Genomic DNA, 68,770 nt, shown 5'->3' on the forward strand with positions numbered 1-68,770 from the left:
ACACAGGGCCTGTCCCCACAGCACTGCCTTTGGTAGAGAGGGATGGGTCAGAATGGTGGTGTCCCTGTCCCTGTCCCTGTCCCTGTCCTCCCCTGGCAGGGATGTCCCTGTCCCCTCCCAGATGTGGGGGTCCCAATCCCTATGCCCAGTCCCTGGGGAATTCTTGTCCCCATGCCAGTAATGGCTGTCCCTGTACTTGGTGTCCCCAGCACTGAGTGTCCTTGTCCCCCCACACACAGTGGGTGCCCCTCTCCCTGTCCCTAGCCCCAGTGAGTGTCACTGTGTCCCCTGTGCCTTACTGTGGGTGTCCCCATTCCCCCAGGCTGTCTCCTGTGCTGTCGCCTTACAGCCACTCGCAGTTGTATTTGCTGTAGGTCCCGGTGGAGCGGAGCCGGATCCATGTAGTCTTCCCATCCCAGATGACTTGGGTGACCTCAAAGGTTTCGTATGGTGGGATCAGAACCTCCTGCTTCATTGGATACATGGAGAAAGCCCGGATGTCCACGCCTTGGCATGTGACCACCTGGAATATAGTGTCTGTCCCAAATTTCTGAGCAATCTCTTTACGCGGAAACATTGATGTGAAATGACCAAACCGGACCGCCTGGCCACGCCGCGCTTGGAAATGAGTGCCAGGAACGCCCCAGAACACGTTGCGGCACTGCGGGTTCTGAGCCTGCCTCAGCTTCTGCAGGGCATGGGTCAGCAGGAAATGCAACGTTTTGAAGTGGAAGTTCTTTCGGTATTCCTGGGGGGAGCGCCCAGCCCTGCGCACGGCCTCGTTGAACTGCTGGTGCACGTCCTTGCTCGAGTAAGCCATGACAGCGATGGCCTGGGCTGGGGACGACAGAGGGGACACACGGAAGCCCCGCTTGCGCCACTCAGCCGCAGCCTTCACCCAGAGCCGGGTGAACAGAGGATTCTTCTGGAACTCGGAGAGTCTGAGGGCCGGCAAGGCCGCGGTCATGGCAGGGCCGCAGCCCCGATACTGGTCATCGAAGGACTCCCAGGCCATGTCCAGGGGCACCACATCAATGGCCGCAGCGGCCACGGCCATTGCCAGCAGTGCCAGGGCGTGAGCCAGGGGGGCCATGGAGGGGAGAGGCCACCAGGAGTGGTGTGGGACACTGGGGGACACAGAGGGGACACACTGAGGGGACATAGAGGGCACACTGAGGGGACACTGTGGCACCCGGGGGTACATGGGAAGGGTTCCCCTATGAGGGACTGAGGAGGGGCACTGGGGTCAGCCCAGGGGATGGGGGGACAGCTCTGCCTAGAAGACCCCTAGACACATCCCAGGATGCTGATCCCAAATCCTAGCGTCATTCTTGGACTCCCCAGCGTCCCTCAGACCCCCAGGACCTTGATTCAAATTCTGGGCTCACTCCCTGTGCCCCCAGCAGTGCCCTCCGTGACCCCAGGCCCACAATGCCCTCCCTGGCCCCACTTCTGTGTCCCCCCAGGGTTGTTCCTGTGCCCACCAGCCCCATAATTCCTCTCCCAGTCCCGTGTCCCTTCCCCCAGGTGTCACCCCAGCCCCTCCGCAGTTCCCCAGTCCAAACCCTGGGGTCAATCCCGGACATTCCCAGTGTTCCCTCAGTGCCCCACCCATTCCCAGTCCCATTCCCAGTCCCATGTTTACCCTTCCAGTGTCCCCCCAGTGCTCCCCAGGACCTCAATCCTGCTCCCAGACCCTCTGCAGCCCTCTTGTGATCCCGGACCCCTCAGGAACCTCTTCCAAATTCCTATAGTCAATTCCTCGTCCCAACTCCAATGTCCCCCAAAGCCTTCTCCCAGACCCCAAATTCACTCCCAGGCCTGTGACCCCTTTCACTCAAAGACCCCCAGTGCAAATCCAGGGATCACCCCCTGCCCACACAATGTCTCCTTGGAGCCCCCCATAGCCCGTCTCCGCAATCCCAGTCCCATGAACCCCCCAGGTGTCCCCAGAGTCCCCCCAGCCCCTGATACCGAGATTGGCCGAACTCCCTGACCGAACTGGAGGGATCACAAAGCCGCAGTTCTTTATCAGCTCTCACTCGGAGCAGATCTCTCCTGCTCCTGCAGGCCAGGGGAGGCTTCACCACGGGGTATTTATCCACCAGAGTCATTAATATTCATTGCAGTTGATTTCTTATCTAATACAGAACCAGCAGTTTCTCAGGAATTAATTTGCACAGCTCCGCCTCTTTCTGGAAGTCCTTTTCTGGTACTGGAGGATCATCCAGAGGGGTCCCTGGGGGTTTTCAGGGAGTGCCCAAATATCCCCAATGGAACCTCTCCTGGAACTTTTCCTTTGTGCAAGCGCTGCTCCTTCTGTGATCCAGAACTTGCCAAAACCCCTCACTGGAGTTCCCTTTGTCTCCTGCTCCATGGATTTCAGCCACATTTAACCTGCCTTCGCACACTTTTGCATCCTTCTCCTGCTTTTGCCTGTCAGTCTTTCAGCCCTATCCAGCAACTTCAGGAGAATCCAAAACTTTCTATTCTCCATTTAATTTCTCACCCTCCATGACCCCAACCCCAGGGTCCCATGTGCCCCCCGAGCCCCCCAGCCCCACTCCCCACTGCTCACGCAGTTGCTGTCACACCTCAGACACCACATGGGGTCCCCTATCAGATGACATCCCTGCGGGCACCACGAGCCTGGCCATGATCTCCTGGGGAGTGCCTGCGTGACTTCCCCGGCCTTGTTGGGGCAGCAGGAGAAGTTCTGGAGGCCAAAACAGGGATCCACCGACACCAGGAGAGCCCTGAACCCTTGTTGGTGTGGTGGCTCAGAAAATCCATTTGCCAGCAATCCCCGGCAGTGTTTCCTCTTCCAGGGATCCCTGGAGGTGATGGGTTTGGATTCAAAGAGTTCTTTTTAAAACACAATGGGCACTGTTCTGTACCAGACCTGAGCATTCTGTCCTACGGACACCGAGTGCCTGAGGCCGCAGACCCGTCCCCATCCCATCGATTCCCCAGGGTTTTGCTGGGGCTTTTCTCCTTTACAAACCACAGCATTGGTTGGGGTGGGCCTGACCTGGTTATTGGGCGTTAGCACTCACCCTCTGTCCTGGTTTAGGGACGAATTTGGGAGAAAACCCCTGAATGGGATCCCTCTGGGAAGCAAACCCAAGTGGCCTTTCCCTCCCACAAGTCCGGTAAAAGAACTTCTTGAGAGAAAAGTGGAAAAAACTATTTTACTTAACAAACAAAGTGCATACAAGTATAAAGAATGAATAATATGAAGCAGTAAAACCTCTCATTCTGGAGTAAGATGGCAAATTGAGAAAGTTCTTGCCGTGAGTGGAGCTCGGATCTCTCAGTCTCTCATCAGTCCCAGTCCCTCCGGCGCTGCTGGAAAATGCCGAGGTCCAGGCCCCGGTGGGCCGCAGGTGCAGACCTCAGTGTTCTCCTGGGTTTTCAGTCCAGAGCAGGTTTAAACAGTCCCAAGAAAAAAAAAGGGAAAAAAACCAGTCCAGGGAACTTCTCTGCCCTAGCTAGCTGAAACTAACTAAAAGCAAAGAAATAAATCTCTGTCCTGCAGTCTCTCCAAGCCTCCACCGAACACCCGGTCTGGAGAATGTGTTGGAGTCAGGCAGTTTTCTCAAAACAAACTCAGCACTTCTCCTTGCTCTTAGAGCCAGCTAAAAGGCACAGAGATCAATATCCAGCACAAACAGAGCAGACGATTTGGGATCCAAACATCATAAAGTCACCCTAGGACACCCTCCCAACCTCCCACCCACTTTACTGTGGGCTTTGAGATAAGCAGCCAATTTTCAATCTGTCCAGCTCTATCCTGGGCCCACCTCTGGCAGGGAAATTCCTTTCTCAGGAATTAACAGCAGGATGTTTTGTAGCAGAACCTCTGCGGCAGCTTTATTGCAAGTCAATTTCCCACACGGATTTGGCAATCCCCCAGCTGGTGTCCCCTGGATTGCGGTACGGCCGCTTCTTTGGGACAGCTGGGTGGTGTCATGGAGGGGATCAATATTCCTTGTTGATATTTGATCGGAAATCCCTGTGCTGTCATAATAGACCTCTTTCATTCCCTGTGGCTGCACGGGCATGAGCAATGCTCAAAGTACACGATAAGTGAGCTCCTGTGTTTGCTCTTTCTCCTGCTGCCAGTTCCAGAGCTCTTTGTAACAAAGCCAGCTCGGACAAAAGGCCCCTCCGGTGCTGCTGGAAAATGCCAAAGTCCAGGCCCCGGTGGGCCACAGGTGCAAACACCCCCCCAGTACTCCCCTGGGTCTTTTCAGTCCAGAGCAGGTTTAAACAGTTCCAAGAAAAAAACAGGGGAAAAAAAAGAAAAAAAAAACAGTCCAGTGAACTTCTCTGCCCTAGCTACCTGAAACTAATTAAAAAGAAAAGATCTGTGTCCTCCAGTCTCTCCAAACCTCAGTCAAACAGCCAGCCTGGAGAAAAGTTTGTAGGAATGAGGCAGTTTTCTCAAAACAAACTCCACCCTTCTTCTTGCTCCTCCTTTGCTCCCAGAACCTGTCTTAAAGGCACAGAACTCAATCTCCAGCACAAACAGAACAGAGGATTGGGGATACCAGCATCATAAAGTCACCCTAGGACAATGTGTTTTAAAAAGAACCCTGTGAATCCAAACCCATCACCTCCAGGGATCCCTGGAAGAGGAAACACTGCCGGGGATTGCTGGCAAATGGATTTTCTGGGCCACCACACCAACAAGGGTTCAGGGATCTCCTGGTGTCGGTGGATCCCTGTTTTGGGCTCCAGAACTTCTCCTGCTGCCCCAACAAGGCCGGGGAAGTCACGCAGGCACTCCCCAGGAGATCATGGCCAGGCTCGGGGTGCCCGCAGGGATGTCATCTGATAGGGGACCCCATGTGGTGTCTGAGGTGTGACAGCAACTGCGTGAGCAGTGGGGAGTGGGGCTGGGGGGCTCGGGGGGCACATGGGACGCTGGGGTTGGGGTCATGGAGGGTGAGAAATCAGAGAGAGAATAGAAAGTTTCAGTTCCCCAGAAAGTTCTTCATAGAGCCTAAAAACAAACAGGCAGAAGCATGAAAAGGATGTAAAAGTTTGGACACAGCAGGGCAAATGCGGCTGGAACCCATGGAGAAACAGATAAAGGGAACTCCAATGAAGGTTTTTTGGCAAGTTCTGGATCACAGAAGGAGCTGTGTCTGCAGAGAGCAGAAGTTCAGCAGGAAGTCATTTGGAATGCTGGGGCACTCTATGAAAACCAGACCCAGAGACCCCACTTTGTTTCCTCTCTGAGCCAATAAAAATTATTTCCTAAAAAAGGCAGAGCCATGCAAATTATTTCCGGGAAAAGTGCTGTTTCTGTGTCAAATCGGAGCCCCAACAAAATGAATATTTATTACTCTGGTTGATAAATACCCTGTGGCAAAGCCTCCCCTGGACCCACAGGACCAGCAGAGATCCGCAGTGAGTGCGAGCTGATAAAGAATTGTGGATTGTGATCCCTTCATTTCTGTCAGGGAGCTCACTCCAGCCCATTTCTGTACCAGGGGTGGGGGACACTGGGGACACTTGGGGGGTTATGAGACTGAGGGGTTCATGAGATTGCACTCCTGGGAGCAGGGGGAATCCCAGCACTGGGATTGTGATCATGGGGAGCTCTGGGGGAAAGTGGGGGGGGACACGGGATGGTGGGAGTGGGGTCATGGGAGGCTGGGATACACTGGGGGTTGGGGGTGGTTCCCGGATTTGGGTCAAGGTCGTGGGGCAGCACGGAAGAAATTGGGGACTGGGAGTGGGATTGGTGTGTGGGGATGGGCTGAGGGGAACACTGCGGGTCTCAGGGAGTGACTCCAGGATTTGGGACAAGGTTCGGGTGGGGGGGTTCGGGGAGTTGTAATCATGGGAGTAGGATTGGGATTCTGGAAGGGCCAGGAGGACATGCTACTGTGGGATTGGGGACTCTGGGGGATTGGGGGACATTGGGGAGGCACAAGTAACCCCAGGATTGGGGATCAGGGACCCCGGACATGTCCAGAGGTCTTCTGGCCTGGAGTGCCTCCCTTTCTCCTGGGCTGACCCCACTCCCCTCCCAGTCCCTCCCTGAGGAAACCTCCCTGTGTCACCTCAGTGTCACCTCTGTGTCCCCTCAGTGTGTCCCCTCTGTGTCCCCTCAGTGTCCCACATTCTCCTGGTGGTCTCTCCTCTCCATGGCCCCCCTGGCTCACACCCTGGCACTGCTGGCAATGACCGTGGCCACTGTGGCCATTGATGAGAAGCAGATGGACATGGCCCCAAACTCCTTTGATGACCAGTACCGGGGCTGCGGCCCTGACATGACCACGGTGTTGCCGGCCCTCAACCACTCGGAGTTCCAGAAGAATCCTGTGTTTGCCGAGGCCTGGCTTAAGGCCGTGGCTGAGTGGCAGAGGAAGGGGTCCCCTGTGTCCCCTCTGTCGTCCTCAGCCCAGGCCATCGCTGTCATGGCCTACTCAATGAAGTACGTCTACAGGCCGTTCAATGAGGCCGTGCGCCAGGCCGGGAGCTCCCCCCAGGAGTACAGGGACAACTTCCACTTCAAAACGTTGCATTTCCTTCTGACCCAGGCCCTGGTGAAGCTGAGGGAGGATCAGAATGCGCAGTGTCGCAACGTGTTCCGGGGTGTGCATGACATCTGCTTCATGGCGCGGCGTGGCCAGAGGGTCCGGTTTGGTCATTTCACGTCGACGTCGCTGAGCAGGAAGGTCGCCGAAGACTATGGGACAGACACAGTATTCCAGGTGTACACGTGCCACGGTGTGGACATCCAGGCTTTTTCTTACGATCGAGGTAAGCGTGAGGTGCTGATCCCACCATATGAAACCTTTGAGGTCACCAAAGTCACCCGGAAAGGGGACAAGGCAGAGATCGAGCTCAGCTCCACCGGGACCTACAGCAAATACAACTGCGAGTGGCTGGAAGGTGACAGCACAGGGGACAGCCTGGGGGATGAGGACACCCGCCGTGGCGATGGGGCCACCCATGGTAAGGCACAGGGGACACAGTGACACTCACTGGGGCTGAGGACAATGAGGGGGGCCCCAACTATGTGTGGGGGGACAAGGACACTCAGTGCTGGGGACACCAAGTACAGGCATAGGGACCAATTACTGGCATAGGGACAAGAATTCCCCAGGGACAAGGCATAGGGATGGGGACCCCCACATCTGGGAGAGGACAGGGACACCCCTGCCAGAGGAGGACAGGGACAGGGACAGGGACCGGGAGAGGGAGAGGGATGCCACTGTTCTGACCCATCCTTGTCTGCCAAAGGCAGTGCTGAGGGGACAGGCCCTCTGTACTGGACGTGGGTGGGCTGGGAACCCCATGGCACACCCTGAATTTTTGTCACCCCCTGTCACCCCCATGTCACCCCATGATTCGCCCTGACCCCTGTAACCACTAAGCCCATCATGGGCCCTGTAACCCCTCTGGCCCCTCTCCCCCCCATACCCCCCGACACCCTGTCACCTGTCACCTCATGGCCCCCATCTCTCCTGTCACCCCTAACCCTCCATTATGGCCCTTCCCAACCCCCTCACTCCCCCCATGGTCCCCCTGACACCCCTCTTTTTCCCTCAGGTGGGAGCATCCCCTTGGCCCCCTTCCACCTTGGAGGCCTCGTCCTGGCCACCACAGCACTGGCAGTGGCCACCGGGACCCTCTGAGCCACGAGGCCACCAACGTCACTGCTGTCACTGTGGCCACTGTGGCCAACATCATCACCAAGACTCCTTGAGCCACAAGGCTGCCACAGCCACTGCTACCACTGTGGCCACCAAGGCCATTGTGCAAAGCCAGTCTATTAAAAGTTTGTACAAAACAATTCCAATAAAGAATTCTTACAGAACCCAGTGCCATGCCTGGCTGAGGGGGACCTGCTGGAGCAGCTCTGGAGAACGACCTGGGGGTGCTGGTGGGTGACCAGTGGAGCTGGATGTGTGTCCTTGGGCCGGGAGGGATCCAGGGGGCATCAGGAGGAGAAGGGGCTGAGAGGTCAGGGAGTGATCGTGCCCAGCTCTGTCCTGCAGGGTGAGGAACATTGGGAGTGCCATGTCCAGCTCTGTTCAATACGGTGTCCAGCTCTGTCAAGTGCAATGTCCAGCTCTTTTCAGTGCCATGTCCAGCTCTGCCCAGTGCAATGTCCAGCTCTGTCAAGTGCAATGTCCAGCTCTGCCCAGTGCAATGTCCAGCTCTGGGCTGCTCTGGACCCAACCCTGTGCTCAGGAATGGTGCTGCCTGAGCTGGGAGCTTGGCCCAGGTGCCCACTCTGGGTCCTTCCAGCCTGTCCCACTCTGGGACCTGGGGATTCTGGGAGTTGTAGTTCAGGATTTGCCCACCGGAGGGCAGCAGTGAGCAGGGTTAAACAGCGGCACTGGGCCGCCCCCCCCAGCTGCAGTTCTGGGTGCCGCCAGCAGGCGGCAGCACCCAACACACCCCATCCCAGCTCCGGGGCTCTGCAATGGTGTGGGATGGAGCGACCTTAAAGCCCGTGTGGTGCCAGCCCTGCCATGGGCAGGGACATCTTCCCCTGGGCCAGGCTGCTCCAGGCCCCCCAACCTGGCCTTGGACACGGACAGGGACCGGGCAGCTGCAGCTTCTCTGGTCAACCTGTGCCAGGACCTCAGTGCCCTCACAGGGGAGGATTCCTCTCATTATCCCATCTCAGTCTCTCAGTGGCTTCCTTTGGATTGGCTCCAGCAGCTCCACATCCTCTCTGTGCTGAGGCCCAGAGCTGGCAGAGGGATCCGAGTGGGAATGTCTCATGCTGGGAAGGGCTCAGCGCTTGCCCCACTGCCATCCCAGAACCAACAGCCCACACGGAGCACACCAAGGGCTCCAGTGGCTCGCTCTCTTTCTCCAAAGAGGAAACACTCCTGCCCGACGGCAGAGCAGCAAAGCTTTCAGCTGACCGGCAAGGCGCGGTGTTCTGAGCCCTCGGCAGCCAAGATGGCTCCCTTGTGGCAGGCGTCATTTCCAGTTCTGGATGTGCAGGAACTGGAAGAGGCCGGATCAGAAGAGCGGGCCCTGTTCTAGGGAGGGACTTCCCGATGAACGGGGAGGATCCTGATGGAAGCGTGCAACTCCTCACAGTGAAGGGACCTGACGCAAAGGTGGGAAACAAGGACGGCGGGAATGAACTCAAAATGGCAGTTCCCCCCTTCCATTTGGCGTTGGGGACGATGAAGCCAGAAAGCCCCATAAATATGACTGCTTAGATTCTGAGAATGTGAAACCTATAAGTGAGATAGAATTGAAAGCAAGTTTTGATGTTTGGATGTCCTAGCTACTGGATGTCTGGGAAAACAGTTTGGTGGACAGCTGAAGGTCACCTGCAGCTAGACCCAGAGGTCAGATGGGATGTTCTGTCTCACCCCAATGTATGGTCCATCCCACACCTGTAACCCTCCCCTGAAGTATCAGGTCTCTGTAACCCCATTGGCCCAAGTCTTGTTCCAGCCCACCTTGAAGCCCCCTTATCAGAGGGCTGCGAGGGTGGGTTGGTCTCTTTGGTCTCTTTGGTCTCTTTGCTCTCTCTCGTTCCCCTCTCCCTCTCTGCCTGGCACCCTTCCCCAAGGACTTTCCTCTCTTGGAATTTCCTCTCCCTACCTCTCCCTTCCCCCACTCCCTAGGCCTTGTCACGAGTTGCGCCTGGCAACTCAAAGCAAGGCCTCCCTCACATCCTTTACAATAAACCTCATCTTCTAAAACCCAGCTTCAGAGATCTCTTGTCTACATTCATCCACACCGTCCTGGAGTCTGCAGCAAAGCAGTATCTACAGTTTGGGATATTTAAAAGGGCCCCATAAAGTTAAAAAAAGAGGGGGTAAAATTTTTATTAATAAACTAAACTTCCCATATGAAATGATTCCACCTTTAAATTTACAACTTTCCCAACCCACATGTTCACGTCTCCTTTCAGCCTGGGAGATCGCACTCCCCACAGCTGTCCATGATGGAAAGGGATCACCCACCCACAAGACACTAAAATGTAAAACAAAACAAAACTGCCTGGATCCCGGACAGCTTCCCTGCCAACTTCAACTCAGGAGCTCTGGCGGGTCCAAGCTGTCCAGAAGGTGTCTTGTGGAGTCGTCAGCACAGAGTCGGTCCTCGATCCCCTTGGAGAGTGTCGGCTCTGCCGTCAGCAAGAAGCTTATTAAAACTTAAATTCCACTTCACAATTCCCTCCAGTGCCGTGTCCAGTTCTGCCCAGTGCCGTGTCCAGCTCTGGACAGTGCCGTGTCCGGCTCTGTGCAGTGCTGTGTCCAGCTCTGGGCTCCTCAGGACAGGAGGGCCGGGGAGGTCCTGGAGCAGGTCCAGCAGAGGCTCTGAGGATGATGAAGGGACTGGAGCATCTCTCTCACCAGGTAAGGCTGCAGGGACTGGGGCTCTTCAGCCTCAAGAGGAGACACAGCTGACCAGGGACCTCATCCCTGTGTATATGATGCCTTAGGATTTTGCTTTTATCTTTTTCAGATCCTGCACTGCTTTAGTGTGGAATTGTAAAACGCCATCGCCTGTCAGCTTCTGTTCTCCCGTTTAGACAAAACAATTCCTCTCTAGGCCTGAAACTCAAGGACACCTCACTGTGCCAGGCCCGGAAAATTAGAAATAAAAGTGAATTGAGGTGTTAACAAACCTGGGGGGAATATGACTTCATTACCTGAAGCTGTAATTGGAGGCTTCACCCCTGATGTATAAACAGACCAAACCGATAACTGAGTGAAAAACTCGTGGCCATCGTTCATCTTGGGTGCAGCCTCTCGGAGGCTTCTGCCTGCCCGAGGTGTGTCTACTGGCGGCTTTGAACAAATCCCCGCTTTTATTCTGGTAATTGTGCCTGGCCTCTGTTCCAGCTAGCCACTCCAAGGCATCCTAGAAACAGACAAATAGACTGCACCTTCCCGCTGCCTCAGCCAGTGGGGAAAGGAAGAGGGGAATGTGCAGCCGGGAGTTTGGGATAAAAGGAGGCTGCGTCCTCTGAAACCTCGAGAGAGAAAGCCCACGGGGGAATGTCTGTGGAAACTCTGTCCCTGTATTTGAATAAAGTTTCAAGGCTGTTTTGTGGACACTTGGCTTTCCACAGCTTGGCTTTTCCCCACATGCTGAAAGTGCTGGGTAGGTCTTAAAGAGTGACTTAAAGAATGATAAAAGGATATAAAAGTATTTACACAGGATGATAAATGCAGCTGGAACGAGTGGAGAAAGAGATAAAATGAGCTCCAGGGTGGTTTTTGACAAGTGCTGTAACTGAAAGAGCAGCACCTATCGAAAGTGAAAGTTTGAGTTGAGGTCGCCTGAGATATTTTGGCTCTCAGCAGAAATGACCCCTCAGATCCCTCTTTAGGAAGTCTCCAGGATGACAAGAGGATTTCCGGAGAGAGAGACGGAGCCATGCAAATTATTTATGGAGAAAGTGCCGGGTGTGTGGCAGCGAAGAAGCCCATTTGAACGACGGTGTAGAGTTAGGACGGATTGATTCCGTGTGGCAAAGCCCCCTCGACCTGCAGGAGCAGGAGAGATCCGCAGTGAGTGCGAGCTGGTAAAGAATTGCAGCTTTGTGATCCCTGCAGTTCTGTCAGGGAGTTGGGCCAATCTGGGTATCAGGGGCTGGGGGGACACTGGGGACACTTGGGGTGGGGGACAGGAGAAAATGGCATCAGGGCTGGGGCCATGGGGGGCACTGGGGGGGACCCTGGGGTGAATGTGAGGTGGGATTGCAGTCCTGGGGGAAGGTGGGGGGCACTAGGGAGATGGGAGTGGGGCTCACGGGGCTCTGGGGGGGAGCAGGGGGGGCTGGCAGTGTGACTGGGGCCATGGGAGGGCTGGGGGACACTGCAGGGGGCAGGGGGTGATCCCTGGAATTGGGTTGGGGGCCTGGGGTCTATCATTTCCAACAGCCCCAAAGGGGACACGGGACTGGGAGATGGATTGGGGTCTGAGGGTGGGCTGTGGGGGACACTGGGGGGTCAGGGAGTGACCACAGGGTTAAGGTCCTGAAGGGGCCTGAGGGGACACTGAGGAAATGACACAAGATTGTGGGTGTGGGACTGGGGTTCCAGAGGAGGCTGGAGGACACTGGGGTATCCAGGAGTGACCCCAGGATTGGGGATCAGGGATCCCAGACATGTCCAGGGCTCTTCTGGCCATGGCTGCCTCCCCTCTCCTCGCACTGACTGCACTGTCCCACCTCAGCCCGCATGGAGGGACCTTCCCTGTGTCCCCGGGTGTCCCTCCATGTCCCTCAGTGCTCCCCCATGTCCCCTCAGAGTCCCCTCAGTGTCCTGCCCCCATCAGTGTCCCCCTGTGTCCCCCAGTGTCCCACACTGCTCCTGGCAGCCTCTCCCCTCTCTGGACCCGCTGGCTCGCACCCCGGCACTGCTGGCCATGACCGTGGCCACCGTGACCACCACGGTGGTGGCCCTGGACATGGCCCTGGACTCCTTCGATGACCAGTACCGGGGCTGCCGACACGCCATGACCCAGCTGCTGCCGGCCCTCGAGCACTCGGAGTTCCAGAAGAATCCTCAGTTGGCCCGGCTCTGGGTGGAGGCCGCGGAGCGGTGGCAGAGGCGGGGACCCCCCGTGACCCCTCTGTCCCCAGCGCAGGCCATCGCCCTCATGACCTACACCACCAAGGACGTGTCCAAGGAGTTCAACGCGGCCGTGCGCGTGGCCGGGCGCTCCCGCCGGGAATACCGCCACAACTTCCACTTCAAGGCGCTGCATTTCCTGCTGACCGACGCCCTGGCCACGCTGAGGGACGCTCGGGGCCCGCGCTGTCACCACGTGTTCCGGGGGGTGCGCGGGCTCCGGTTCCAGGCGCGGCCCGGCGACACCGTCCGCTTCGGCCGATTCACGTCGACGTCGCTGCGGAAAGAGATTGCTCAGCAATTTGGGACGGACACGGTGTTCCAGGTGCAGACGTGTCACGGCGTGGACATCCGGGAGTTCTCCTCCTCTCCCGGCGAGGAGGAGGTGCTGATCCCGCCCTTCGAGACCTTCAGGATCACCGGGGTCAGCCAGGAAGGGGACAGGGCACAGATCCAGCTCCGCTCCACCGGGACCTTCAGCAAATACAGCTGCGAGTGGCTGCGACGTGACATCACGGGGACAACCTGGGGGACAGGGACACCCACTGTGGGTATGGGGACAGCCATGAGAGGGCACAGGGGACAATGACATCCACAGGGAATGGGGACAGGGACAGGGACAGGGACAGGGACAGGGACAGGGACAGGGACAGGGACAGGGGCACCCACTGTGGGTATGGGGACAGCCATGAGAGGGCACAGGGGACAATGACACCCACAGGGGATGGGGACAGGGACAGGGACAGGGACAGGGACAGGGACAGGGACAGGGACAGGGACAGGGACAGGGGCACCCACTGTGGGTATGGGGACAGCCATGAGAGGGCACAGGGGACAATGACACCCACAGGGGATGGGGACATGGACCGGGACACCCGTGACAGGTCACAAGGATGGGGACTCACACACCCATGAGGGGACAGGGACATACCGGCCAGGGGAGGTCAGGGACAAGGACGGGGACCCCCCTGTGCTGACCCTGTCCCTTCCCTCTGCCCACCAGCACTGTGGGGACTGGCCCTGAGAGCTCAACGTGGGTGGGCCAGGACCACCCTGACCTCCTGAACCCCTGGCACCCCCCTGACGCCCCTCATGGCACCCCCTGACTCTCCCGGAGTCCTGGCACCCCGAAAGACCACCATGACCCCCTGAAACCCCTTGGTTCCTTGCATCTCCCCAGAGCCCCCTGACACCCGATCATCCCTACAGCCCCCGTGGCCCCTCTGACCCCCAATCCCCTCCTGCACCCCCCGGACACCGGTCACCCCTGACCCTCCCCCTGCCCATGGCCCCCATCTCTCCTGTCACTCCTAACCCCATGTTGTGGCCCCCTGCCACCCCCTCACTGCCCCCACGGCCCTCCTGACCCCCCTGATCCCCACCCCCCGTGGTCCTCTGTCCCACCTGAACCCCCCTCATGGCCCCCCCTGGACCCCTGGAACCCCGGACCCCTCCCTGACCCCCCTCAACCCCCTCACAAACATGGAACCCCTCACCTCCTTCTTTTTCCCCCCCAGCTGGGAGCATCCCCAGGGCCCCCTCCCACCCCAGGGGGCTCCTCCTGGCCACCACAGCCCTGGCAGTGGCCACCAGGATCATCAGAGCCACGGGGCAACCAAGGTCACCATGGTCTCCACCATCACCGAGGCCACCAGGACCCCCAGAGAAATGAGGCCACCAAGGCTACCGAGGCCACCGCTGCCATTATGATGACAGTGTCCACTACGGCCACCGTGAGGCCACTGTTGCCACCACTGTGGCTATGGTCACTGTGGCTACTCTGGCCATTCTGGCCACCACGGTCACTATAACCACCAGGGCCACCGTGGTCACCAAGACCCCTGGAGTGACAAGGCCACCGCAGCCACGGTGACCGCTGTGGCCACCAAGGCCACTGTGCAAAGCCATTCCATTAAAAATTCTCTCAAAACAATTCCAATAAAGAATTCTGGCAAAGCCAACCAAAAGGAGCAGTTCTTTAGCAGGGCTGGATGTCACTCCCCACACCAACACTCGTGGGAACGTCTCTTTCTCTCAACCTCGCGCAGGATCCTCGGGGAGCGTCCCCTTGCCGAGGGAGGGAGCTCTCACACATTCCATTCCAAGCAGGAATATGGGAGAGGAATCATCTGGGGTTGGTGATTTGGGCTGGTTTTAGCCCAGTTTAGCACCAGTGCCCTGCCTGGCTTGGGGGGACCTGCGGGAGCAGCTCTGGAGAAGGACCTGGGGGTGCAGGTGGGTGACCAGTGGAGCTGGATGTGTGTCCTGGGGCCAGGAGGGATCCAGGGGTCATCGGGAAGAGCGAGGACTGGAGGTCAGGGAGTGACCATGCCCCTCTGTCTAGTTCTGTGAGGCACATCGGGAATGGTGTGTCCAGTTCTGCCCAGTGCCCTGTCCATCTCTGCCCAGTGCTGTGTCCATCTCAGTCCAGTGCTGTGTCCATCTCTGCCCAGTGCCGTGTCCATCTCTGCCCAGTGCTGTGTCCATCTCTATCCAGTGCCATGTCCAGTCCTGCCCTGTGCAGTGTCCAGCTCTGCCCAGTTCAAAGTCCAGCTCTGCCCAGTGCAATGTCCAGTTACACCCAGTGCCATGCCCAGTTCTGCCCAGTGCTGTGTCCATCTCTGTCCAGTGCCATGTCCATCTCAGTCCAGTGCTGTGTCCATCTCAGTCCAGCGCTGTGTCCATCTCTGTCCAGTGCAATGTCCATCTCTGTCCAGTGCAATGTCCAGCTCTGTCCAGTGCCATGCCCAGCTCTGCCCAGTGCTGTGTCCATCTCTGGTCTCCTCAGGACAGCAAAGACCTGGATCTCTGGAGCTCCTGGAGGGCAGCACGGATGATGCCAGGGCTGCAGCATTTCTTTCACCGGGTGACAAACGACAGAGAGAACGGAAATTTTCCCTTCCCCTGAAGGCGCTGCACAGGGCCTGAAGACGAACGGGCAGACGTGATAAAAGGATGTGGAGGTTTGCGCACAGGATGATAAACGTGGCTGGAACCCGTGGAGGAACAGATAGAGGGAATTCCAGTGGGGTTTTGGCAAGTTCCCTGACAGGAACCGACAGCACCTGTGGAATAAAGCATTCTAGGAAAAGTCCCTTTGATATCGAAGTGTTTGGTGAAAACGACCCCCAGAGACCCCATTTTTACCACTCCCCAGTGCCATAAAAGGACTTCCAGGGGGAGGCGGGGCCATGCAAATTATTTCCGGGAAAAGTGCTGTCTCTGTCTTAGATAAGGGACTCGTTTTAATGAAAATGTGTAATTCCAGTGGATTAGCGCTCCGTGGTGCAGTCCCCCCGAGGCGCAGGACCGGGAGAGATCCGCTGTGAGCTGATAAAGAATTGCGGCTTTGTGATCCCTCCAGTTCTGTCAGGGAGTTCACTCCGGCCCGTTTCGGTACCAGGGGCTGGGGGACACTGGGGACATTGGGGGGTTCATGGGACTGTGGGGTTGGGGTCCGGGGGGACACTGGGGGTGTCACCGGACTGGGATTGGGGTCCTGGGATGGGCCGGGGGCAGCGATGGGGGGCACAGAGCTGTGGGAGTGGCAGTGGGGTACTGGGGGGCACTGGGGGAGGCTGGGGGGCACATGGGATGGGATCGGGGTCCTGGGGGGACAGCGGGGATCTCATGGGACTGGGAGTGGGGTTGGGGCATGGGAGGGGGACAAGGGGGACACTGGGGGACCCCAGGCCTTGGGTCAGGGTCCTGGGGGCAGGGGGTCAGCGGGAGGAGTAGAAGGGACTGGGAGAGGGATTGGGGTAAAGGAAGCACTGGGAAACACTGGGGAGGGGGGGACACGGAACTACGGGAGTGGGATTGGGGTGGCGGGGGACACTGGGGTTGCTGGGGGCGAGTCAGGAAGTGACCCCAACATTTGGGATCTGGTCCCAGGACATGTCCAGGGGTCTCCTGGCTGGGGCTGTCCCCCCTCCCTGGGCTGACCCCACTCTCCCTCCCCAGCCCCTCACCAAGGAAGCCTCCCCATGTCCCTCAGTGTCCCCTGTGTCCCCTCAGTGTCCCCTCAGCATTCCCTGGTGTCCCCCAATGCCTTCCCTGTGTCACACACAGTGTCCCCTGTGTCCTCTCTGTGTCCCCCAGTGTCCCACACTGCTCCCGGTGGCCTCTCTTCTCCATGGCCCCCCTGGCTCACACCCTGGCACTGCTGGCAATGGCCATGGCCACTGCAGCCATCATAGAGTTGCCCCTGGACATGGCCCCGAACTCCTTCGATGACCAGTACCTGAAATGTACGGATTCCATGCCCAAGAAATTCCGGGAACTCCAGTTCTCTGACTTCTGTGAGAATAAAATGTTTGCCAAGAACTGGACGAAGGCCAAGGCCGACTGGGCAGCGGCGGGTTCTGTTTCACACTCTCTTACCCAAGACCAGGCCATCGCCCTCTGGGCCTACACCATGAAGGAGTTGGGCTTGTACCAGCAGTTCAATGTGGCCGTGCGTGCGGCTGGAAGCAGCAAATGGAAGTACCGGAACGAATTCCACTTCAAATCGCTGCATTTCCTGCTGACCCAGGCCCTCCAGAAGCTGAGATGCCCAAACCAGTGTTATGATGTGCACCGGGGGGTGGGCGACATCAAGTTCTCAGTGAATAAAAACGACAAAGTCCACTTTGGTCAGTTTGCGTCATCGTCAACGAGCGAAAATGTGGCCAAGGGTTTTGGACAGGGCACTCTATTCAAAGTGCACACGTGCCACGGCGTGGACATCCACGAATTCTCCAAGTATCCAGAGGAGGAGGAGGTGCTGATCCCACCCTTCGAGATCTTCAATGTCACTGATGTCAACGAGGAAGGGAACACGGTGGTCATTGAGCTTCAATCCTTCGGGAACGGCAGCAGATACGACTGCGAGTGGCTGAAAGGTGACTTCATGGGGACAACCTGGAGGGGTCGGGGACACTGAGTGAGGGTTAGGGACAAGGACACACGGTGCTGGGGACAAACATGGGCAGGAGGGGACTGTGGGTGGGAGACAGGACAGCCATTGCTGGGCACAGGGGATGGGGACACCCAGTGCCAGGTGAGGGGAACAGGGACATCCAGTGCTGGGGACACCCACTGGGGTTGGGGGGACTTGGCCACCCATGGCTGGGTAGAGGGGACAGGGACCTCGTTCTGGCCCCTCTGTCCCCCACACACTCTGGGCTCCTCCCTCACCCCTGTCCCTCCCTCCATTGTCCCCCTGACCTCCCTCTTTGTGTCCCCAGGTGGGAGCCTCCCCAGGAACTGCCCCCACCTCGGGGTGCTTCTCCTGGCCACCGTGGCCATGGCAGTGGTCACTGGAACCCTCTGAACCACGAGGCCACCAAGGTCGCTGTGGTTTTGGAGGCCACTGTGGCCACCATGCCCACAAATGCCACCAGGACCTGCAGAGAAAAGAGGACACCAAGGCTACCGAGGCCTCAGTGGCCACTATGGCCACCTTGGCCACTGTGACCATTGTGGCCATTGTTGCCACTGTGGCCACTTTGGCCCCTAGGACCACTCTGGGCATTGGAAGCACCATGGTCACCACGGCCATTGTGGCCACTGTGACCCATGAGGCCACTGTGACCCATGAGGCCACTGTGGCCACTGTGGTCACCATGGGCACTGTAACTACTGAGGCCACTATGGCCACAGTGGTTCCACTGTGACCAGGGTCACCATGGCCACCATGGTCACTGTAACAACTGAGGCCATTGTAGCCACCGTGGTTCTAATGTGACCATGGTCACCATGGACATTTTGGCATCTGTGACCCATGAGGCCACTGTGGCCACTGTGGTCACAATGGTCACTGTAACTACTGAGGCCCCTGTGGTTCCAAAGTGATCACAGTCACCACGGCCACCACAGCCTCTGCAGCCACCACGGTCACTGTAACAAGGGGTCCATCCAGGGGAAGCCCCCCGAGAGCTGCCCAGGATGGAGCAGTGCCAGGCCAGCAGGACCATCGAGGGCAGGGCTGGAGCTGCCGGGACAGCCCAGGACAGCACGGACAGCAGGGACCGGGCAGTGCCTGGGGCTGCTTGGGCACTTCCCAATAGAGGGGCTTGGGGCTGGTGATGTCACAGTGACCTCCTGAAGGTGCTTGGCTGCCTTGCCTGGTGCATCCAAAAAATTGCTCGTTGCTCACCCAGAGTGGGAAAAAATTGCTGCTTGCTTGCCTGGTGCATAAAATGTTCATCAGATATTTGATCCTTGCTCACCTGCCATATCGAAAGTTGAACAACTTGCTGCTGGGTCACCTGATGTATCCACTATAGCTCTTTTAACACATCTTCTGCGGGTGCCTCATTTCTTACAAGAAAGCACTTCCTGGTGTGTTCAATAGCGGTGACTTAAAGCTTTTTGTTTCAAACCTCCATCTTCAGAGAGGCAAAGGAGAAATGTTCCTCTCTTTTTCCTCTGCACTCCCTTTTCACTGCAGCTCCTCACAAAGGACCTGGAGGGGTTGCTGGAGGGGTTGGAACATGCCCAGGGAAGGGCCGGACCTTGGGAAGGGCCTGGAACACCTGGAGTGGCTGAGGGAGCTGGGGCGGTGTTGCTCAGAACAATTAGAAAACCATGAATGGTCAGTTTGGGGCCAGTTGCAAAGTTCCTCATTTGAGGCAATGCAACAGAAGAAACATTGGGAGGAAAAGAAAGAAAAACCATCAGTAAAGAAAAGGATGAGAAATGAAATAGTGCAAGGGAGACAGAGGCACCGTGACCCATTCATTTATTAAAAAACCTGATGTTTTGTGAAAAACAAGGTTCACGTTCTTCGAGAAATTTATAAGCTTGATAAAAACTAAAAAAAAATAACAGAGAGTTGGGAGAGACAAAAGCAAAATACAATTTCTCAGCCGAGGAGTCTTGGACCTTAGTCAGCCAGCATGCCTGCTAACAAAAAGTTTTCTCCTTAAAAGTGTCATCCTGTTGCATATTAATAAATTCGCGTTCATGACTCAAACATTCCTTTTGAGTGTGAATTTCTTTGTTCAGTTTCAAGCCCCCTCCTCATAATTTTATCAGGTAGACACATTTGCAGGTGGCTCCATTCCGTCTGATAGCACAGGTCCCACAAATTGTTCTCCCGGGGTTTTGGTCCACTTCATTTGAATAAGAGAAATTCAAATTCGTTTTTAGTCAGCAATCTTCAGGCAGGATCGAAGGATGAGTTCTGGTTTGGCCAGTTTAGATGTTACAAAAAAACCCCAATACCCAGTCTTTTAACACTATGTTAAAATTTAAAAAAAAAATTAATACACACACACACACACATACACACAAACACACATACACACACACACACACACACACACACACACACTCATCACATTTCTAAACTCTATTAATAAAAGAAAATGCAGTAAAATCTTTCCACATTATACACACAGTATTCATTTTAACATTTGCAAAAAGCCAACTATATAATGCGCATTCCTAACGGTTTCGCTCAGGAGGGTCCTTTTCCTTAAAAACGGGGGATTTTCCCTCTTTTGCCCTCACATCTCCTGAACTCGCCGTGGCATTGTGGTTTGGGAATTGCCCACCAGAGGGCAGCAGCAAGCAGGGGTAAACAGCGGCACTGCGCCTGCGCTGCCCCCAGCTGCAGTTCCAGGTGCCACCAGCAGGCGGCAGCACGAGCTGGCAGCGCTGCCCAGCGCCTGCCCCGCCCCATCCCGGCCCCAGGGCTCTGCAATGGTGTGGGATGGAGCGACCTTAAAGCCCGTGAGGTGCCAGCCCTGCCATGGGCAGGGACATCTTCCCCTGGGCCAGGCTGCTCCAGGCCCCCCAACCTGGCCTTGGACACGGCCAGGGACCGGGCAACCGCAGCTTCTCTGGGCAACCTGTGCCAGGGCCTCACTGCCCTCACAGGGAAGGATTTTTGTAGGGGAGATGGATGGGGATGTCTTTGCAAAAGAACTCAGTGTGTAAGGGTCTTCAGGAGGAATGGTTGTCAATGTCTTCAAAATGGGTCTTCATATCTCTGCAGACATGAAGCGTGCCACAGAACCCTCATGGTTGGACCAGAACGTTTGAACTCATGAACTTTAAGGTTAATAGGAGAGATGGGTCCCCACAAAGTCTCTAGCATGAGAGCGTGAACATCTGAACTTTGCAGGGAAATGACAGGTTCAAGGGGGATATGGGAGACCACCAGGAGACAATGCACAAGTGCCGACCAAAACAAGCTGATGAACTTATGAAGCGAGAGTAGGTGGGGATAGTTTTGAATATGTATAGGCAATGTTGAAACTTTCATCAAGATGTTTGAATTTAAGTGTATTTCAAGAGAGCGCCTGCTCTCTTTGGGGCGCACATCTTTGACGGAGCTACTCTGGGTGCCAAGTGAAGCATACTGACTCCATAACATTTGTTTGAGGAGTCTTTGTTCTCCAAAGGCAAAGGATTCTTCATCTCAAGGCACAGAGATATCTTCTCACTTCTTCACTGGCACAGACGGCTTCTCATCTCTGTTCAAGCATCTTATGGGATTAATATCACTTAGTCCATCACAAACACCTTTGCTCAAATCCACACGCAAATCTAAACAATCATCTCCGCCCTAATTGGGAAAGATGGGAAGGTTTGGAAGGGAGGATTCGCTTCACAGAGGCCTGGGGCAATCAATCCCGGTGCCCCAGCAGGATTCATGGAAACAGCAAGCTGGGACGGCAGGACGTCTGGGCAGGCAGGGGCTGAGGGGCTACAGTGCAGTAAAAACTCGGAGCAGTGATGAAGGAGCAGCGGGGAAGGGGCAGCTGCAGCCCAGATCCCAACAGGGCAGGGAGATGTGCGCTCAGGATGCCGGGCACCCGAGCACAGCCCTTCCTTTCTAGTGAGGTAGATCCTCATGAGATCCCACTTCAGTAGCTGCTCTCACAAGCAGAAGTTCACCCCTACAGGCAGAAGAAGCAGCTCTGGGCTGGGCTCTGGCAGTAGCAGTGAATTCCCTTCTCCAAGCAGCAGCTCCAACCGCCCTCCTCCAAAGCCGAAGGAGAGAGAGCGCCGGCAGCTCCCCCAGCCCTGTCTTTTATCAGCCCAGTTATCACAATATCTCTGCCCATTGGAGAGAAGCTGCCAGTGACTTATGAAAGAAAATATGGGTATTGATCTAGTTTCGATACCCAACTGTGACGGACAAAAACTCTCTCACAGTTGAAAGTTAGAAAGTGTATGTTTATGACGACGCCGGACAGTGTGCAGGATAGCTCCCAAATACACACCGCAATTTACAGGTGATCACAGAGTCCTTTTATTTACAAAAGCATTGAATACCCCAAACACAAATGCATATTCATAACCACGGTACATCCCATTCCCCGCTTCTTATGTTAATTAGCTAAAAGGCAATGAAGCATGCGTCGTTTGTTCTTTGAAATGGTTCGGAGCTCCTTTTCATGGGGATGGGTCCCCAAAATGAGGAAGTAAGGAAGTCTTCCTCATTCTCACCATTCTACCATTTCAATGCAAATATGACAAATGAACACTTGGTTGGACTCCTATTTCCTGTCTTCGTGACTGTTCATTGGGTTTCGGGGCAGAGGAGGCCTACAATTGCCTTATGTTCCTAAAAGCTATTGATCAGGTTCTGTATTCTTCATTATAAACACAGCTAACAAAACATAAAGTTGACAAGTCATCAGTTATTCTAACACAGAAGAGTGATCCCAAACTCAGTTTCTCTCAGTAAATTACGAACCTTTAATTTCAGCAAAGCCTACCTGTCTACTTCAGCTAATTTCAGAAAAGCTTATTGCTAACTAAAATCCTAACCCCTCTAAAATTCTTAATTCTTTAAAGTTTCTGTCTCACCAGATGAGAGAAATGCAACCTGATGCCCTCCTCCCCTGAGCTTGGCCACTTCTTTTGTTTCTCTTACAACAACAAGCCTCGGTAGCCTTGGTGTCCTCATTTCTCTGCAGATCCTGGTGGCATTTGTGGGCATGGTGGCCACAGTGGCCTCCAAGACCACAGCAACCTTGGTGGCCTCGTGGCTCAGAGGGTTCCGGTGACCACTGCCATGGCCACGGTGGCCAGGAGAAGCCCCCCAAGGTGGGGGGAGTTCCTGGGGAGGCTCCCACCTGGGGACAAAAAGAGGGAGGTCAGGGGGACAATGGAGGGAGGTACAGGGGTGAGGGAGGAGCCCTGAGGATGTGGGGGTCAGAGGGGCCAGAAGGAGGTCCCCGTGCCCTGTACCCAGCCATGGGTGGCCAAGTCCCCCCAACCCCAGTGGGTGTCCCCAGCACCGGATGTCCCTGTCCCCCTCACCTGGCACTGGGTGTCCCCATCCCCTGTGCCCTGCAATGGCTGTCCTGTCTCCCACCCACAGTCCCCTCCTGCCCATGGGTGTCCCCAGCACCGTGTGTCCTTGTCCCCAACCCTCACTCAGTGTCCCTGACCCCTCCAGGTTGTCCCCATGATGTCACCTTTCAGCCACTCGCAGTTGTAGTTGCTGGCGTTCCCAGTGGATTGAAGATCAATAACCATCGTGTTCCCTATCTTGCTCACATCGGTGACCTTGAATGTCTCAAAGGGTGGGATCAGCACCTCCTCCTCCTCTGGAAAGCTGGCGAATCCCTGGATGTCCACGCCGTGGCACGTGTTCACCTTGAATATAGTGCCATGCCCAAATTTCCAGGCCACCTTTATATCCATTGACGATGATGCAAACTGACCAAAGCGGACTTTGTCATTTTTATTCACCTTGAACTGGGTGTTCTTCACCCCCCGGTGCACATCATAACACTGGTTCGGTCGTCTCAGCTTCTGGAGGGCCTGGGTCAGCAGGAAATGCAGCGATTTGAAGTGCAAGTTGTCGCGGTATTCCGAGCTGCTACTTCCAGCCTCACGCACGGCCACGTTGAACTGCTGGTACAAGCGCATCCCCTCCATGGTGTAGGCCCTGAGAGCGATGGCCTGGTCTAGGGACAACAGACTGGGCACGTGGGACCCCTGGTCTTTCCAGTCCTCCACGGCCTCACGCCAGGCCTCGGCAAACACAAGATTCTCCTTGAACTCGGAAAGGTTGAGGGCCGGCAACACCGCGGTCATGGCAGGGCCGCAGCCCAGGTACTGGTCATCGAAGGAGTTCGGGGCCGTGTCCATCCACTTCACATCAATGGCCACAGTGGCCACGGATGTTGCCAGCAGTGCCAGAGTGCGAGTCAGGGTGGCCATGGAGGGGAGAGGCCACCGGGAGCAGTGTGGGATGCTGGGGGACACAGAGGGGACCTGGAGGTGACACAGGGAGGGTTCCTCATGGAGGGAACATGGGGGAGGGGAGTGGGGTCAGCCCAAGGGGAAGGGAGGCACTCCTGGCCAGGAGACCCCTGGACACATGCTGGGTCCCTGATCCCCAATCCTGGGGTCACTTCTGGATACCCCAGTGTCCTCCAGCCCCTCCTGGAACTCCAGTCCCACACCCACAATCTTGTGGCATTTCCCCAGTGTCCCCTCAGCCCCTTCAGGACCCCAACCCTGTGGTCACTCCCTGACCCCCCCAGTGTCCCCCACAGCCCACCCTTAGACCCCAATCCATCTCCCAGTCCTCTGTCTCCTTTGGGGCTTTTTGGAAATGATAGACCCCAGGATCCCAACCCAAATCTGGGGATCACCCCCTGCCCCCTGCAGTGTCCCCCAGCCCTCCCATGGCCACAGTCACACTGCCAGACCCCCCTGCTGCCCCCCAGATCCCCGTGAGCCCCACTCCCATCTCCTCAGTGCCCCCCACCTTCCCCCAGGACTGCAATCCCACATCACATTCACCCCAGGGTCCCCCCCAGTGCCCCCCATGGCCCCAGCCCTGATGCCATTTTCCCCTGTCCCCCACCCCAAGTGTCCCCAGTGTCCCCCCAGCCCCTGATACCCAGATCGGCCCAACTCCCTGACAGAACTGGAGGGATCACAAAGCTGCAATTCTTTACCAGCTCGCACTCACTGCGGATCTCTCCTGCTCCTGCAGGCCAGGGGGGCTTTGCCACACGGAATCAATCCGTCCTAACTCTACACCGTCGTTCAAATGGGCTTCTTCACAACCACACACCCGGCACTTTCTCCATAAGTAATTTGCATGGCTCCGTCTCTCTCTCCGGAAATCCTCTTTTCATCCTGGAGAGTTCCTAAAGAGGGATCTGAGGGGTCATTTCTGCTGAGAGCCAAAATATCTCAGGAGACCTCAACTCAGACTTTCACTTTCGACAGGCGCTGCTCTTTCAGTTACAACACTTGTCAAAAACCACCCTGGGGCTCATTTTATCTCTTTCTCCACTCATTCCAGCTGCATTTATCATCCTGTGTAAATACTTTTATATCCTTTGATCATTCTTTAAGTCACTCTTTAAGCCCTACCCAGCACCTTCAGCATGTGGTGAAAAGCCAAGCTATGGAAAGCCAAGTGTCCACAAAACAACCTTGAAATTTTATTTGAGTACAGGGACAGACTTTCCGCAGCCATTCCCCCATGGGCTTTCTCTCTCGAGGTTTTGGAGGACGCAGCCTCCTTTTAACCCAAAGTCCTGGTCGTATTTCCCTCTCTCTTTCCCCATTGGCTGAGGTACTTGACAGGTACAGGCTTCCCAAAATGCCTAAGACCTAAGATTCCCCTTTTAATGCATAACCCCCTAATTTTTAATTCTTATGGGATTTATGGGTTTTCCCCACTGTTGCTTTCATATTTCAATATCCAATTTCATTTATAAATAAACCTGCAATTTGTTTGCAAAGGCAAATATCTTCTTTTCCATTCATCAGTCAGTAGAATCCTTCCCATTGTTTCTCTCATTTCTCAGTGCTGATTTTATCTATCAGCAGACCCAGGACTTGCTTGTAAAGACAAATCTTGTCATTCCTCTCACTAAAAATCCTTAATTCTGCAAAATTCATGTTTCAGTGGGGCAGTTGGGAATGGGGAAAGCTGTCACCGGGGAGGCTTGGCATGACAACAGCTGACCTCCAAACAGACTGCAGGAAGGTCTCCACCAATGGACAGCCCGGAAGAGTCGACTGGCAGACTTTGAGAGCAGCCCAGGACACAGAAGGAAAATGTCTGGATATATGACTGCTCTGGATCTGGATTTGGCTGCTGCAACAGCAGGGGTATAAAAGGCAGAGCCGCCATTTTGTGGATGTGCGTCTGGCTGCAGCTGAGCAACCAGTGCCGGCCCTTCTTCCTTATTCAGTCTTTTTGTTGTGTTGTTGAGATTTAATTAATCTTTAAAACTGTAAAGTGAGTGGTCATTTCTCTCAGGTTTCTTCCCTTTTGTTCCTTTTTACTGATAGAATTTTTTCCCATAAGTGTTGTCCTGTTCTTTTCAACCTTCTGATGTTTGCATTTCTGTAGTGGAGTTTCTCATGGATTGGAACAGGGACTGGAGAATGAGGTCGCCACCTCTCCGACCCCACTGGTCCAACTAGAAGTCCAACAACTGTCCCTCCTCCAGAGAGGAATGCGAAATCCATTGCTTTGTTTATGTTACCATGCGTAAGAAACTCCAGTACAAAAATGCGAACATCGGAAGGCTAAAAAGAACACGACACCATAAGTTGTTTGAAGACGCTGATGACTGGGTACTGTAAAAAAGCAAAAGAAGTGGGCAAGCTCAGGGGAGGAGGGCATTTGGTTGCACTTCTCTCATCTGGTGAGACAGAAACTTTAAAGAATTAAGGATTTTAGAGGGGTTCGGATTTTAGTTAGAGTTAAGCTTTTCTGACATGAACTAATATTGACATGTAGGCTTTGCTGAAATTAAAGATTTGTAATTAACTGGGAGAAACTGGGTTTGGGATCACTCTTCCGTATTAGATTAACTGATGACTTGTCAACTTTATGTTTGGTTACCTGTGTTTATAATGAAGAATACAGAAACTGATCAATACCTTTAAGGAACATAAGACAATTGTAGGCCTCCTCTGCTCAGCAACCCATTGAATGGTCTCAAAGACAGGAAATAGGAGTCCTACCAAGGGTTCATTTCTCATATTTGCATTGACATGGTAGAAAGGTCAGAATGAGGAAGACTTCCTTACTTCCTCATTTTGGGGACCCGTCCCCATGAAAAGGAGCACCGACCCATTTCAAAGAACAAACGACGCATGCTTCATTGCCTTTTAGCTAATTACCATATGAAGCGGGGAATGGGATGTACCGTGGTTATGAATATGCATTTGTGTTTGGGGTGTTCAATGCTTTTGTAAATAAAAGGACTCTGTGATCACCTGTAAATTGCGATGTGTATTTGGGAGCTATCCTGAACACTGTCCGGCGTCGTCATAAACATACACTTTCTAACTTTCAACTGTGAGAGAGCTTTTGTCCGTCACAGTTGGGTATCGAAACTAGATCAATACCCATATTTTCTTTCATAAGTCACTGGCAGCTTCTCTCCAATGGGCAGAGATATTGTGATAACTGGGCTGATAAAAGACAGGGCTGGGGGAGCTGCCGGCGCTCTCTCTCCTTCGGCTTTGGAGGAGGGCGGTTGGAGCTGCTGCTTGGAGAAGGGAATTCACTGCTGCTGCCAGAGCCCAGCCCAGAGCTGCTTCTTCTGCCGTGGGGTGAACTTCTGCTTGTGAGAGCAGCTACTGAAGTGGGATCTCATGAGGATCTACCTCACTAGAAAAGAAGGGCTGTGCTCGGGTGCCCGGCATCCTGAGCGCACGTCTCCCTGCCCTGTTGGGATCCGGGCTGCAGCTGCCCCTTCCCCGCTGCTCCTTCATCACTGCTCCGAGTTTTTACTGCACTGTAGCCTCTCAGCCCCTGCCTGCCGAGACGTCCTGCCATCCCAGCTTGCTGTTTCCGTGAGTCCTGCTGGGGCACTGGGATTGATTGCCCCAGGCCTCTGTGAAGTGAATCCTCCCTTCCAAACCTTCCCATCTTTCCCAATTAGGGGGGAGATGATTGTTTAGATTTGTGTGTAGATTTGAGTAAATGTGTTTGTGATGGACTAAGTGATATTAATCCCATAAGATGCTTGAACAGAGACAGAGATGAGAAGCCGTCTGTGCCAGTGAAGAAGTGAGAAGATATCTCTGTGCCTTGAGATGAAGAATCCTTTGCCTTCAGAGAACAAAGACTCCACAAGCACAGGTCATGGAGTCGGTATGCTTCACTTGGCACCTGGAGTAGCTCCACCAAAGATGTGCGCCCCAAAGAGAGCAGGCGCTCTCTTGAAATACACTTAAGTTCAAACATATTGATGAAAGTTTCAACATTGCCTATACATATTCAAGACTATCCCCACCTACTCTCGCTTCATATGTTAATCAGCTTCTTTTGGTCTGCGCTTGCTCATTGTCTCCTGGTGGTCTCCCATATCCCCCTTGAACCTGTCATTTCCCTGCAAAGTTCAGATGTTCAGGCTGTCAGGGTGTCCTGGTTTGGGACAAATTTGGGAGAAAACCCCTGTAGAGGATCCCTCTAAGGAAGCAAGCCCAAGTGGCCCCTCCCTCCAACCGCTCCGGTAAAAAAACCCTCTTTGGAGAAAAGTGGAAAAAACTATTTTACTAAACAAATGAAGTGCATACAAGTATAAAGAATGAATACTATGAAACAATAAAACCTCTCGTTCTGAAGTGAGATGGCAAATTGAGGAAGTTCTTGCCGTGGGTGTATCTCGGCTCTCTCTCAGTCTCCCATCAGTCTCAGTCCCTCTGGCGCTGCTGGAAAATGCCGAGGTCCAGGCCCCGGTGGGCCGCAGGTGCAGCCCCCAGTGCTCCCCTGGGTTTCAGTCCAGAGCAGGTTTAAACAGTTTCAAGAAAAAGGAAAAAAACAGTCCAGGGAACTTCTCTGCCCTTGCTAGCTGAAACTAACTAAAAGCAAAAAAAAAAATCTCTGTCCTGCAGTCTCTCCAAGCCTCCACTGAACACACTGTCCGCAGAAGAATGTGGAGTCAGGCAGTTTTCTCAAAACAAACTCCGCCCTTCTCCTTGCTCTTAGAACCAGTCTTAAAGGCACAGGACTCAATATACAGCACAAACAGAACAGACGATTGGGGATACAAGCATCATAAAGTTACCCTAGGACACAGGGTTATGCAAGAGACTTGGCGGGGACCCATCTTTCCTATTAACCTAAAGGTCAGGAGTTCAAACATTCTGGTCCAACCACGAGGGTTCTGTGGCACACTTCATGTCTGCAGAGATATCAAGACCCATTTTGAAGACACAGACAACAATTTCTCCTGAAGACCCCTACCCACTGAGTTGTTTTGCAAAGATATCCCCATCCATCTCCCCTACAAAAATCCTCCCCTGTGAGGGCAGTGAGGCCCTGGCACAGGTTGCCCAGAGAAGCTGCAGCTGCCCGGTCCCCGGCCGTGTCCAAGGCCAGGTTGGGGGGCCTGGAGCAGCCTGGCCCAGGGGAGATGTTCCTGCCCATGGCAGGGCTGGCACCGCACGGGCTTTAAGGTCGCTCCATCCCACACCATTGCAGAGCCCCGGGGCCGGGATGGGGCAGGGCGGGCACTGGGCAGCACTGCCAGCTCGTGCTGCCGCCTGCTGGTGGCACCTGGAACTGCAGCTGAGGGCAGGGCAGGCGCTGTTTAACCCTGCTCACTGCTGCCCTCCGGTGGGCAATTCCCAAACCACAACTCCCAGAATCCCCAAGTCCCAGAGTGGGACAGGCTGGAAGGACCCAGAGTGGGCACCTGGCCCAAGCTCCCAGCTCAGGCAGCACCATTCCTGAGCACAGTGATGGGTCCAGGACAGCTAAGAACTGGACATGGCACTGGACAGAGCTGGACACAGCACTCCTGATGTTCCACACTGTGCAGGACAGAGCTGGGCACGATCACTCCCTGACCTCTCATCCCCTTCTCGTCCCAATGCCCCCTGGATCCCTCCTGGCCCCAGGACACACATCCAGCTCCACTGGTCACCCACCAGCACCCCCAGGTCCTTCCCGAGAGCTGCTCCAGCAGGTCCCCCCCAGCCGGGGATGGCACTGGGGGCTGTCAGAATTCTTTATTGGAATTGTTTTGTACGAATATTTAATAGAGTGGCTTTGCAAAACGGCCTTGGTGGCCACAGTGGTAGCAGTGGGTGTAGCAGCCTTGTTGCTCAGGGAGTCTTGGTGATGATGTTGGCCACAGTGGCCTCAGTGACATCGGTCACATCGGTGACATCGGTGACATCAATGACATCAGTAACATCAGTAACATCAGAAACATTGGTGGCCTCGTGGCTCAGAGGGCCCTGGTGGCCACTGCCAGTGCTGTGGTGGCCAGGACGAGTCTTCCGAGGTGGCAGGGGGTCAAGGGGACGCTTCCACCTGGGGGAAAAAGAGGGGCGTCAGGGGGACCATGGGGGGATTGAGAGTTTGGGGAGGGTATAATGGGGGATAAGGGGTGACAGGAGAGATGGGGGCCATGAGGTGACAGGTGACAGGGTGGTGGGGGTATGGGGGGGTACAGGGGCCAAGGAGGTCAGAGGGGTCATGATGGGCTTAGGGGTGACAGGGGTCAGGGGGAGTCAGGGGGTGACAGGGAGTGACAGGGAGTGACAGGGGTCCAGGGTGTGCTGTGGCGAGCCCAGCCCACCCACATCCAGTGCAGAAGGCCTGTCCCCACAGCATTGCCTTTGGCAGACAGGGATGGGTCAGAACGGGAGCGTCCCAGTCCCTGTCTCTGTCCCTATGCCTGTCCATGTCCCTGTCCCTGTCCATGTCCCTGTCCCTGTCCCTGTCCCTGTCCCTGTCCCTGTCCCTGTCCCTGTCCTCCCTTGGCAGGGGTGTCCCTGTCCCCTCCCAGATGTGGGGATCCCCATCCCTATGCCCTGTCCCTGGGGCATTCTTGTTGACCCTGTACTTGGTGTCCCCAGCACTGAGTGTCCTTGTCCCCCCACACACAGTGGGTGCCCCTCTCCCTGTCCCTAGCCCCAGTGAGTGTCACTGTGTCCCCTGTGCCTTACTGTGGGTGGCCCCATTCCCCCAGGCTGTTCCCTGTGCTGTTGCCTTACAGCCACTCGCAGTTGTATTTGCTGTAGGTCCCGGTGGAGAGGAGCCGGATCCATGTCGTCTTCCCATCCCAGATGACTTGGGTGACCTCAAAGGTTTCGTATGGTGGGATCAGCACCTCCTGCTTCATTGGATACATGGAGAAAGCCCGGATGTCCATGCCTTGGCACGTGACCACCTGGAATATGGTGTCTGTCCCAAATTCCTGAGCAATCTCTTTACGCGGAAACATTGATGTGAAATGACCAAACCGGACCCTCTGGCCACGCCGCGCCTGGAAATGAGTGCCAGGAACGCCCCAGAACACGTTGCGGCACTGCGGGTTCTGAGCCTGCCTCAGCTTCTGCAGGGCCTGGGTCAGCAGGAAATGCAACGTTTTGAAGTGGAAGTACTTTCGGTATTCCTGGGGGGAGCGCCCAGCCCTGCGCACGGCCTCGTTTAAATGCTGGTGCACATCCTTGCTCGAGTAAGCCATGACAGCGATGGCCTGGGCTGGGGACGACAGAGGGGACACACGGAAGCCCCGCTTGCGCCACTCAGCCGCAGCCTTCACCCAGAGCCGGGTGAACAGAGGATTCTTCTGGAACTCGGAGAGTCTGAGGGCCGGCAAGGCCGCGGTCATGGCAGGGCCGCAGCCCCGGTACTGGTCATCGAAGGACTCCCAGGCCATGTCCAGGGGCACCACATCAATGGCCACAGCGGCCACGGCCATTGCCAGCAGTGCCAGGGTGTGAGCCAGGGGGGCCATGGAGGGGAGAGGCCACCAGGAGCGGTGTGGGACACTGGGGGACACAGAGGGGACACACTGAGGGGACACAGAGGGGACACTGAGGGGACACTGTGGCACCCGGGGGTACATGGGAAGGGTTCCCCTATGAGGGACTGAGGAGGGGCACTGGGGTCAGCCCAGGGGATGGGGGGACAGCTCTGCCTAGAAGAACCCTGGACACATCCTAGGATGCTGATTCCAAATCCTGGGGTCATTCCTGGACTCCCCAGTGTCCCTCAGACCCCCAGGACCTTGATTCAAATTCTGGCTTCACTCCCTGTGCCCCCAGCAGTGCCCTCCGTGACCCCAGGCCCACAATGCCCTCCCTGGCCCCCACTTCTCTGTGTCCCCCCAGGCTCGTCCCTGTGCCCACCAGCCCCATAATTCCACTCCCAGTCCCGTGTCCCTTTCCCCAGGTGTCACCCCAGCCCCTCTGCAGTTCCCCAGTCCAAACCCTGGGGTCAATCCCGGACTTTCCCAGTGTTCCCTCAGTGTCCCACCCATTCCCAGTCCCATTCCCAGTCCCATGTTTACCCTTCCAGTGTCCCCTCAGTGCTCCCCAGGACCTCAATCCTGCTCCCAGACCTTCTGCAGCCCTCTTGTGATCCCGGGCCCCTCAGGAACCTCTCCCAAATTCCTAAAGTCAATTCCTCATCCCACCTCCAATGTCCCCCAAAGCCTTCTCCCAGACCCCAAATTCACTCCCAGGCCTGTGACCCCTTTCATTCAAAGACCTCCAATGCAAATCCAGGGATCACCCCCTGCCCACACAATGTCTCCTTGGAGCCCCACATAGCCCGTCTCCACAATCCCAGTCCCATGAACCCCCCAGGTGTCCCCAGAGTCCCCCCAGCCCCTGATACCGAGATTGGCCGAACTCCCTGACAGAACTGGAGGGATCACAAAGCTGCAATTCTTTATCAGCTCTCGCTCGGAGCGGATCTCTCCTGCTCCTGCAGGCCAGGGGAGGCTTCACCACGGGCTATTTACCCACCAGAGTCATAAATATTCACTGCACATAATTTCTTATCTAATACAGAACCAGCAGTTTTTTGGGAATTAATTTGCACGGCTCCGCCTCCTTCTGGAAGTCCTTTTCTGGTACTGGAGGATCATCCAGAGGGGTCCCTGGGGATTATTTTCAGGGAGTGCCCCAATATCCCCAATGGAACCTCTCCTGGAACTTTTCCTTTGTGCAAGCGCTGCTCCTTCTGTGATCCAGAACTTGCACAAACCCCTCACTGGAGTTCCCATTGTCTCTTGCTCCACGGATTTCAGCCACGTTTAACCTGCCTTTGCACACATTTACATCCTTCTCTTGATTTTGCCTGTCAATCTTTTAACCCTATCCAGCAACTTCAGGAGAATCCAAAACTTTCTATTCTCCCTTTCATTTCTCACCCTCCATGATCCAAATCCCAGTGTCCCATGTGCCCCCCGAGCCCCCCAGCCCCACTCCCCACTGCTCACGCAGTTGCTGTCACACCTCAGACACCACATGGGGTCCCCTATCAGATGACATCCCTGCGGGCACCCCGAGCCTGGCCATGATCTCCTGGGGAGTGCCTGCGTGACTTCCCCGGCCTTGTTGGGGCAGCAGGAGAAGTTCTGGAGCCCAAAACAGGGATCCACCAACACCAGGAGATCCCTGAACCCTTGTTGGCGTGGTGGCTCAGGAAATCCATTTGCCAGCAATCCCCGGCAGTGTTTCCTCTTCCAGGGATCCCTGGAGGTGATGGGTTTGGATTCACAAGGTTCTTTTTAACACACATCAGTCACTGTTCTGTACCAGACCTGAGCATTCTGTCCTACGGACACCGAGTGTCTGAGGCTGCAGACCCGTCCCCATCCCATCGATTCCCTGGAGGTTTGCTGAGGCTTTTCTCCTTTACAAACCGCAGCATCGGTTGGGGTGGGCCTGACCTGGTTATTGGGCGTTAGCACTCACCCTCTGTCCTGGTTTAGGGACAAATTTGGGGGAAAACCCCTGAATGGGATCCCTCTGGGAAGCAAATCGAAGTGACCCCTCCCTCCCTCCCACAAGTCCGGTAAAAGAACTTTTTTGGAGAAAGGTGGTAAAAACTATTTTACTTAACAAAGTGCATACAAGTATAAAGAATGAATAATATGAAACAATAAAACCTCTCGTTCTGGAGTGAGATGGCAAATTGAGAAAGTTCTTGCTGTAGGTGTATCTCGGCTCTCTCTCAGTCTCTCATCAGTCCCAGTCCCTCCGGCGCTGCTGGAAAATGCCGAGGTCCAGGCCCCGGTGGGCCGCAGGTGCAGCCCCCAGTGCCCCCCTGGGTTTTCAGTCCAGAGCAGGTTTAAACAGTCCCAAGAAAAAAAAAAAGGGAAAAAAAACCAGTCCAGGGAACTTCTCTGCCCTAGCTAGCTGAAACTAACTAAAAGCAAACAAAAAAATCTCTGTCCTGCAGTCTCTCCAAGCCTCCACCGAACACCCGGTCTGGAGAATGTGTTGGAGTCAGGCAGTTTTCTCAAAACAAACTCCACGCTTCTCCTTGCTCTTATAACCAGACTTAAATTCACAGAGCTCAATATCCAGCACAAACAGAGCAGACGATTGGGGATCCAAACATCATAAAGGAAACTGTCCCAACCTCCCACCCTCTTTACTGTGGACTTTGAGATAAGCAGCCAATTTTCAATCTGTCCAGCTCTATCCTGGCCCCGCCTCTGGCAGGGAAATTCCTTTTTCAGGAATTAACAGCAGGATGTTTTGTAGCAGAACCTCTGCGGCAGCTTTATTGCAAGTCAATTACCCACACGGATTTGGCAATCCCCCAGCTGGTGTCCCCTGGACTGCGGTACAGCCGCTTCTTTGGGACAGCTGGCTGGTGTCATGGAGGGGATCAATATTCCTTGTTGATATTTAATCGGAAATCCCTGTGCTGTCAATAGACCTCTTTCATTCCCTGTGGCTGCACGGGCATGAGCAATGCTCAAAGTACACGATAAGTCAGCTCCTGTGTTTGCTCTTTCTCCTGCTGCCAATTCCAGAGTTCTTTGTAGCACCGCCAGCTCTGCCCTTTGTTCCACATCTCCTTGCAGTTACGGTGAGCAGAGCATCCACCATAAGGTTTTGTCCCAGACTGGATTTCCCAGCCTCTGGGATGAGGAGAACTGTCACTGCTACGGCTCACAGGCATGCAGGCCAATCCTGGCTGATGCTGAGTTGTTTGGAGAAGCACCCCACAGGTCTCTCCTGAAGTCTCCCCCGTCTTCTGAGCCAGGACTCCAAGGGCCCGTCGGTGTCATCAGTGCACAAAATGATCCAAGGGCTTTGTTAAAGGCTGGAGATCCCGCAGGACATGTGGACATCAGGGACATCTTTGAGTTACAGAATGCAGTTCTGTCCTCAGGTGTCAGAATCAAAGGTCATTCTGGGGCTGCCTTTGTGGAGCATCCCCTTGGCCCGCTGCCACCTCGGAAGACTTGTCCTGGCCACCACAGCACTGGCAGTGGCCACTGGGACCCTCTGAGCCGTGAGGCCTCCAACATCACTGCCTTCGCTGTGGCCACTGTGGCCAACATCATCACCAAGACTCCCTGAGCCACAAGGCTGCCACACCCACTGCTACCACTGTGGCCACCAAGGCCATTGTGCAAAGCCATTCAATTAAAAATTTGTACAAAACAATTCTGTTAAAGAATTCTGACAGTTCCCAGTGCCATCCCCAGCTGGGGGGGACCTGCTGGAGCAGCTCTGGAGAAGGACCTGGGGGTGCTGGTGGGTGACCAGGGGAGCTGGATGTGTGTCCTTGGGCCAGGAGAGATCCAGGGGGCATTGGGAGGAGTAGGGGCTGAGAGGTCAGGGATTGATTGTGCCCAGCTCTTTCCTGCACAGTGAGGCACATCAGGAGTGCTGTGTCCAGCTCTGTCCAGTGCCGTGTCCAGCTCTGTCAAGTGCAATGTCCAACTCTTTCCAGTGCCATGTCCAGCTCTGTCAAGTGCAATGTCCAGTTCTGGGCTGCTCTGGACCCAACCCTGTGCTCAGGGATGGTGCTGCCTGAGCTGGGAGCTTGGGCCAGGTGCCCACTCTGGGTCCTTCCAGCCTGTCCCACTCTGGGATTTGGGGATTCTGGGAGTTGTGGTTTGGGAATTGCCCACCGGAGGGCAGCAGCGAGCAGGGTTAAACAGCAGCACTGAGCCTGCACCGCAGGCACAGATCCAAGTTAGATAAACCAAAGATTGGTTAAAGGCTATCATATGCTTAGGCTGCCAGTAATTGTTGCCATTATGAACTTGTTCTAGTTTTGTCTACAGTAAGAAGTGGAATAGATGAACCGATACCAGCACCTGGAATTCCTATTGATTAATCACGGAGCAGGGGATATTAAAGTGTGCTAGACGGTCACGGAGGCCCTGCCTGCAATGAGAAGGTAGAGAGGTCATAGTGGTGAGGACATTCCTGATTTCCTCGCACGAGACCACTGACCCAATTCGAGACCACCAACCCAATTCAAGATAAGAATCGTGCATGCGTGAAGGACTAATGGCCTCATCTTAATACAGAGTGGGGATGGGAGGTGCTGGGGTTATGCCGATGTATAGTGCGTAAGACTTTGGGAAATAAATAGAGGGCAAAGTGATATTAATCCCATAAGATGCTTGAACAGAGATAGAGATGGGAAGCCATCGCTGCCAGTGAAGAAGTGAGAAGATATCTCTGTACCTTGAGATGAAGAATCCTTTGCCTTCAGAGAACAAGGACTCCACAAGCACAGGTCATGGAGTCGGTATGCTTTACTTGACACCCGGAGTAGCTCCGTCAAAGATGTGCGCCCCAAAGAGAGCAGGCGCTCTCTTGAAATACACTTAAGTTCAAACATCTTGATGAAAGTTTCAACATTGCCTATACATATTCAAGAGTATCCCCGCCTACTCTCGCTTCATATGTTAATCAGCTTCTTTTGGTCTGCGCTTGCTCATTGTCTCCTGGTGGTCTCCCATATCTCCCTTGAACCTGTCATTTCCCTGCAAAGTTCAGATGTTCAGGCTGTCGGGGTTATGCAAGAGACTTTGTGGGGACCCATCTTTCCTATTGACCTAAAGTTCAGGAGTTCAAACTTTCTGGTCCAACCATGAGGGTTCTGTGGCACACTTCATGTCTGCAGAGATATCAAGACCCATTTTGAAGACACTGACAACCATTTCTCCTGAAGACCCCAACCCACTGAGTTCTTTTGCAAAGACATCCCCATCCATCTCCCCTAAAAAAATCCTTCCCTGTGAGGGCACTGAGGCCCTGGCACAGGCTGCCCAGAGAAGCTGCAGCTGCCCGGTCCCTGTCCATGTCCAAGGCCAGGTTGTGGGGCCTGGAGCAGCCTGGCCCAGGGGAAGATGTCCCTGCCCATGGCAGGGCTGGCACTGCACGGGCTTTAAGGTCGCTCCATCCCAAACCGTTGCTGAGCCCTGGGGCCGGGATGGGGCAGGGCGGGCACTGGGCAGCGCTGCCAGCTCGTGCTGCCGCCTGCTGGTGGCACCTGGAACTGCAGCTGGGGGCAGCACAGGCGCAGTGCCACTGTTTAACCCTGCTCACTGCTGCCCTCTGGTGGGCAATTCCCAAACCACAATGCCACGGTGAGTTCAGGAGATGTGAGGGCAAAAGAGGAAAAATCCCATGTTTAAGGAAAAAAGTTTCCTGAGGGAAACATCAGCTTCTTTAATAAATGAATGGGTGATGGTGCTTCTGTCCCCCTTTCTCCATTTAATTTTTCATCCTTTTCCTTTGTGATGGTTTTCCTTCTTTTTTCCTCCCAATGTTTCTTCTGTTGCATCACCTCAAATATGGAACTTCGGAACTGGCCCCAAACTGATGATTCATGCTTTTCTAATTGTTCTGAGCAGCGCCCCCCCCCCCCAGCTCCCTCAGCCATTCCAGGTGCTCCAGGCCCTTCCCAAGCTCTGGCCCTTCCCTGGACATGTTCCAGCCCCTCCAGCAACCCCTCCAGGTCCTTTGTGAGGGGCTGCAGTGAAAAGGGAGAGCTGTAGCGGATACATCAGGTGACCCAGCAGAAAATTGTTCAACTTTCGATATGGCAGGGGAGCAAGGATCAAATTTCTGATGAACGTTTTATGCTCCAGGCAAGCAAGCAGCAATTTTTTGGATGCATCAGGCAAGGCAGCCAAGCACATTCAGGAGGTCACTGTGACATCACCACCCCCAAGCCCCTCTTTTGGGAAGTGCCCAAGCAGCCCCAGGCACTGCCCGGTCCCTGCTGTCCGTGCTGTCCTGGGCTGTCCCGGCAGCTCCAGCCCTGCCCACGATGGTCCTGCTGGCCTTGCGCCGCTCCGTCCTGGGCGGCTTTTGGTGGGGCTTCCCCAGGTTGGACCCCTTGTTACACTGACTGTGGTGGCTGCAGAGGCTGTGGTGGCCGTGGTGACTGTGGAACCACAGTGGCCACGGTGGCCTCAGTAGTTTCAGTGACCATGGTGACCACAGTGGCCACAGTGGCCTCATGGGTCACAGTGGCCACAATGGCCGTGGTGACCATGTTGCTTCCAATGCCCAGAGTGGTCCTAGGGGCCAAAGTGGCCACAGTGGCAACAATGGCCACAATGGTCACAGAGGCCAAGGTGGCCATAGTAGCCACAGTGGCCACAGAGGCCTTGGTGACCTTGGTGTCTTCATTTCTCTGCAGATCCTGGTGGCATTTGTGGGCATGGTGGCCACAGTGGCCTCCAAAACCACAGCGACCTTGGTGGCCTCGTGGTTCAGAGGGTTCCAGTGACCACTGCCATGGCCACGGTGGCCAGGAGAAGCACCCCGAGGTGGGGGCAGTTCCTGGGGAGGCTCCCACCTGGGGACAAAAAGAGGGAGGTCAGGGGGACAATGGAGGGAGGTACAGGGGTGAGGGAGGAGCCCAGAGGATGTGGGGGTCAGAGGGGCCAGAACGAGGTCCCTGTGCCCTGTACCCAGCCATGGGTGGCCAAGTCCCCCCAACCCCAGCACCGGGTGTCCCCAGCACTGGATGTCCCTGTCCCCCTCACCTGGCACTGGGTGTCCCCATCCCCTGTGTCCAGCAATGGCTGTCCTGTCTCCCACCCACAGTCCCCTCCTGCCCATGGGTGTCCCCAGCACCGTGTGTCCTTGTCCCCAACCCTCACTCAGTGTCCCTGACCCCTCCAGGTTGTCCCCATGATGTCACCTTTCAGACACTCGCAGTTGTAGTTGCTGGTGTTCCCGGTGGATTGAAGCTCATGACCATCGTGTTCCCTATCTTGCGCACATCAGTGACCTTGAATGTCTCAAAGGGTGGGATCAGCACCTCCTCCTCCTCTGGAAAGCTGGTGAATTCCTGGATGTCCACGCCGTGGCACGTGTTCACCTTGAATATAGTGCCATGCCCAAATTCCCACGCTACCTTTATATCCATTGACGATGACACAAACTGACCAAAGCGGACTTTGTCATTTTTATTCGCCTTGAACTGGGTGTTCTTCACCCCCCGGTGCACATCATAACACTGCTTCGGTCGTCTCAGCTTCTGGAGGGCCTGGGTCAGCAGGAAATGCAGCGATTTGAAGCGGAAGTTGTCGCGGTATTCCGAGCTGCTACTTCCAGCCTCACGCACGGCCACGTTGAACTGCTGGTACAAGCGCATCCCCTCCATGGTGTAGGCCCTGAGAGCAATGGCCTGGTCTAGGGACAACAGACTGCGCACGTGGGACCCCTGGTCTTTCCAGTCCTCCACGGCCTCACGCCAGGCCTCGGCAAACACAAGATTCTCCTTGAACTCGGAAAGGTTGAGGGCTGGCAACACCGCGGTCATGGCAGGGCCGCAGCCCAGGTACTGGTCATCGAAGGCGTTTGGGGACATGTCCATCCACTTCACATCCATGGCCACAGTGGCCACGGTCATTGCCAGCAGTGCCAGGGTGTGAGCCAGGGGGGCCATGGAGAGGAGAGGCCACCGGGAGTGGTGTGGGACACTGGGGGACACAGAGGGGACATGGAGGTGACACAGGGAGGGTTCCTCCTGGAGGGAACACGTGGGAGGGGAGTGGGGTCAGCCCAAGGGGAAGGGAGGCACTCCTGGCCAGGAGACCCCTGGACACATGCTGGGTCCCTGATCCCCAATCCTGGGGTCACTTCTGGATACCCCAGTGTCCTCCAGCCCCCCCTGTAATGTGGAGAATCTTTTTGTGGAGAATTTTTCTGATGCATGGCTGCACAGCAAGGGCCATGATACTGTTAAGTCGGTTGGAATGTAACTATGTCTATGTGGTGTACGTGATGATTAACAAGGATATAATATCCTTGAGCACTCGAATGATACAACAACAAAGGTGTTGTTAGTACAAAAATGCTGAAAAATGCAAGGCTAAGGAACTGAAAATGCTAGATTAAGAAAATTGTAACCGCAAGGCTGATTACAGAAAGAACATGTGTTAAAATATCATAAGCCAATCATGAGCTATAGTTTTGTAATATGTATGAACTAATTATTGACACTATATATTTGCTATTAATCTAAATAAAGCTGAGACTTGTTGATCATCATCGGATGTGGCTTGTCTCCCGTTGTTTTCCGACAAATGGTGACCATTCCGACGTGATCCACAACTGGGAACAACGTAGGGTTCGGGTCCTGCAAGCAGAAGGACGGCTTAAGAGCAACAGAACCTGGGAGTGCTCCGTGCCCTAAGCGACCACAGAGGTGGGCTTAGCCGATACGTGCTGCCGAGACCTGGAGAGGCTGCAACAGCGCTGACGTAATTATGGACAGGCAAGCAGCATATGATTTATTTACGGCGTTCTTGCAGAAACGCCAGATTAAGGGATTAAATTTGGGAAAAGAGTTACCTGAACTTTTAGAATATGGTTATTCTCAAGGGTTTTTTATTAACCCTCATACTGTTCATGAGTTAGTGGAATAGAGACGATTTGGGGATAAGCTATGGGAGCTCACATTAGATGATGATAAGACAGCCAAGAAAATGAGCAAACTATGGAGGGTGGTACATAATGAGTTGTTGTTATGTCAGGCAGAAAAAAGGGCAGCTCGAGAAGTAGTATCACCTCAGGAAAAGAATAAAGATTATAATCCCTTCTTAGGCACTAGTACCCCTAATCCTCCCGTGTTCACTACCATACATTTACCAGCCTCAGCACCTCCTCTGCCAGAAGTAGAATCTAGACAAGGAGCCAACAACATAAGGGAGCCTCCACGCAGCCCCGGGAATGCTGCCCCCGTATTGCCTCAGGTGGCCATGTTCCCAGATAGCCAGGAGCCTATCCCTGGGGCAGAATCTGACCTTGCGGGGGCTATGGCAAGGGAACGCCGCGAGGTGTGGGCAGCCTTGGCTCGGCAAAGCGCTGAGCAGGGTGATAAAGATATGTTGGAGGCTGCCTCTGATTGTTTGGCTTTTCCAGTTACTTTTATGCCAAATCCAGCAGGAGGTTTGCAGGCAACAGTTACAGTTTTAGATTGAAAAATGTTAGCGCGGCTGCGCTCTATGGTTGGGCAATATGGGGTTACTAGTGAGCCTGCAAAACAAATGTTAGAGTATCTTTTTAATGCTCATGTTTTGTTGCCAGCAGATATAAAAGGGATAGCCCGACTCATTTTTACGCAACATCAACATTTGTTATTTACTGCACATTGGCAGGCAGAAGCACAAGCCTCAGCGGCTGTGCAAAGGGGACAAGGTGATCCGCTACAAGGTATAACGTTAGATGAATTGTTAGGGCTGGGACCCTATCAAAGAATGGAGGCTCAAGCCCTTATGGGACCAGACAAGTGTCGAGAGGCTATGGCAGTAGCAAAAAGGGCCATCGATAAGGTTAAAGCTCCGGGGGGATTACCCATATATATGGGAATCAAGCAGGGTCGTGAGGAAACCTTGGGGTCCTTTGTAGACAAGGTAGCAGAAGCCATAGATAGAGCAGGTGTTCAGGATTACATGAAAGGGGCATTATTGAAACAGTGTGTTTTACAAAATAGCAATTCACACACTAGATCAATGATAAATACTATGGCAGGGGATTGGTCAATAGCTGATTTATTAGAAAAGGCAGCAACTGTGCCATCAGGAACGCAGGCATTTTTAGTTGATGCTATAAAACAATTAGGGCTCGGATTACAAGAGCAGGCAAAAGCTTCTCAGACGCAGGTAATGGCAGCTCTTGCTCCTCTTCAAGTGGCAACGGCTAGCACTGGTCCTCGCACCCCACCTTCTGGTGCTCGCATGAAATGTTTTCGTTGCGGCAGTAGCGGACATATCCGAAGAGAGTGTAATGCTGCAGGGGTTTGGTGTGCAAAATGCCGCGTTGACACACATAACACCAGCGCCTGTCGACGGAGGTTGGGAAACTTGAGGAGCAGCGCGAACAGTCGCCGCGCCGGGACACAAGTAGCGGCTGCAATGCCAACAAACAACTGCGACCAGCCACCAGCGGGAGCCTCGGCATGGACGTGGCAGCCGCAGTAGATGTCACTATAATGACCACAAATCCTCTCAAGATCCCCACGGGACTTATAGGACCTGTTATAATCAATGGACAACCAGTAGGTGGACTTTTGCTGGGGCGCTCTTCCACGACTATGCTAGGATTGTTTGTTTTACCTAGTTTCATTGATGCAGATTATTGTAGAGAAATTATGATTATGGCTTATACTCAATACCCCCCCCTGCAGATAAAAAAGGGACAAAGACTGGCACAATTAATACCCCTTCCTCAACTGGCGAAAGATATTTCTCCTATGCGACATGATGCAAGAAATCAAGGGGGTTTTGGCTCTACAGGAGGACTAACATTATTAACCATAGATCTTTCTACACGACCTCGGAGGGCAGTTGAGCTCTGCCTCAATGGACAGATTAAAAAACTTATGGGATTATTGGACACTGGAGCGGATACCAGCATTATTGCTCCAAGTGAATGGCCTCATGATTGGCCTCTGCAGGCAGCTGCCACAACAGTGACTGGAGTAGGAGGAATGACTCTAGCTAGTCGAACACCGACGCTCACTGTAGTCATTGATGGGAAATATGCACAAGCATCCTTTTCAATTACACCACTTCCACCTACAGTACAGTGTTTAATTGGACGAGATGTGTTGGCACAACTTGGTATTGTTCTCACCAATGATCACCCTTTGGGATAATGGCTGCTGCTTGGACTTTCCCCATTCCTCTCACCTGGAATACAAACACTCCGGTGTGGGTTAAGCAGTGGCCATTGAAAGGGGAAAGCTTACAACATGCACATGCCTTAGTACAAGAGCAACTTCAACAAGGTCACCTGAAACTGTCTACCAGCCCATGGAACACCCCTATATTTGTTATAAAGAAAAAATCTGGAAAATATCGACTGCTTCACGACCTTCGTGCAGTGAACGCCCAAATGGAACCTATGGGAGCCCTTCAACCAGGTTTGCCTAACCCAGCTATGTTGCCTCAACATTGGCCTTTGTTAATAGTGGACTTAAAAGACTGTTTTTTCACTGTAGCATTGCATCCTCAAGATACACCTAGGTTTGCTTTTACGTTACCAGCTGTAAATTGTCAGCACCCCGATCAAAGGTTTGAATGGACTGTGTTACCCCAAGGCATGCGCAACAGCCCCACCTTGTGTCAACTTTTTGTTAATTCTGCCCTACAACCTCTAAGGCAGCAGGGGCCTCAGGTTATCATTTATCATTACATGGATGACCTTTTGTTTGCACAACCTCAGCCCTTTTTGGATTTACAAATTCACCAAATTCAACAGACCCTTGCTAAACAAGCTCTGATTGTAGCCCCTGAAAAAAATCCAGCGATCTTCTGCATGGAAGTATTTAGGATGGATTTTGACAGAACAGACGGTTACTCCCCAAAAGCTGCAATTTCATCACAACATTACTACATTACATGATGCACAAAAACTGTTAGGGGATTTACAGTGGCTCAGGCCTATAGTTGGAATTCCTAATGAACTAATTGATCAATTACGTCCTTTGCTGAAAGGGACTGACCCCACACAACAAGTGACTGTTTCCCCTCAACAGCAGCAGGTAATTCAACTCATTGCTGAGTGCATTTTACAGAGCCAGGTTCGCCGGAGAACTTTAGATCTTCCTGTTGACTTAGCCATATGGCTGGGCCCCACTCATTTTATGGGTGCATTGGTCCAGCATCTCAAGAGAACGGGGGGGAACAATGGGTGCTGGAATGGGTTATGCCTCCACTACAACAACAAAAGACTATATGGCAAAAAATTGAGCTATTGAGTCTACTTATCAAGAAAGGACGTCAACCTGTAGTACAAGTTATGGGTTTGGAGCCTGATACCATTTTTCTGCCACTACAACGAGATACATTAGATTGGTATTTGGTTAATTCTGCTGAATTACAGGAAGCGCTATTAGGCAGCACTAGTACTATCGCACCTAATAACAGCAAGCCTCCACTGAAATGGGTAGGGAGGCAGAAATGGATGTTAGTTCCTAAAAGAAGTGACAGGCCCATACCGGGAGCACTTACTGTATATACAGACGCTGGAAAGAAATCCCGTAAGGCTGCCATTACATGGCAGAAAGAAGGGTCTTGGGAAAAGAAAATGTTGTCAGCGGAAGAAGCCGATACTTTGCAGACACTAGAGCTCTTTGCTGTGGTCTGGGCAATATCTCATTTCAGAGAACCAATTAATGTAGTGACTGATTCACTATATGTGGCAGGTGTTGTTGCACGAATAGAAGATGCCTTTATCAAAGAAGTACGAAATCGGAGACTCTATCAGCTTTTGATGCAGTTGAATAAAGCTTTGCACCAGCGAGAACAACCCTATGCAGTAATTCATATTCGGAGTCATAAATGGAACATTGGTTTAGGAGAAGGAAATCAGCGAGCTGATGAACTGGTATCTACAGCCATAACCGTGCCATTGCCTCAACATGTGTTAGCACGAGAGGCTCACTCCATTTTCCATCAGAACGCAAAAGGACTTCAGAAAGAATTCCACATTTCACATGCAGAAGCCACTGCAATTGTTAGAAGCTGTCCCATATGCTGTCACCATAATGGAGGTTTAGGGCTAGGGACAGGGGTTAATCCTCGTGGAGTAATGGCCAATGAACTGTGGCAAACAGATGTCACGCATGTTAATAGTTTTGGTCGCCTGAAATATGTTCATGTGACAATTGATACATACAGTCATTATATTTGGGCTACGCCTCAGTCAGGTGAAAGGGCTATTCATGTAATTAGACATTTAACTAGTTGTTTTGCAGTCATGGGAGTTTGTCGAAAGCTAAAAACAGACAATGGTGCAGCTTATGTCAGTAGCAGGGTTCAAACCTTTTTGAAACAATGGGGTGTGAAGCATGTTACAGGAATACCGCATAATCCTAGAGGGCAGGCAATTGTAGAGCGAGCAAATGGTACTTTAAAAACTTATATTGAAAAATTTAGCCATATCACAGGTATTCAGGAACGTGTGGCTAAAACATTGTTTGTATTGAACTATTTGTGTGTATTTGGATCATCAAAGGTACCAGCAGTTATCACACATTTTGACAGCCCTAGTGAGAACAAGACAGAACCAACAGAAATCTGGGTTAGATACAAATGTTTGAAGACAGGTTTATGGCAAGGTCCAGTGAAAGTATTGTATTGGGGAAGAGGATATCTTTGTGTTTCTACCCCTACAGGACCTGAGTGGATTCCAGCTCGGTGGACGAAGCCAGCATCAAAACCTCAAAGTGGAGGACATCAGGAATCCTCAGTTACACCTAGACGGCTTGGTTCGCCTTCATCAGAAGTTCCTGTTGACAGTGACTGAACCTACCCTCTGTTATATATACAATAGACCATTTTGTACTTTTAATAGCCTGTTTAGCGAATTGTTAATTAAGGATTAATAATTTTTCGTTGTTGTTGTTGCTTTTGTTGTACAGATGATAGCATGAGAGTTTTGTACCTACTGTTCTTTTGTTCCTGTATAGCAAGTGCTTGGTGGGTTCCCCCACAGCCAAAAACAAATGTATGGGTTACCTTGGCTAATTTAACCAATCAGGAAGCAATATGTCTTTCTCTTTCATCCCCCGGAAATCCTTTTTCCACATGTCTGGTAAGATTGCCTGTTGATGAGTGGCCTTGCCCTTCACGGATCCCTACTTGTCAAAGGAACAATTCCCGAAAAACAGTAGATGCTTGGGACAAATGGGTGCCTTATCTACCTTTAGCAGCCTTAGAGCCACAAGAGATTGAGTTATTAGGATCAGTTCAGGCTGATGGATGTGTTGTCTTTAACTTTACCAGTAGAACCTTACATTCTGGAAAAAAACTATACCACAATAGTTAACTCTTCTTTGGCAGTTTATGGAAATTCCACACTTTGGTGTAACTATACTTCTCCTATTGTTTCTGTATCTACTTTAGCACCACTTCAGTTACCTTTTGAAATGTTTTTTATTTGTGGCGACAGGGCCTGGGCAGGCATTCCCTCTCGGATGAAAGGTGGTCCATGCACATTAGGACAACTATCATTGCTCACCCCGAACACATCTATGATTTTACATCGAGCAGGTGCTCGGACACGAACAAAAAGAATGGTCCATCAGTTTACATCGGAGTGTAAATCAGACATGGAATTTTGGTCCCCAGATAAAATAATTGCTGCATCCGTCCTTGCCCCAGGAGTAGGAACAGCTCAGAGCTTAGCTACTCTTAATAAATTAGGGTGTTGGCTGGCAAAACAAACTAATGCCACGTCTCTTGCTTTAAGTAGCTTATTAGTAGATGTAGATTCGGTCAGGCATGCTACTTTGCAAAACAGGGCCGCGATTGATTTTTTGCTTTTAGCACAAGGTCACGGATGTGAGGAGTTTGAAGGAATGTGCTGTATGAATTTGTCTGACCATTCTCAGTCCATTCATGCTCAAATATCAAGTTTACAGAAATTGACAGAACAATTAAAATTGCAACAGGGGTGGAGTTTAGACGGATGGCTCGCTTCTTTGGGATTAGGACCTTGGCTGACCTCAATGATAAAAATAGTCATTGTAGTAGGCATTGTGATTGTTTTGTTGATTATCTGTTTGCCTTGTATTTGTATTTGCTTGCAAAATTTGATACAACAAGGAGTTCAGAAAATGTTTAATCAGCATCTCCTTGTGCAATTTAAAGAAAACGGGGGGAAATGTGGAGAATCTTTCTGTGGAGAATTTTTCTGATGCATGGCTGCACAGCAAGGGCCATGATACTGTTAAGTCGGTTGGAATGTAACTATGTCTATGTGGTGTACGTGATGATTAACAAGGATATAATATCCTTGAGCACTAGAATGATACAACAACAAAGGTGTTGTTAGTACAAAAATGCTGAAAAATGCTAGGCTAAGAAACTGAAAATGCTAGATTAAGAAAATTGTAACCGCAAGGCTGATTACAGAAAGAACATGCGTCAAAATATCATAAGCCAATCATGAGCTATAGTTTTGTAATATGTATGAACTAATTATTGACACTATATATTTGCTATTAATCTAAATAAAGCTGAGACTTGTTGATCATCATCGGATGTGGCTTGTCTCCCGTTGTTTTCCGACACTCACCCTCCATGACTCCAGTCCCACCATCCCATGTGCCCCCCGAGCCCCCCAGCCCCACTCCCCACTGCTCACGCAGTTGCTGTCACACCTCAGACACCACATGGGGTCCCCTATCAGATGACATCCTTGCGGGCACCCCGAGCCTGGCCATGATCTCCTGGGGAGTGCCTGCGTGACTTCCCCGGCCTTGTTGGGGCAGCAGGAGAAGTTCTGGAGCCCAAAACAGGGATCCACCGACACCAGGAGAGCCCTGAACCCTTGTTGGTGTGGTGGCTCCGAAAATCCATTTGCCAGCAATCCCCGGCAGTGTTTCCTCTTCCAGGGATCCCTGGAGGTGATGGGTTTGAATTCACAGGGTTCTTTTTAAAACACATTGTCCTAGGGTGACTTTATGGTGCTGGTATCCCCAATCCTCTGTTCTGTTTGTGCTGGAGATTGAGTTCTGTGCCTTTAAGACTGGATCTGGGAGCAAAGGAGGAGCAAGAAGAAGGGTGGAGTTTGTTTTGAGAAAACTGCATCATTCCTGCAAACTTTTCTCGAGGCTGGGTGTTTGCCTGAGGCTCAGAGAGACTGGAGGACACAGATCTTTTCTTTTTAATTAGTTTTAGGTAGCAAGGGCAGAGAAGTTCAATGGACTGGTTTTTTTTCCTTTTTTCCCCCGTTTTTTTCTTGGAACTGTTTAAACCTGCTCTGGACTGAAAAGAGCCAGGGGAGTACCAAGGGGGGTGTTTGCACCTGTGGCCCACCGGGGCCTGGACCTCGGCATTTTCCAGCAGCACCGGAGGGGCCTTTTGTCCGAGCTGGCTTTGTTACAAAGAGCTCTGGAACTGGCAGCAGGAGAAAGAGCAAACACAGGAGCTCACTTATCGTGTACTTTGAGCATTGCTCAAGCCCGTGCAGCCACAGGGAATGAAAGAGGTCTATTGACAGCACAGGGATTTCCGATTAAATATCAACAAGGAATATTGATCCCCTCCATGACACCACCCAGCTGTCCCAAAGAAGCGGCCGTACCGCAATCCAGGGGACACCAGCTGGGGAATCGCCAAATCCGTGTGGGAAATTGACTTGCAATAAAGCTGCCACAGAGGTTCTGCTACAAAACATCCTGCTGTTAATTCCTGAGAAAGGGATTTCCCCACCAGATTTGAGGCCAGGATAGAGCTTGAAAATTGGCTGCTTATCTAAAAGCCCAGAGTAAATAGGGTGGGAGGTTGGGAGGGTGTCCTAGGGTGACTTTATGATGTTTGGATCCCCAATCGTCTGCTCTGTTTGTGCTGGATATTGAGCTCTGTGCCTTTAAGTCTGGTTCTAAGAGCAAGGAGAAGCGTGGAGTTTGCTTTGAGAAAACTGCCTGACTCCAACACATTCTCCAGACCGGGTGTTCGGCGGAGGCTTGGAGAGAGTGCAGGACAGAGATTTTTTTGTTTGCTTTTAGTTAGTTTCAGCTAGCTAGGACAGAGAAGTTCCCTGGACTGGTTTTTTTTCCCTTTTTTTTTCTTGGGACTGTTTAAAACTGCTCTGGACTGAAAACCCAGGGGAGCACTGGGGGCTGCACCTGCGGCCCACTGGGGCCTGGACCTCGGCATTTTCCAGCAGCGCCGGAGGGACTGGGACTGATGAGAGACTGAGAGAGCCGAGATACACCCACGGCAAGAACTTTCTCAATTTGCCATCTCACTCCAGAACGAGAGGTTTTACTGCTTCATATTATTCATTCTTTATACTTGTATGCACTTTGTTTGTTAAGTAAAATAGTTTTTTCCACTTTTCGCCCAAGAAGTTCTTTTACCGGACTTGTGGGAGGGAGAGGCCACTTGGGTTTGCTTCCCAGAGGGATCCCATTCAGGGGTTTTCTCCCAAATTTGTCCCTAAACCAGGACAGAGGGTGAGTGCTAACACCCAATCACCAGGTCAGGCCCATCCCAACCGATGCTGTGGTTTGTAAAGGAGAAAAGCCCCAGCAAAACCCCGGGGAATCGATGGGATGGGGACGGGTCTGCGGCCTCAGGCACTCGGTGTCCGTAGGACAGAATGCTCAGGTCTGGTACTGAACAGTGCCTGATGTGTTTAAAAAGAACCCTGTGAATCCAAACCCATCACCTCCAGGGATCCGTGGAAGGAGAAACACTGCCAGGGATTGCTGGCAAATGGATTTCCTGAGCCACCACACCAACAAGGGTTCAGGGATCTCCTGGTGTTGGTGGATCCCTGTTTTGGGCTCCAGAACTTCTCCTGCTGCCCCAACAAGGCCGGGGAAGTCACGCAGGCACTCCCCAGGAGATCATGGCCAGGCTCGGGGTGCCTGCAGGGATGTCATCTGATAGGGGACCCCATGTGGTGTCTGAGGTGTGACAGCAACTGCGTGAGCAGTGGGGAGTGGGGCTGGGGGGCTCGGGGGGACATGGGACCCTGGGGTTGGGGTCATGGAGGGTGAGAAATTAAAGGGAGAATAGAAAGTTTTGGATTCTCCTGAAGTTGCTGGATAGGGTTAAAAGACTGACAGGCAAAAGCAAGAGAAGGATGCAAAAGTGTGCAAAGGCAGGTTAAACGTGGCTGAAATCCGTGGAGCAAGAGACAAAGGGAACTCCAGTGAGGGGTTTTGGCAAGTTCTGGATCACAGAAGGAGCAGCGCTTGCACAAAGGAAAAGTTCCAGGAGTGGTTCCATTGGGGATATTGGGGCACTCCGTGAAAACGACCCCCAGGGACCCCTCTGGATGATCCTCCAGTACCAGAAAAGGACTTCCAGAAGGAGGCGGAGCCGTGCAAATTAATTCCCAAAAAACTGCTGGTTCTGTATTAGATAAGAAATTATTTGCAGAGAATATTTATGACTCTGGTGGATAAATAGCCCGTGGTGAAGCCTCTCCTGGCCTGCAGGAGCAGGAGAGATCCGCTCCGAGCGAGAGCTGATAAAGAATTGCGGCTTTGTGATCCCTCCAGTTATGTCAGGGAGTTCGGCCAATCTCGGTATCAGGGGCTGGGGGGACTCTGGGGACACCTGGGGGGTTCATGGGACTGGGATTGCGGAGACGGGCTATGGGGGGCTCCAAGGGGACATTGTGTGGGCAGGGGGTGATTCCTGGATTTGCACTGGGGGTCTTTGAGTGAAAGGGGTCACAGGCCTGGGAGTGAATTTAGGGTCTGAGAGAAGGCTTTGGGGGACATTGGAGGTGGGATGAGGAATTGACTTTAGGAATTTGGGAGAGGTTCCTGAGGGGCCCGGGATCACAAGAGGGCTGCAGAAGGTCTGGGAGCAGGATTGAGGTCCGGGAGAGCACTGGGGGGACACTGGAATGGTAAACATGGGACTGGGAATGGGACTGGGAATGGGTGGGGCACTGAGGGAACACTGGGAAGGTCTGGGATTGACCCCAGGGTTTGGACTGGGGAACTGCGGAAAGACTGGGGTGACACCTGGGGGAAGGGACATGGGACTGGGAGTGGAATTATGGGGCTGGTGGGCACAGGGACGAGCCTGGGGGGACACAGAAGTGGGGGCCAGGGAGGGCATTGTGGGACTGGGGTCACAGAGGGCACTGCTGGGGACACAGGAAGTGAGCCCAGAATTTGAATCAAGGTCCTGGGGGTCTGAGGGACACTGGGGAGTCCAGGAATGACCCCAGGATTTGGAATCAGCATCCTGGGATGTGTCCAGGGTTCTTCTAGGCAGAGCTGTCCCCCCATCCCCTGGGCTGACCCCAGTGCCCCTCCTCAGTCCCTCATAGGGGAACACTTCCCATGTACCCCTGGGTGCCACAGTGTCCCCTCAGTGTGTCCCCTCAGTGTGTCCCCTCTGTGTCCCCCAGTGTCCCACACCGCTCCTGGTGGCCTCTCCCCTCCATGGCCCCCCTGGCTCACACCCTGGCACTGCTGGCAATGGCCGTGGCCACTGCGGCCATTGATGTGGTGCCCCTGGACATGGCCTGGGAGTCCTTCGATGACCAGTACCGGGGCTGCGGCCCTGCCATGACCGCGGCCTTGCCGGCCCTCAGACTCTCCGAGTTCCAGAAGAATCCTCTGTTCACCCTGCTCTGGGTGAAGGCTGCGCCTGAGTGGCGCAAGCGGGGCTTCCGTGTGTCCCCTCTGTCGTCCCCAGCCCAGGCCATCGCTGTCATGGCTTACTCGAGCAAGGACGTGCACCAGCAGTTCAACGAGGCCGTGCGCAGGGCTGGGCGCTCCCCCCAGGAATACCGAAAGAACTTCCACTTCAAAACGTTGCATTTCCTGCTGACCCAGGCCCTGCTGAAGCTGAGGCAGGCTCAGAACCCGCAGTGCCGCAACGTGTTCTGGGGCGTTCCTGGCACTCATTTCCAGGCGCGGCGTGGCCAGAGGGTCCGGTTTGGTCATTTCACATCAATGTTTCCGCGTAAAGAGATTGCTCAGGAATTTGGGACAGACACTATATTCCAGGTGGTCACATGCCAAGGCGTGGACATCCGGGCTTTCTCCATGTATCCAATGAAGCAGGAGGTGCTGATCCCACCATACGAAACCTTTGAGGTCACCCAAGTCATCTGGGATGGGAAGACGACATGGATCTGGCTCCTCTCCACCGGGACCTACAGCAAATACAACTGCGAGTGGCTGTAAGGCAACAGCACAGGGAACAGCCTGGGGGAATGGGGACACCCACAGTAAGGCACAGGGGACACAGTGACACTCACTTGGGCTAGGGACCGGGAGAGGGGCACCCACTGTGTGTGGGGGGACAAGGACACTCAGTGCTGGGGACACCAAGTACAGGGACAACAAGAGTGCCCCAGGGACAGGGCATAGGGATGGGGACCCCCACATCTGGGAGGGGACAGGGACACCCCTGCCAAGGGAGGACAGGGACAGGGACAGGGACAGGGACAGGGACAGGGACAGGGACAGGGACAGGGACAGGGACAGGGATTGGACGCCGCTCCCGTTCTGACCCATCCCTGTCTGCCAAAGGCAATGCTGTGGGGACAGGCCTTCTGCACTGGATGTGGGTGGGCTGGGACCCCCATGGCACACCCTGAACCCCTGTAGCTCCCTGTCACTCCCTGTCACCCCCTGACTCCCCCTGACCCCTGTCACCCCTAAGCCCATCATGACCCCTCTGACCTCCTTGGCCCCTGTCCCCCCCCATACCCCCACCACCCTCACACCTGTCACCTCATGGCCCCCATCTCTCCTGTCACCCCTTATCCCCCATTATACCCTCCCCAAACCCTCAATCCCCCCATGGTCCCCCTGACGCCCCTCTTTTTCCCCCAGGTGGAAGCGTCCCCTTGACCCCCTGCCACCTCGGAAGACTCGTCCTGGCCACCACAGCACTGGCAGTGACCACCAGGGCCCTCTGAGCCATGAGGCCACCAATGTTTCTGATGTTACTGATGTCACCGATGTCACCGATGTGACCGATGTCACTGTGGCCACTGTGGCCAACATCCTCACCAAGACTCCCTGAGCAACAAGGCTGCCACACCCACTGCTACCACTGTGGCCACCAAGGCCATTTTGCAAAGCCACTCTATTAAAAATTTGTACAAAACAATTCTATTAAAGAATTCTGACAGTCCCCAGTGCCATCCCCGGCTGGGGGGGACCTGCTGGAGCGGCTCTTGGGAAGGACCTGAGGGTGCTGGTGGGTGACCAGTGGAGCTGGATGTGTGTCCTGGGGCCAGGAGAGATCCAGGGGGCATTGGGACGAGAAGGGGATGAGAGGTCAGGGAGTGATCGTGCCCAGCTCTGTCCTGCACAGTGTGGAACATCAGGAGTGCTGTGTCCAGCTCTGTCCAGTGCCATGTCCAGTTCTTAGCTGTCCTGGACCCATCCCTGTGCTCAGGAATGGTGCTGCCTGAGCTGGGAAGCTTGGCCCAGGTGCCCACTCTGGGTTCTTCCAGCCTGTCCCACTCTGGGATTTGGGGATACTGGGAGTTGTGGTTTTGGAATTGCCCACCAGAGGGCAGCAGTGAGCAGGGTTAAACAGCAGCACTGCACCTGCCCTGCCCTCAGCTGCAGTTCCGGGTGCCACCAGCAGGCGGCAGCACGAGCTGGCAGCGCTGCCCAGTGCCCGCCCCTCCCCATCCTGGCCCCGGGGCTCTGCAATGGTGTGGGATGGAGCGACCTTAAAGCCCGTGCGGTGCCAGCCCTGCCATGGGCAGGGACATCTTCCCCTGGGCCAGGCTGCTCCAGGCCCCACAACCTGGCCTTGGACACGGCCAGGGACCGGGCAGCTGCAGCTTCTCTGGGCAACCTGTGCCAGGACCTCACTGCCCTTACAGGGAAGGATTTTTGTAGGGGAGATGGATGGGGATGTCTTTGCAAAACAACTCAGTGGGTTGGGGTCTTCAGGAGAAATTGTTGTCTGTGTCTTCAAAATGGGTCTTCATATCTCTGCAGACATGAAGTGTGCCACAGAACCCTCTTGGTTGAACCAGAATGTTTGAACTCCTGACCTTTAGGTTAATAGGAAAGATGGGTCCCCGCAAAGTCTCTTGCATAACCCTGTGTCCTAGGGTAACTTTATGATGCCTGTATCCCCAATCGTCTGTTCTGTTTGTGCTGTATATTGAGTCCTGTGCCTTTAAGACTGGTTCTAAGAGCAAGGAGAAGGGCGGAGTTTGTTTTGAGAAAACTGCCTGACTCCAACACATTCTTCAGTGGACAGTGTGTTCAGTGGAGGCTTGGAGAGACTGCAGGACAGAGATATTTTTTTTTGCTTTTAGTTAGTTTCAGCTAGCTAGGGCAGAGAAGTTCCCTGGACTGTTTTTTTCCTTTTTCTTGAAACTGTTTAAACCTGCTCTGGTCTGAAACCCAGGGGAGCAGTGGGGGCTGCACCTGCGGCCCACCGGGGCCTGGACCTCGGCATTTTCCAGCAGCCCCAGAGGGACTGGGACTGATGAGGGACTGAGAGAGAGCCGAGCTACACCCACGGCAAGAACTTCCTCAATTTGCCATCTCACTTCAGAACGAGAGGTTTTATTGTTTCATAGTATTCATTCTTTATACTTGTATGCACTTCATCTGTTTAGTAAAATAGTTTTTTCCACTTTTCTCCAAAGAGGGTTTTTTTACCGGAGCGGTTGGAGGGAGGGGCCACTTGCGTTTGCTTCCTTAGAGGGATCCTCTACAGGGGTTTTCTCCCAAATTTGTCCCAAACCAGGACACCCTGACAGCCTGAACATCTGAACTTTGCAGGGAAATGACAGGTTCAAGGGGGATAAGGGAGATCACCAGGAGACAATGCGCAAGCGCAGACCAAAAGAAGCTGATTAACATATGAAGCGAGAGTAGGTGGGGATAGTCTTGAATATGTATAGGCAATGTTGAAACTTTCATCAAGATGTTTGAACTTAAGTGTATTTCAAGAGAGCGCCTGCTCTCTTTGGGGCGCACATCTTTGACGGAGCTACTCCAGGTGCCAAGTAAAGCATACCGACTCCATAACCTGTGCTTGTGGAGTCTTTGTTCTCTGAAGGCAAAGGATTCTTCATCTCAAGGCACAGAGATATCTTCTCACTTCTTCACTGGCACAGAGGGCTTCTCATCTCTATCTCTGTTCAAGCATCTAATGGGATTAATATCACTTAGTCCATCACAAACACATTTACTCAAATCTACACACAAATCTAAACAATCATCTCCCCCCTAATTGGCAAAGATGGGAAGGTTTGGAAGGGAGGATTCGCTTTACAAAGGCCTGGGGCAATCAATCCCGGTGCCCCAGCAGGACTCATGGAAACAGCAAGCTGGGACGGCAGGACGTCTCGGCAGGCAGGGGCTGAGGGGCTACAGTGCAGTAAAAACTCGGAGCAGTGATGAGCAGCGGGGAAGGGACAGCTGCAGTCCGGATCCCAACAGGGCAGGGAGACGTGCGCTCAGGATGCCGGGCACCCGAGCACCGCCTTTCTTTTCTAGTGAGGTAAATCCTCATGAGATCCCACTTCAGTAGCTGCTCTCACAAGCAGAAGTTCACCCCACGGCAGAAGAAGCAGCTCTGGGCTGGGCTCTGGCAGCAGCAGTGAATTCCCTTCTCCAAGCAGCAGCTCCAACCGCCCTCCTCCAAAGCCGAAGGAGAGAGAGCGCCGGCAGCTCCCCCAGCCCTGTCTTTTATCAGCCCAGTTATCACAATATCTCTGCCCATTGGAGAGAAACTGCCAGTGACTTATGAAAGAAAATATGGGTATTGATCTAGTTTTGATACCAAACTGTGATGGACAAAAACTCTCTCACAGTCTAAAGTTAGAAAGTGTATGTTTATGACGACGCCGGACAGTGTGCAGGATAGCTCCCAAATACACACCGCAATTTACAGGTGATCACAGAGTCCTTTTATTTACAAAAGCATTGAACACCCCAAACCCAAATGCATATTCATAACCACGGTACATCCCATTCCCCGCTTCTTATGTTAATTAGCTAAAAGGCAATGAAGCATGCGTCGTTTGTTCTTTGAAATGGGTCGGTGCTCCTTTTCATGGGGATGGGTCCCCAAAATGAGGAAGTAAGGAAGTCTTCCTCATTCTCACCATTCTACCATGTCAATGCAAATATGAGAAATGAATGCTTGGTAGGAGTCCTATTTCCTGTCTTCGTGACCGTTCAATGGGTTTCGGGGCAGAGGAGGCCTACAATTGCCTTATGTTCCTAAAAGCTATTGATCAGTTTCTGTATTCTTCATTATAAACACAGCTAACCAAACATAAAGTTGACAAGTCATCAGTTATTCTAACACAGAAGAGTGATCCCAAACCCAGTTTCTCTCAGTTAATTACGAACCTTTAATTTCAGCAAAGCCTACATGTCTACTTTAGCTAATTTCAGAAAAGCTTATCACTAACTAAAATCATAACCCCTCTAAAATTCTTAATTCTTTAAAGTTTCTGTCTCACCAGATGAGAGAAATGCAACCAGATGCCCTCCTCCCCTGAGCTTGGCCACTTCTTTTGTTTCTCTTACAACAACAAACCTCAGTAGCCTTGGTGTCCTCATTTCTCTGCAGGTCCTGGTGGCATTTGTGGGCATGGTGGCCACAGTGGCCTCCAAGACCACAGTGACCTTGGTGTCCTCGTGGCTCAGATGGTTCCGGTGACCACTGCCATGGCCACGGTGCCCAGGAGAAGCCCCCCGAGGTGGGGGGAGTTCCTGGGGAGGCTCCCACCTGGGGACAAAAAGAGGGAGGTCAGGGGGACAATGGAGGGAGGTACAGGGGTGAGGGAGGAGCCCTGAGGATGTGGGGGTCAGAGGGGCCAGAACGAGGTCCTTGTCCCCTGTACCCAGCCATGGGTGGCCAAGTCCCCCCAACCCCAGTGGGTGTCCCCAGCACTGGATGTCCCTGTCCCCCTCACCTGGCACTGGGTGTCCCCATCCCCTGTGCCCAGCAATGACTGTCCTGTCTCCCACCCACTGTCCCCTCCTGCCCATGGGTGTCCCCAGCACCGGGTGTCCCCAGCACCGTGTGTCCTTGTCCCCAACCCTCACTCAGTGTCCCCGACCCCTCCAGGTTGTCCCCATGATGTCACCTTTCAGCCACTCGCAGTTGTAGTTGCTGGCGTTCCCGGTGGATTGAAGATCAATAACCATTGTGTTCCCTATCTTGCGCACATCAGTGACCTTGAATGTCTCAAAGGGCGGGATCAGCACCTCCTTCTCCCCTGCAAAGCTGGAGAATTCCTGGATGTGCACGCCGTGGCACGTGTTCACCTTGAACAGCGTGTCATGCCCAAATCCCAAGGCCACCTTTATATCCACTGATGATGATGCAAAGTGACCAAAGCGGACTTTGTCATTTTTATTCGCCTTGAACTGGGTGTCCTTCACCCCCCGGTGCACATCATAACACTGGTTCGGTCGTCTCAGCTTCTGGAGGGCCTGGGTCAGCAGGAAATGCAGCGATTTGAAGCGGAAGTTGTCACGGTATTCCGAGCTGCTACTTCCAGCCTCACGCACGGCCATGTTGAACTGCTGGTACAAGCGCATCCCCTCCATGGTGTAGGCCCTGAGAGCGATGGCCTGGTCTAGGGACAACAGACTGCGCACCTGGGATCCCTGGTCTTTCCAGTCCTCCACGGCCTCATGCCAGGCCTCGGCAAACACAAGATTCTCCTTGAACTCGGAGCGGTTGAGGGCCGGCAATGCCACGGTCATGGCAGGGCCACACCCCAGGTACTGGTCATCGAAGGCGTTCGGGGCCATGTCCATCCACTTCACATCCATGGCCACAGTGGCCACGGACGTTGCCAGCAGTGCCAGAGTGCGAGTCAGGGGGGCCATGGAGAGGAGAGGCCACCGGGAGCAGTGAGGGACACTGGGGGACACAGAGGGGACACGGAGGTGACACAGGGAGGGTTCCTCCTGGAGGGAACATGGGGGAGGGGAGTGGGGTCAGCCCAAGGGGAATGGAGGCACTCCTGGCCAGGAGACCCCTGGACACATGCTGGGTCCCTGATCCCCAATCCTGGGGTCACTTCTGGATACCCCAGTGTCCTCCAGCCCCCCCTGGAATGTGGAGAATCTTTTTGTGGATAATTTTTCTGATGCATGGCTGCACAGCAAGGGCCATGATACTGTTAAGTTGGTTGGAATGTAACTATGTCTATGTGGTGTACGTGATGATTAACAAGGATATAATATCCTTGAGCACTAGAATGATGCAACAACAAAGGTGTTGTTAGTACAAAAATGCTGAAAAATGCAAGGCTAAGGAACTGAAAATGCTAGATTAAGAAAATTGTAACCGCAAGGCTGATTACAGAAAGAACATGCGTCAAAATATCATAAGCCAATCATGAGCTATAGTTTTGTAATACGTATGAACTAATTATTGACACTATATATTTGCTATTAATCTAAATAAAGCTGAGACTTGTTGATCATCATCGGATGTGGCTTGTCTCCCGTTGTTTTCCGACAAATGGTGACCATTCCGACGTGATCCACGACTGGGAACAACGTAGGGTTCGGGTCCTGCAAGCAGAAGGACGGCTTAAGAGCAACAGAACCTGGGAGTGCTCCATGCCCTAAGCGACCACAGAGGTGGGCTTAGCCGATACGTGCTGCCAAGACCTGGAGAGGCTGCAACAGCGCTGACGTAATTATGGACAGGCAAGCAGCATATGATTTATTTACGGCGTTCTTGCAGAAACGCCAGATTAAGGGATTAAATTTGGGAAAAGAGTTACCTGAACTTTTAGAATATTTGTATTCTCAAGGGTTTTTTATTAACCCTCATACTGTTCATGAGTTAGTAGAATGGAGACGATTTGGGGATAAGCTATGGGAGCTCACATTAGATGATGATAAGACAGCCAAGAAAATGAGCAAACTATGGAGGGTGGTACATAATGAGTTGTTGTTATGTCAGGCAGAAAAAAGGGCAGCTCGAGAAGTAGTATCAGCTCAGGAAAAGAATAAAGATTATAATCCCTTCTTAGGCACTAGTACCCCTAATCCTCCCGTGTTCACTACCATACATTTACCAGCCTCAGCACCTCCTCTGGCAGAAGTAGAATCTAGACAGGGAGCCAACAACATAAGGGAGCCTCCACACAGCCCCGGGAATGCTGCCCCCGTATTGCCTCAGGTGGCCATGTTCCCAGATAGCCAGGAGCCTATCCCTGGGGCAGAATCTGACCTTGCGGGGGCTATGGCAAGGGAACGCCGCGAGGTGTGGGCAGCCTTGGCTCGGCAAAGCGCTGAGCAGGGTGATAAAGATATGTTGGAGGCTGCCTCTGATTGTTTGGCTTTTCCGGTTACTTTTACGCCAAATCCAGCAGGAGGTTTGCAGGCAACAGTTACAGTTTTAGATTGAAAAATGTTAGCGCGGCTGCGCTCTACGGTTGGGCAATATGGGGTTACTAGTGAGCCTGCAAAACAAATGTTAGAGTATCTTTTTAATGCTCATGTTTTGTTGCCAGCAGATATAAAAGGGATAGCCGGACTCATTTTTACGCAACATCAACATTTGTTATTTACTGCACATTGGCAGGCAGAAGCACAAGCCTCAGCGGCTGTGCAAAGGGGACAAAATGATCCACTACAAGGTATAACATTAGATGAATTGTTAGGGCTGGGACCCTATCAAAGAATGGAGGCTCAAGCCCTTATGGGACCAGACAAGTGTCGAGAGGCTATGGCAGTAGCAAGAAGGGCCATCGATAAGGTTAAAGCTCCGGGGGGATTACCCATATATATGGGAATCAAGCAGGGTCGTGAGGAAACCTTGGGGTCCTTTGTAGACAAGGTAGCAGAAGCCATAGATAGAGCAGGTGTTCAGGATTACATGAAAGGGGCATTATTGAAACAGTGTGTTTTACAAAATAGCAATTCACACACTAGATCAATGATAAATACTATGGCAGGGGATTAGTCAATAGCTGATTTATTAGAAAAGGCAGCAACTGTGCCATCAAGATCGCAAGCATTTTTAGTTGATGCTATAAAACAATTAGGGCTCGGATTACAAGAGCAGGCAAAAGCTTCTCAGACGCAGGTAATGGCAGCTCTTGCTCCTCTTCAAGTGGCAACGGCTAGCACTGGTCCTCGCTCCCCACCTTCTGGTGCTCGCATGAAATGTTTTCGTTGCGGCAGTAGCGGACATATCCGAAGAGAGTGTAATGCTGCAGGGGTTTGGTGTGCAAAATGCCGCGTTGACACACATAACACCAGCGCCTGTCGACGGAGGTCGGGAAAGTTGAGGAGCAGCGCGAACAGTCGCCGCGCCGGGACACAAGTAGCGGCTGCAATGCCAACAAACAACTGCGACCAGCCGCCAGCGGGAGCCTCGGCATGGACGTGGCAGCCGCAGTAGATGTCACTATAATGACCACAAATCCTCTCAAGATCCCCACGGGACTTATAGGACCTGTTATAATCAATGGACAACCAGTAGGTGGACTTTTGCTGGGGCGCTCTTCCACGACTATGCTGGGATTGTTTGTTTTACCTGGTGTCATTGATGCAGATTATTGTAGAGAAATTATGATTATGGCTTATACTCAATACCCCCCCCTGCAGATAAAAAAGGGACAAAGACTGGCACAATTAATACCCCTTCCTCTATTGGCGAAAGATATTTCTCCTATGAGACATGATGCAAGAAATCAAGGGGGTTTTGGCTCTACAGGAGGACTAACATTATTAACCATAGATCTTTCTACACGACCTCGGAGGGCAGTTGAGCTCTGCCTCAATGGACAGATTAAAAAACTTATGGGATTATTGGACACTGGAGCAGATACCAGCATTATTGCTCCAAGTGAATGGCCTCATGATTGGCCTCTGCAGGCAGCTGCCACAACAGTGACTGGAGTAGGAGGAATGACTCTAGCTAGTCGAACACCGACGCTCACTGTAGTCATTGATGGGAAATATGCACAAGCATCCTTTTCAATTACACCACTTCCACCTACAGTACAGTGTTTAATTGGACGAGATGTGTTGGCACAACTTGGTATTGTTCTCACCAATGATCACCCTTTGGGATAATGGCTGCTGCTTGGACTTTCCCCATTCCTCTCACCTGGAATACAAACACTCCGGTGTGGGTTAAGCAGTGGCCATTGAAAGGGGAAAGCTTACAACATGCACATGCCTTAGTACAAGAGCAACTTCAACAAGGTCACCTGAAACTGTCTACCAGCCCATGGAACACCCCTATATTTGTTATAAAGAAAAAATCTGGAAAATATCGACTGCTTCACGACCTTCGTGCAGTGAACGCCCAAATGGAACCTATGGGAGCTCTTCAACCAGGTTTGCCTAACCCAGCTATGTTGCCTCAACATTGGCCTTTGTTAATAGTGGACTTAAAAGACTGTTTTTTCACGATAGCATTGCATCCTCAAGATACACCTAGGTTTGCTTTTACGTTACCAGCTGTAAATCGTCAGCACCCCGATCAAAGGTTTGAATGGACTGTGTTACCTCAAGGCATGCGCAACAGCCCCACCTTGTGTCAACTTTTTGTTAATGCTGCCCTACAACCCCTAAGGCAGCAGTGGCCTCAGGTTATCATTTATCATTACATGGATGACCTTTTGTTTGCACAACCTCAGCCCTTTGCGGATTTACAAATTCACCAAATTCAACAGACCCTTGCTAAACAAGCTCTGATTGTAGCCCCTGAAAAAATCCAGCGATCTTCTCCATGGAAGTATTTAGGATGGATTTTGACAGAACAGACGGTTACTCCCCAAAAGCTGCAATTTCATCACAACATTACTACATTACATGATGCACAAAAACTGTTAGGGGATCACCAGTGGCTCAGGCCTATAGTTGGAATTCCTAATGAACTAATTGATCAATTACGTCCTTTGCTGAAAGGGACTGACCCCACACAACAAGTGACTGTTTCCCCTCAACAACAGCAGGACCTGAGTGGATTCCAGCTCGGTGGACGAAGCCAGCATCAAAACCTCAAAGTGGAGGACATCAGGAATCCTCAGTTACACCTAGACGGCTTGGTTCGCCTTCATCAGAAGTTCCTGTTGACAGTGACTGAACCTACCCTCTGTTATATATACAATAGACCATTTTGTACTTTTAATAGCCTGTTTAGCGAATTGTTAATTAAGGATTAATAATTTGTTGTTGTTGTTGTTGCTTTTGTTGTACAGATGATAGCATGAGAGTTTTGTACCTACTGTTCTTTTGTTCCTGTATAGCAAGTGCTTGGTGGGTTCCCCCATAGCCAAAAACAAATGTATGGGTCACTTTGGCTAATTTAACCAATCAGGAAGCAATATGTCTTTCTCTTTCATCCCCCGGAAATCCTTTTTCCACATGTCTAGTAGGATTGCCTGTTGATGAATGGCCTTGCCCTTCACGGATCCCTACTTGTCAAAGGAACAATTCCCGAAAAACAGTAGATGCTTGGGACAAATGGGTGCCTTATCTACCTTTAGCAGCCTTAGACCCGCAAGAGATTGAGTTATTAGGATCAGTTCAGGCTGATCGATGTGTTGTTTTTAACTTTACCAGTAGAACCTTATGTTCTGGAAAAAACTATACCACAATAGTTAACTCTTCTTTGGCAGTTTATCGAAATTCCACACTTTGGTGTAACTATACTTCTCCTATTGTTTCTGTATCTACTTTAGCACCACTTCAATTACCTTTTGGAATGTTTTTTATTTGTGGTGACAGGGCCTGGGCAGGCATTCCCTCTCGGATGAAAGGTGGTCCATGCACATTAGGACGACTATCATTGCTCACCCCGAACACATCTATGATTTTACATCGAGCAGGTGCTCGGACGCGAACAAAAAGAATGGTCCATCAGTTTACATCGGAGTGTAAATCAGACATGGAATTTTGGTCCCCAGATAAAATAATTGCTGCATCCGTCCTTGCCCCAGGAGTAGGAACAGCTCAGAGCTTGGCTACTCTTAATAAATTAGGGTGTTGGCTGGCAAAACAAACTAATGCCACGTCTCTTGCTTTAAGTAGCTTATTAGTAGATGTAGATTCGGTCGGGCATGCTACTTTGCAAAACAGGGCCGCGATTGATTTTTTGCTTTTAGCACAAGGTCACGGATGTGAGGAGTTTGAAGGAATGTGCTGTATGAATTTGTCTGACCATTCTCAGTCCATTCATGCTCAAATATCAAGTTTACAGAAATTGACAGAACAATTAAAATTGCAACAGGGGTGGAGTTTAGACGGATGGCTCGCTTCTTTGGGATTAGGACCTTGGCTGACCTCGATGATAAAAATAGTCATTGTAGTAGGCATTGTGATTGTTTTGTTGATTATCTGTTTGCCTTGTATTTGTATTTGCTTGCAAAATTTGATACAACAAGGAGTTCAGAAAATGTTTAATCAGCATCTCCTTGTGCAATTTAAAGAAAACGGGGGAAATGTGGAGAATCTTTCTGTGGAGAATTTTTCTGATGCATGGCTGCACAGCAAGGGCCATGATACTGTTAAGTCGGTTGGAATGTAACTATGTCTATGTGGTGTACGTGATGATTAACAAGGATATAATATCCTTGAGCACTCGAATGATACAACAACAAAGGTGTTGTTAGTACAAAAATGCTGAAAAATGCAAGGCTAAGAAACTGAAAATGCTAGATTAAGAAAATTGTAACCGCAAGGCTGATTACAGAAAGAACATGTGTCAAAATATCATAAGCCAATCATGAGCTATAGTTTTGTAATATGTATGAACTAATTATTGACACTATATATTTGCTATTAATCTAAATAAAGCTGAGACGTGTTGATCATCATGGGATGTGGCTTGTCTCCCGTTGTTTTCCGACACTCACCCTCCATGAGTCCAGTCCCACCGTCCCATGTGCCCCCCGAGCCCCCCAGCCCCACTCCCCACTGCTCACGCAGTTGCTGTCACACCTCAGACACCACATGGGGTCCCCTATCAGATGACATCCCTGCGGGCACCCCGAGCCTGGCCATGATCTCCTGGGGAGTGCCTGCGTGACTTCCCCGGCCTTGTTGGGGCAGCAGGAGAAGTTCTGGAGCCCAAAACAGGGATCCACCGACACCAGGAGAGCCCTGAACCCTTGTTGGTGTGGTGGCTCCGAAAATCCATTTGCCAGCAATCCCTGGCAGTGTTTCCTCTTCCAGGGATCCCTGGAGGTGATGGGTTTGGATTCACAGGGTTCTTTTTAAAACACATTGTCCTAGGGTGACTTTATGGTGCTGGTATCCCCAGTCCTCTGTTCTGTTTGTGCTGGAGATTGAGTTCTGTGCCTTTAAGACAGGTTCTGGGAGCAAAGGAGGAGCAAGAAGAAGGGTGGAGTTTGTTTTGAGAAAACTGCCTCATTCCTGCAAACTTTTCTCCGGGCTGGGTGTTTGCCTGAGGCTCAGAGAGACTGGAGGACACAGATCTTTTCTTTTTAATTAGTTTCAGGTAGCGAGGGCAGAGAAGTTCAATGGACTGGTTTTTTTCCTTTTTTTTCCCCTGTTTTTTTCTTGGGACTGTTTAAACCTGCTCTGGACTGAAAAGACCCAGGGGAGTACCAAGGGGGGTGTTTGCACCTGTGGCCCACCGGGGCCTGGACCTCGGCATTTTCCAGCAGCACCGGAGGGGCCTTTTGTCCAAGCTGGCTTTGTTACAAAGAGCTCTGGAACTGGCAGCAGGAGAAAGAGCAAACACAGGAGCTCACTTATCGTGTACTTTGAGCATTGCTCATGCCCGTGCAGCCACAGGGAATGAAAGAGATCTATTGACAGCACAGGGATTTCCGATTAAATATCAACAAGGAATATTGATCCCCTCCATGACACCACCCAGCTGTCCCAAAGAAGCGGCCGTACCGCAATCCAGGGGACACCAGCTGGGGAATCGCCAAATCCGTGTGGGAAATTGACTTGCAATAAAGCTGCCCGAGAGGTTCTGCTACAAAACATCCTGCTGTTAATTCCTGAGAAAGGAATTTCCCCACCAGATTTGAGGCCAGGATAGAGCTTGAAAATTGGCTGCCTAACTAAAAGCCCAGAGTAAATAGGGTGGGAGGTTGGGAGGGTGTCCTAGGGTGACTTTATGATGTTTGGATCCCCAATCGTCTGTTCTGTTTGTGCTGGATATTGAGCTCTGTGCCTTTTAGCTGGCTCTAAGAGCAAGGAGAAGCGCTGAGTTTGTTTTGAGAAAACTGCCTGACTCCAACACATTCTCCAGACTGGGTGTTTGGTGGAGGCTTGGAGAGACTTCAGGACAGAGATTTTTTTTTTTGCTTTTAGTTACTATGAGCTAGCTAGGACAGAGAAGTTCCCTGGACTGGTTTTTTTTCAGCTTTTTTTTCTTGGAAATGTTTAAACCTGCTCTGGACTGAAAACCCAGGGGAGCACTGGGGGCTGCACCTGCGGCCCACCGGGGCCTGGGCCTCGTCATTTTCCAGCAGTGCCAGAGGGACTGGGACAGATGAGAGACTGAGAGAGCCGAGATACACCCACGGCAAGGACTTTCTCAATTTGCCATCTCACTCCAGAACGAGAGGTTTTATTGTTTCATATTATTCATTCTTTATACTTGTATGCACTTTGTTTGTTAAGTAAAATATTTTTTTCCACTTTTCTCCAAAGAAGTTCTTTTACCGGAGCAGTTGGAGGGAGGGGCCACTTGGGTTTGCTTCCCAGAGGGATCCCATTCAGGGGTTTTCTCCCAAATACGTCCCTCAACCAGGACAGAGGGTGAGTGCTAACGCCCAATCACCAGGTCAGGCCCACCCCAACCGATGCTGCGGTTTGTAAAGGAGAAAAGCCCCAGCAAACCTCCGGGGAATCGATGGGATGGGGACGGGTCTGCGGCCTCAGACACTCGGTGTCCGTAGGACGGAATGCTCAGGTCTGGTACAGAACAGTGCCTGATGGGTGTCCTGGTTTAGGGTAAATTTGGGAAGGTGATTTATTAAAGAAATATGGGTATTGATCTAGTATCAATACCCAACTGTGACGGACAAAAACTCTCTCATGGTTTAAAGTTAGAAAGTGTATGTTTATTACGGCCGGGCAGCACACGGGATATTTCCCTAATTCGCACTGCGAAATTCACAGGTAATTACAAAGCCTTTTATTTACAATAGTGTTGAATATCCAAAATACAAATGCATATTCATACCCCTGTCACCTCCCATTCCTCGCTTGGTATGCTAATTGGCAAAAAGGCTATTAAGCATGCATACTTTGTTTCTTAAAATGAGTCGGGGGTCTATTCTGGGGAGGGGTCACCCAAAATGAGGAAGTAAGATGAGTCTTCCTCGTCCTGACCTTTCTACCTTTTCAATGCATTCATGACAAGTGATTCCTTGGTAGAACTTACAGTTTCCTGTGTTCAATGGGTCCTTTAAGCAGGAAATCTGCAGCTATCTTATGTCCTATTGATCACATTTTGTTTTTCATTACAAGCACAACTACATAAACATAAACCTGACAAGAAATAAGTTACAAAATCCAGGGCAGCTTATCTAAGATCTGGCTTCTGTTAACTGCGAACAAAGATTACTTATCTATTTCAGCTAGTTCAGCAACTTCCTCAAAATTAACGTCTCATTCCCCACTTCTTCTTTGAAATGAGTAAATTCTTTTACTCAGTATACAGAGTCTTCCTCATCTATCCAAGCAGTACAGCTAGTGTCTCTCAAGACTAAGCCATACGCCTCTGACAGTGATGTTAGAGCTGCCACTCGTCGTAGCATCCTCCAATTCCAAACAAGTATTACAATGGCTAACACTAAACTTATGCTGACCAAAATAAGCAACACAACTACAGGGTGGATTAAGGTATTCAATATTCCGGTTGCTGTTGGTGACTACTCAAAAAGCACATCCCACCAATGATGAGACAAATGTTCCTCAAGCCTTTTAAAAACGCCTTTGATGGTCTCTGTGTCATAGTGTATAGTCACAGCCTTTCTTGGCACTGGTGGAGTAATCTTGGTCTGGTTCTTATGGTCCTCAGTACATACCTGAGTGATGTTAAAGTCAATGTCATACCCCCTTATCGCACACCCTTCTGTTTTGAGCCTAAACTCTAGACATTTACTCAAGCATTTATCACAGCATTCAGGACTAACCCTGATGAGTTTCATGCGTGGATGGTAAGCCTCGTGGAACCCATCCTGTACAAATGCATACTTACATCCCCAAACATTTCTTCCCTCCCACAAGCTTGCATTTGTGACTTTTAGTATCTTGTTTAAAGCCTTACGAGAGTAAGGATCATAGGCTCTTCCTTGGCACTGGTATATCCCAGTCACATTATACCTTCGTGGTATTGCATTGACTCCTGTTATGGATAAGGTAATTACTACAATAGTTACAACTTTCCACATAATGTCCAAAATAACTCTTAGTCCATTTATTCGTTGTTCCGAGTGGGCTTCAGCTTCAGTTCGTTATCGCCTGGTGTGGCTTTCTAAATTCCTTCTGGGGCTTTCTTCACTCGGGAGTGATGGATCCAGGCCTTCTGTTCTTGGATCTTGATTGCAGTGAAGGTAGTGAGGAGCACCTGGAATGGTCCTTCCCACTGTGGTTCTAAGGTTTTTTCTGCAAAAGACTTAACATACACCTAATCCCCAGGTTGTACAATTATGTACTGGCCCATCCAGTTCTCTGTTTTGAGTTCCAGCCACATATTTCTCAATTTCTCTAAGTTGTTTATTTAGGGCCACCATATATCCATGTAGGGTTTCTTCCCCTACTTGAATGGATGCTGTTCCCTCTTGAACTGCATATGGCCTTCCATACAATATTTCAAAAGGGCTTAGTTTCTCTTTTGCTCTTAGTTTTGTCCGAATTCGCAACAAGGCCAATGGGAGAGCCTGAGGCCAGGGCAAATTTGCTTCTTGCCCCAATCTTACAATTTGTTGTTTAATCAAATGGTTCATCTTTTCTACCTGGCCACTAGATTGAGGGTGGTATGGGGTGTGCAATTCCCAGTCTATTCCCAGGTGGTGACTTATTTGCTGCACAATTTTCGAAATAAAGTGTGGTCCCCTATCTGAGGATATGGTGGCTGGAACTCCAAATCGTGGTATTATTTCTTGCAACAGTGCTTTGGTCACCTCTCGGGCCTCAGCTGTCCTGGCAGGAAAGGCTTCTGGCCATCCTGAAAAGGTATCAGTTAACACCAATAGGTAACGATACCCTCCCTTCCTGGGCAGTTCGGTAAAATCAATTTGTCATTGTTGCCCAGGTCCACAGCCTTTCCCAATTTGTCCCACTTTAGGCTTTGGGGTATTATTAGGGTTAGCTTGGAGGCAAAGACTACACTGACGAGTTACTTGTATCACTGTGCCCTGCAATTTCCTGGCCATGGTTCTTTCTTTCAAATGGGTATACAGGGCATCTATTCCCCAGTGTGTTTTCTCATGTTCCCTCTGTACTAATGACCACAACAAATAGGAGGGTACTACAAGTTTCCCTTCTTCTGTTACAGCCCATCCTTCCTGGTTATAGCTTGCCTTTTCTACCTTGATAAGTTTCTTATCTTTCTTATTGTACACTGGCTTACCTTCAATAGAAACTTTTCCATCTGGAATCAATGCTGCCTCAACAGCCTTATCAGGTACCTCACCTTTTGCTGCTTCTTTTGCCTCTCTGTCCGCCAGCATATTCCCTTCTTCCAATTCAGAGCTCACTTTTTGGTGTGCCTTTATGTGCATTACGGCTACTCTCTCAGGTAGTTGTATGACATCTAATAGCCTCAGTATCTCTTGTGCATGTTTAATACTCTTGCCTTGTGAATTCAGCAGTCCTCTTTCCTTCCAGATGGCTCCGTGAGCATGAACCACTCCGAATGCATACCTTGAGTCCGTGTAGATGTTGATCTCTTTTCCTTTTGCCAGCTCTAGGGCTCGGATTAAGGCAATTATTTCAGCCTTCTGTGCAGATGTATTAGTTGGTAATGGCCCAGACTCTATTACCTCTCTGCTTGTGGTAACTGCATACCCAGCATGCCTTCTTCCACTGATGACATAGCTGCTTCCATCAGTAAACCAGGTCTCAGCATCCTCAAACGGGGTGTCCTTCAGATCTGGGCGGCTCAAGTAGGTGGCTTCAATGGTCTCCAGGCAGTCATGGATCACTGGTTCTCCCATACACCCGCTGAGGAAGGAAGCTGGGTTCACAATGTTAGTTACCACAATTTCAACATCATCTTGTTCTACCAGTATGGCTTGGTACTTCAGAAATCTCTGTGGGGAGAGCCAATGTCCCCCTTTTGCCTCAAGGACTGCAGACATTGTGTGAGATACTAGCACAGTCATCCTCTGGCCTAGGGTGAATTTGCGTGCTTCTTGGATGTGTATTGCTACTGCTGCAACTGCTCTGAGGCACCCTGGCCATCCTTTAGCTGCTGTGTCCAGTTGCTTGGAAAGATAGGCCACTGCCCTCCGGTACGGGCCTAAGTTCTGTGCTAATATTCCCAAGGCAATCCCCTGCTTCTCATGAGAAAACAGGAAAAATGGTT

General features: G+C 52.1%; 6 protein-coding genes and 2 pseudogenes across 6 annotated transcripts; 4 read left to right on the plus strand and 4 right to left on the minus strand.

Moving 5' to 3' along the window:
- Positions 1-343: 343 nt before the first annotated feature.
- Positions 344-1,125, minus strand: LOC120766067 (NAD(P)(+)--arginine ADP-ribosyltransferase 2-like). Its single transcript, XM_040091437.2, has one exon. The coding sequence runs from the start codon at positions 1,091-1,093 to the stop codon at positions 344-346; it is 750 nt and encodes a 249-aa protein (XP_039947371.1). The 5' UTR covers positions 1,094-1,125.
- Positions 1,126-6,051: 4,926 nt separating this feature from the next.
- Positions 6,052-7,796, plus strand: LOC120766069 (erythroblast NAD(P)(+)--arginine ADP-ribosyltransferase-like). Its single transcript, XM_058424254.1, has 2 exons — positions 6,052-6,912; positions 7,573-7,796. Exons 1-2 carry the CDS (start codon positions 6,162-6,164, stop codon positions 7,656-7,658), a joined length of 837 nt encoding a protein of 278 aa, XP_058280237.1. The 5' UTR covers positions 6,052-6,161; the 3' UTR covers positions 7,659-7,796.
- Positions 7,797-12,381: 4,585 nt separating this feature from the next.
- On the plus strand, positions 12,382-14,460 carry LOC120766057 (erythroblast NAD(P)(+)--arginine ADP-ribosyltransferase-like). The gene is made up of 3 exons (XM_058424251.1): positions 12,382-13,093; positions 14,105-14,207; positions 14,304-14,460. Exons 1-3 carry the CDS (start codon positions 12,382-12,384, stop codon positions 14,458-14,460), a joined length of 972 nt encoding a protein of 323 aa, XP_058280234.1.
- Positions 14,461-15,858: 1,398 nt separating this feature from the next.
- LOC120766065 (NAD(P)(+)--arginine ADP-ribosyltransferase 2-like) lies at positions 15,859-17,901 on the plus strand. Its single transcript, XM_040091435.1, has 3 exons — positions 15,859-15,983; positions 16,689-17,470; positions 17,816-17,901. The coding sequence occupies exons 2-3, from the start codon at positions 16,723-16,725 to the stop codon at positions 17,899-17,901; spliced, it is 834 nt and encodes a 277-aa protein (XP_039947369.1). The 5' UTR covers positions 15,859-15,983; positions 16,689-16,722.
- A 4,626-nt stretch (positions 17,902-22,527) lies between these two features.
- Positions 22,528-23,759, minus strand: LOC120766066 (NAD(P)(+)--arginine ADP-ribosyltransferase 2-like). Its single transcript, XM_040091436.2, has 2 exons — positions 23,009-23,759; positions 22,528-22,663 (listed from the first exon to the last, which is right to left on the minus strand). The coding sequence occupies exons 1-2, from the start codon at positions 23,757-23,759 to the stop codon at positions 22,578-22,580; spliced, it is 837 nt and encodes a 278-aa protein (XP_039947370.2). The 3' UTR covers positions 22,528-22,577.
- Positions 23,760-29,761: 6,002 nt separating this feature from the next.
- LOC120766059 (NAD(P)(+)--arginine ADP-ribosyltransferase 2-like) lies at positions 29,762-31,243 on the minus strand (annotated as a pseudogene).
- A 19,493-nt stretch (positions 31,244-50,736) lies between these two features.
- On the plus strand, positions 50,737-52,190 carry LOC120766060 (NAD(P)(+)--arginine ADP-ribosyltransferase 2-like; annotated as a pseudogene).
- Positions 52,191-55,907: 3,717 nt separating this feature from the next.
- Positions 55,908-57,105, minus strand: LOC120766061 (erythroblast NAD(P)(+)--arginine ADP-ribosyltransferase-like). The gene is made up of 2 exons (XM_040091430.1): positions 56,355-57,105; positions 55,908-55,993 (listed from the first exon to the last, which is right to left on the minus strand). The coding sequence occupies exons 1-2, from the start codon at positions 57,103-57,105 to the stop codon at positions 55,908-55,910; spliced, it is 837 nt and encodes a 278-aa protein (XP_039947364.1).
- Positions 57,106-68,770: the final 11,665 nt, after the last annotated feature.

This window comes from Hirundo rustica (genome assembly GCF_015227805.2).
Source record: "Hirundo rustica isolate bHirRus1 chromosome 1 unlocalized genomic scaffold, bHirRus1.pri.v3 SUPER_1_unloc_2, whole genome shotgun sequence".
Classification (NCBI taxonomy): domain Eukaryota; kingdom Metazoa; phylum Chordata; class Aves; order Passeriformes; family Hirundinidae; genus Hirundo; species Hirundo rustica.

What these genes read in the sequence shown, in the direction of transcription:
- LOC120766067 (XM_040091437.2), bottom strand. Translation starts at nt 1,093, where the DNA reads ATGGCCCCCCTGGCTCACGCCCTGGCACTGCTGGCAATGGCCGTGGCC.
- LOC120766057 (XM_058424251.1), top strand. Translation starts at nt 12,382, where the DNA reads ATGACCGTGGCCACCGTGACCACCACGGTGGTGGCCCTGGACATGGCC. An exon ending in CAGCTGCGAGTGGCTGCGAC is followed by an intron (nt 13,094 to 14,104) that starts GTGACATCACGG and finishes TTTCCCCCCCAG; the next exon opens with CTGGGAGCATCCCCAGGGCC. An exon ending in AGAGCCACGGGGCAACCAAG is followed by an intron (nt 14,208 to 14,303) that starts GTCACCATGGTC and finishes TTATGATGACAG; the next exon opens with TGTCCACTACGGCCACCGTG.
- LOC120766066 (XM_040091436.2), bottom strand. Translation starts at nt 23,759, where the DNA reads ATGGCCACCCTGACTCGCACTCTGGCACTGCTGGCAACATCCGTGGCC. An exon ending in CAACTGCGAGTGGCTGAAAG is followed by an intron (nt 22,664 to 23,008) that starts GTGACATCATGG and finishes TTTTGTCCCCAG; the next exon opens with GTGGGAGCCTCCCCAGGAAC.
- LOC120766069 (XM_058424254.1), top strand. Translation starts at nt 6,162, where the DNA reads ATGGCCCCCCTGGCTCACACCCTGGCACTGCTGGCAATGACCGTGGCC. An exon ending in CAACTGCGAGTGGCTGGAAG is followed by an intron (nt 6,913 to 7,572) that starts GTGACAGCACAG and finishes TTTTTCCCTCAG; the next exon opens with GTGGGAGCATCCCCTTGGCC.
- LOC120766061 (XM_040091430.1), bottom strand. Translation starts at nt 57,105, where the DNA reads ATGGCCCCCCTGACTCGCACTCTGGCACTGCTGGCAACGTCCGTGGCC. An exon ending in CAACTGCGAGTGGCTGAAAG is followed by an intron (nt 55,994 to 56,354) that starts GTGACATCATGG and finishes TTTTGTCCCCAG; the next exon opens with GTGGGAGCCTCCCCAGGAAC.
- LOC120766065 (XM_040091435.1), top strand. Translation starts at nt 16,723, where the DNA reads ATGGCCCCCCTGGCTCACACCCTGGCACTGCTGGCAATGGCCATGGCC. An exon ending in CGACTGCGAGTGGCTGAAAG is followed by an intron (nt 17,471 to 17,815) that starts GTGACTTCATGG and finishes TTGTGTCCCCAG; the next exon opens with GTGGGAGCCTCCCCAGGAAC.